We start from the raw sequence: 69,527 nt of genomic DNA, 5'->3' as shown, positions 1-69,527 counted from the left end.
ACACCGTGACCTTGCGGAGCTTGCGTTGCCAACCGTGGTACAGTTTGCCCTCGTTTACATGTGATGTCTTCCCAGCTTCTGCCGTTCGACAGACCGCACGCACCTACGGACGGAACCGAACCCCGAGCGGCTAGGGGAGACCGTGCGGCGGGACGACGAGGTGCGTCGACCCGCTCGCTCTCCCGGGGGAGCTGAGCCGCGGGGCTGCTACGTGCCTCCCTGCATTTCCCGCTCTGCCAGCCACCCCCTCATCCAGATTACCCTTTTCCTCTTTTCTGGCAATTGCACCTGAAACGTGGACCTTCCCGCTCCCTTGTCCGGACTCCAGCAGATGAGCCATGGCCAACAGGCAGGGGTTGACACATGAAAACCTTTACAGCTGTGGCACGGGGGGCACCTTCCCCTGCCAGGCTTCTGCCTTCTTAACTGCAGACAGAGGGGGGGGGAACCTGCACCCGAACGAGTCACGCTAAGTGTCATCACGCCATGGGCTGCTGTCAGCCACTGGTGCCAGGTTATGACAGACGTGGGTTTTCTCCCATCCCATCCATCCCTCCGGTTAGCCGGCACCTCCGTCTTGGCCCGCGTTCGCCCCCCGTTTCGTCTGCCTCCTTTCCCTCCTCGGCTGCCTTGGGCAACCGCTCGCCCACATGGCAGTAACACGTGGCTCACGTGATTACTGCTCGGGATCCTGAGCCGAGGGTTCTTGGCCCGAGAGCACAGAGGGGGAAAGGAAAGGATTAGTGACCTGTGGACCTCGGTTTATGGACCATCGAGAGATTTGGCGCCTCTCCCCAGAAGGCGGCCAACTCATCATGTCCGAACTACAAGACCCGCAGATCGTGGCTTCTGTGCCTGCCCAGAGCGGCACCTCGCAGAACCCTAAGGACAGGCGCGGGGTCCGGCGGACGCGGCTCGGCCGCGCGGAGCCCCCGGTCCGAGCCAGACGGGGTGCTCCTCGGGCTTCTGCGCTCTCAGCAGATGCTGCGTCTAACGACGTGACACGGGGCGGCACGGCTCACGAGTCCCGGCCCCTGAGACCTGGGCTTCAAAGGCGGGACCTGCCGAGACCCTATGACTTTCACTAGCAAAGCTCTCTGCGTCCAACGACTCTGCCACAAGGACCCGCTTGCCCAGGAGAGACGAGCTCTCTCCCTTCCCAGATGTCACCAAACACAGGTAAGGGGCCGGCCCCGCTCACGGACCTGCCCGCTCCATACGCGCCTCAATTTGCTCGCTCGGGAGCCAACCGCACGTGCGACCCTCCTTCCCACAGCTCAGGCGCCCGGCATCCCCGGGCTCGGAGCTCTCAGCTGCGTCGGGGCTGAGTTCGGAATCTGACGGCGGGGCGGCCGGCCACACCTGACGCTTCTGTTGAACCGCCCTCTCTGCTATCTCGGTGAGGCTCTGCGAAGGATGGCTGTTCCTGCCCGCGTACTCCCCAAAGGCCTCCGGCGCTCATAGGGCGACCGGGGAAAGGCGAGGAGGGGGAGAAGGAAAGAAAAGCCGGGGGCTGGGGAGGCCTCGCCTCGCTGTCGGAGTTCACAGCATCAGCTGCTGATGACATCCAGATGGACCTTACAATGAACTCCACTCCGTTCCCCCTCCCCTTTATGGCGGGAGAGAGGTTTTTTTTCAAGACACGCCAAATACCTTGGCACCGGAAACGTGTATTTCCCTCCGCCAAGAAAGAAGTATTCGTCTTTTAGCATTTACCAGCACTAGGTTCACCCTAGAGCTCTTCGCAACCGCTCTCTCCCTCTCGCCCCCCACCGCTACCCGGCGGGAGGGAGTCCCGCAGGGGGAACGGGGTCCCTGCTCGGCTCCGTACGCGAGCAAACGGTCCCGTCGCTTGGAGTCCCCCGCGAGGAGCGTGCGACGGAAGCCCGAAGGAGGCCGGGCATCGATTTCCACCGTTCCGCCTTTGGCCGGATCGCAGGAAAACAGGGAGAGTTTGTGACCTTCGCAAGAAGGGCCAGACGCCTCGGGAGCACTCCGAGGAGGTCGTGAGTTGATGCGGGGACAAAATTAGAAGGGCCGACGCCACCGAGAACTTCATCTAGCTACTTCCAAACAAGATGCTATAAACTGTTCCTATCGATACATCTGCGACACCCAAAGGGATACGGACACTCTCCCTCCTTCATTGGACGTGGGGAGAGACATAGCGACCGAGGAGGAGGAAACGGCTGAGGTTCTGCACGCCATCTTGGCCTCGGACGTCGGCAGTAGGACCGGTCGTTCGCCACGTACCCGGCCCCCCGAGCTGGAGGGTGGGTACGGGGAGTGGCACGCAGCCCCCGTAAGATGACAGGAAATGGCCCTTCGACGAGCGTGAGCCTAGGGGGTGGACCGGATTCACCAGGGGGTACCGAGGGAGCAGGCGGCAGCGCTTGCCGAGACGCTTTCCGTCATTTATCGGCGGTCCTGGCTAACCGCAAAGTGCTGGATGACCGAAGCTTAGCAACTGGGATGCGCATCTACGAGCCGGAGGGAAGGACAGTCTGGGGAATCGCGGGACTGACAGTCACGCCTCGGCACCGGGGAAGGTTATGGAGCAGATCGCCTAGAGCTCCATTGTGCGGCACGTACGCTACACGTACGCTACGATAGGGCTCGGTCGGCGTGGGTTTCTGCGAGGCGGGTCCCGCCAGACTGCCCTGATCTGCCTCTATGACACGGAGACCCACGTAATGGACGAGGCAAAATCGGTGGACGTTTCCTACCTAGGCTTCGGAAACACCTTTCGTGCCATTTCCCGTGGCACGCTCCCGAAGAAACTGGCAGCTCGTGCCTTGCGCAGGGGTACGCTTCGACGGGTAAAACCCTGGCTGGATGGCCGAGACTCGTGGTGAACGGGGTTAAAACTAGCCGGTCCCGAGCGCGGTTCCGTGGGGCTCAGTACCGGGATCTGTTCTGTTTCGTCTCTACAGCGATGGTCTGGAGGAGGGGATCGAGCGCACCGACGACGAGTTGGGCAGCAGCGTTCATCTGCTTGAGGGAAGGAAGGCTCTATGGAGGGATCTGGACATGCCGGATTCGTGGGCCGAGGCCTAGGGTATGAGGTTTGACAAGGACAAGTGCCGGATCCCGCGCTTGGATCACGACAACCCCGTGCGGTGCCTCAGGCTGGGGAAAGAGGCCGGAAAGCCGCCCTGCTGCAAAGGACCCCGGGGTGCCCGTCCACACCTAGCTGAATAAGAGCCGGCGGTGCGCCCGGGTCGTCGAGAAGGCCGACAACAGGGGGACTCGGGCGGCCATAAACCCCCCTGTACCCGGCACCGCTGAGGCCGCTCCTCGAACGCTATGTTGGGTTTTGGGCCCCGAGCTACGAGGAAGATATGGAGGTGCCGGAGCGTGTCCAGAGAAGGGCCTCAAAGCCGGTGAGGGGTCTGGAGCTGCACTCTTAGAGGGAGCGGCCTAGAGAGCCGGGGTTCCTTCTCCCAGAGAAGAGGAGGCTGCCGGGAAACCCTATCGCTCTCTACAACTACTGGAAAAGAGGCGACGGCGAGGTGGGGCTGGGTCTCTTCTCCCGAGTTACCAGAGATAGGACGAGAGGAAATGGTCTCGAGTGGCGCCAGGAAACGTTTCGACTGGAGAGCAGGAAACATTTCAGCGCAGAAAGGGTTGTCGAGTGTCATAGATCCGTCAGGGTTGGAAAGGACCTTTAGAATCGTGGAGTCCCACGGTTAACCTAAGCTTGCCAAAACCGCTGCTGAACTTGGACCCTAAGCCCTTCATCTGCCCATCTTTTAAATATCTCCAGGGACGGCGACTCCGCCGCTTCCCTGGGTGGCCTCTTTCTGTCTTTGATAAGCCTTTCGGCGACAAAAGGGTTACAGTCGGTACGGGCTGCCTGGGAAAGCGGTGCGGTCGCCGTCCCTGGAGATATTGAAAAGGCATGTGGATGTAGTGCCGAGGCACGCGGTTTAGCGGAGGACGTGGCACCGCTCCGTTATCGGTAGGACTCGATGGTCTTTTCCGACCAATACCGTTCTACGCCTCTATGGTTCCATGTAAAGACCGCTACCAAGCCGATTCCTCTTTTCGGACTATTTCCTGCTGCACTCTCCCCCTATTACTTCTTCTCGGGGGAATAGAGCGGGGTAGAGCCGGTCGTTTCACGAGCGATACGACGGACGCGGCGGCGCTTTCGGGAAACGACGCCCCGACCTTTTCGGGTCCCTCTGGCCTGCTCGCTACGTACGCTCTGGACGGCGACCGGCTACGGGGGCTCCCGCAACGTCAAACTCTCTTACTGACTCTGCCCTTACCCACAGTGACCTCTGGTCCTCCGGGGGGACGTTACGCTAAGTCAGCACCGCTACAAGCTTCGTTAGGAGGGCTTCTCATTGCATTGACTCGATAATTGAAATACGCTGACTACGTTTCTAGCCAAAAGCGCCTCAGGAAAAGCTCCGTACAATGTTTCCGCTATGCAAGCAAGTAAAATAAGGCGGAGGGAGACTGCCTTAGGGATGTCCACGAGATTTATAAACTCCCCTTCCTTCGCGGCCGGGTCGCACCCATTTTCTGACAGGAATTCCCGACGCCATTAGACATGCCGGAACGGCGCACGGCGCGAGAGGCGGAGGAGACGCGACCCCTTCGTCTGCTCTCGGCACCTCTGAGACAAGAGAGGCTGAACAGCAAGACGGGCCTTTTCTTTGCAGCGAGACTATGCCACAAAAACACCTCTGGCTTACAGAGTCCCGTTGGGGCCGAGCAATGGGCGTGGCTCGACTCGCCCATCGTCACCCATGGTCACCTCCCTTTCATGGGCCCCTCGGCGGGTGGATCGATGGCGGAGCGGGGCACGACCCCCTCGGCCCGTCGCGGCGGACCCCTGCTCTGACAGCAGGGAGGAAGGGGAGGAACGCGAAAGAGGAAGGGTCACCCGGCATTGGTAAGCGAGACTGTCATTTCCTTTGCGCTGGCCTACCCTCCCGAGGCGTGATCTCGGCCGGTCAAGTCACGTAACGCGTATCCGCCCAGGCACGGGCCCCAACATCCACGGTGCTCAGTGCGAGCGGAGCAGCACGCAGAAACGCCGCCTCGAACGCGCGGACCACGTATCCGCATTCAGCAAGGTTCTGAGCTGAGCCTTTACCTCCCGCTGACTGCCAAGCCTGGGACGGAGCCACGCCGAGGGGACCCTCTGGCCGGCAGGACAGCGGGACGCTGACCCTGCGGAGACGGCCAGAGTCCTTCCCGGCCACCCGGGCACGAACCCGCTGCTCTCCTCAGGCCTCGTGGCCCCGCTCCCCTTTCCCGCCCCGGCTCCGTAACGCCTGGGACGCGGTGCTGCCCCGCACCACAACAGCTTGCACGTTACAATCATTTCCTTCGGTACGACCACACGAGGCCCTCAAAGAGACAGGCAGAGAAGGGATCATCTGTCAGTCCCATCTGGGGTCCGCCACGTTCCCAGAAGCCGATTTGGCCTAAACCACGACACCAGGGACGAGACGAGTCGTTCGGCACAGGGGATGAGCGAGAGGTGCCTCTCGCCGCCCGCAGCACCACCGGGAAATTCCCCGTGTCTGGGAGCCCGGCGCTTCAGCCTGCCCCGTTACATCAGGGTTGCGGCCGCTGGCGGCCGTCCTGCACCGTCCCTGCGTAACTGTGCATCGTCTCCGCCCTGCCGATGCGTTACGAGGGCTTCACAGGCACGTTACCTATGCAGAGTGTTTCGTGGCGAGCGCACAGCTAGCTACCTTCACCCTGGGTGGAAAGAGCCGCTCCACTGGCACAGCTCGAACCCGCCTGCCGAGCGCGACCGGCGGGAGAGGGGGCGGCGGGACCCCGAGGGACCCCTGGGCCTCGGTCTTCCAGCTACGGCCGGCGTCTCGGCTGAGACGGCGCTCGCCTTCCCGGCACGGCCAAGGTAGGAAGATAGCAAACATTGGGGTGGAGAGCTCTGAGGGCTACCAGAGCCGCACCGCGGGAAGTCTGTCACCGTACCGTAAGCCATCGTGCACACCTTTTCCGCTCTCCTCTCGACATCCATACACACTTCCGTCTTCCCATCCAGAGTCAGACGCGACTCCTCATCACGCTCGACCCACCCCTTTGGCAACGAGGACCCGAGACTACGTCACTGCCTGCCGAGCCGCTCCGCCGGCGGGTCCATCGCTACCCTCCTCTGCTCGCGCCCCAGATCTGAGTGACTCCCGAGAAAACCGCTTGCCCGAAACAGCCCCCCGGCACCGTGACAGTGCTTAACAGAAATGAGACACGAAGCGAGACTGTTGACCCGCAGGATAACCTCCCCGATGCATACAGACTGCACAGACCCCATACACGTTCCGTTACAGGAAACCCAAGTTCTTAGCGGCTAGTCTCCTTTCCCAGGAAGTGTAAGACCTAGCCAGGATCCTCAAGCCTACGCTCAAGACTGCATCACTGCGTGAGCCCAGCAGACATTAAACACTGCCAGGGGTTTGCCAGGGATGGCTCCGCATCGGGAACCGCCCAACCTACGAGAGACGCTGACGCCAAACTGACGTGGAGAAAGCCGAGGGACCGGGAGCACGTGGTGCGAGCGGGACCTCCGGGGACGGGCACGAGCGGCAGAGAGCATCTATGAGGTTGGAAGGGTTTCGAAACCGCCAGCCGAGCAGATCCCTTGCTGCGGTCTGCCCCTCTCCTCGGGGCCAATAGTGGGATTAAACTACCCGGAAAGTTGTACGGTGCCAGGACAACCACCTCTCCCGCGCAAGCCTCCTCGCCTGGCTCTATACATTCTATCAACGTGCTCTACACACGCACCAGGAGAGGAGCGTGAGCGCTGGCGAGCCTGCTCCGACCGCAAATCCCTCCCCGTCGCACACACAGGGAAGGGGAACGCGGGTAGAGCATCGCAGAACTTTCACCTACTTCTCAGAGACGGAAGGGACCTCTAGAGATCATCTAGTCCGAGTCCCCTGCTAAAGCAGGATTGCCTAGAGCGCGTGACTCAGGACTGCATCTGGGCGGGTCTGGAAAATCTCCAGAGAAGGGGACTCCGCCACCTCCCTGGGCAGCCTGGGCCAGTGGTCTGGCACCCTCACCGTAAAGAAGTTTTTTCTTGGCCTTGAATGGAACTTCCTATGTTCCAATTTGTGCCCGTTGCCCCTCGTCCTGTCGTTGGGAAACGCTGAAAAGAGTCGGCCTCCATCCTCCTTCAACACACCCTTTAGATACTTGTACGCCATAACAAGGTCTCTTCTCCGGGCCTTCTCTTCTCCGGGCTACAGTGTCCCGGCTCTCTCAGCCTTTCCTCATAAGGGAGATGCTCCGGTCTCTCGATCTACTCTGCTGCCCAACGCTGGACTCTCTCCCGTAGTTCCCTGTCTCTCTTTACCCGGGGAGCCCGGAACTGGACGCGGTTTTCCAGTTGTGGCCTCACCGGGGCAAAGTAGACAGGGAGAATGACCTCCCTCCACCGACTGGCCTCGCTCTTCCCTGTGCAGCCCGGGATTCCGCTGGCCTTCCTGGCGACGAGGGCGCATTGGTGGTCAGGGATAATTTACTGCCTACCAGGACCCCCAGATCCTTCTCCTCAGAACTGCTTCCCAGCAGGTCCGCCCCTAACCCGTACCGGTGCCTAGCATTCTTCCTCCCCGGGGGCAGGACCTTGCACTTGCTCTTGCTGACCCTCATTAGCTTCTTCTCTGCCCACCTCTCCGGCCTGACCGGGTCACGCTGGACGGCGGCGCGGCCCTCTGGAGCGTCAGCCACCCCTCCCAGTTTGGTATCATCAGCGACCTTGCCGAGAAGACGCTCTGTCCCCTCACCCAGGTCATGGATTGAACGAGATTGGACCGAGTACTGACCCCTGGGGGACACCGCTGGTTACAGGCCTCCGACTTCACGCTCCTCCATTTCTCACAGCCCTCCGAGTTGTGTCACGCAGCCGGCTCTCCGTCCGCCTCGCTGTGTCCTCATCTAGCCCACACTTCCTCAGCTTCGTAAAGAGGATGTTACGGGAGACGGTGTCAAAGGCCTTGCTGAAGTCACGGTAGATGACTTCTACTGCTCTCCCCTCAACCAGCCAACCAGTTATAACACCATAGAAGGCTATCAGATTGGTCAAGCGCGACTGACCCTCGGTACATCCGCGTTGACCGCTTCCCATAATGAACATGCACCCCTTTTCCCTCCCGGCAGACCCTGCGGGACCCGATGCGGAAAGACCTTCCGCTCCCAGCCCGGGCGCTGCGGGGAGCGGGACTGCACTCGGCAGCGCCGATGTGGGTCGGGGAGATCCCTAGCGTGCCAGGGTCCGCACGCACGCGGTTGCTCTGTGCCTGCACGACAGCCTCTGGCTTGGCATATATGAGCACCCGCGTGTGCAGCTGCAGGTTTGGCCCCTATTTTCCACCGTCACAGAACTGGTAGATAAACGGTAAGAGCGGTACATCATCGGTAGGAGCTGCAGCAACAGAGAGGAGTCGGGCTTTGTTTGGCAGGCGATTTCCATCCCCGTCCTTCCCGGCACGCTGCCCCTGGACCGCATTCGCCCCGCACGGCCCTCTCCCAGCCTGCCCCCGCCTGACGCTACCCAGGGGGCCTCGCTCGGTTCTCACCCCCGACACAGCCACGGGGGACATCGGTGACAACTTGGCCTGCAACGCTCTTACACCTCAGCCTGGACGCTGGCACGGGCAATCCCGCCGCTTCCCGCCGACGCCGGGGTGCTTGAGGCCCACGTCCCGGGTTGGGGGCACACGCCGTGCGCGGGAGGAAAAGTGCCGCTAGGCTTTTCTCGGGGGGTGGCGGCCAAACCTTACGCGTGCCCCAGACGGAAGAGGCTGCAACTCTCTCATTTTGTATTACTTGAGTTTATTACGTTTACTTACATTCCTTTCCATTTAATTTCTTGCCGCCTCATTCCAGTACACCGCAGCACCTTCCGTTTACGTTAATAACTTTCTCTCCTATTCCCTCCCCAGCACCCCAAGCGCCCTCGGGAGCAAAGCGCGCACCCTCGCCGCGGACGGGTGGCGGGGCGGGGGGAGGCCCCGAGCATCCCCCCCGGCGGGGGGCGGGATGCGGGCGCGGAGCGGAGCCGCTGCCCATTGCACATTCTCTCCGGGCGGCGGCGCGCCGCCCCGCTCCGCTCCGCACGGCTCCGCTCCGCCCGGCCCCGGCGGCACGAACATGGCGACGCCGAGCAGCGGCGGGGCGAGCCGGGCCGGCCCGCTCCCCCGCCGGCTCCTGCCGCTGGTACTGGTGCTGCTGCTGGCGGCGGGCGGCCATTCCGCCCTGCTGCTGCTGCGCGCCCCCCCGCCCGCCCTCGCCGCCGACACCCCGCGGAGCCGCCGCGCCGCGCCGCGCCCGCCGGAGCCCATCCAGGTGTACGGACAGGTGAGCCGGACCGGGGGCGGGTGACACGGACGGACGGCCGGGGGGTCGGTGCGGTGCATCCCCCCTCACCCCCCCAAAATACCCGTTACATCACCCCGCGCAGTGCTGCCCCCCCCGCTCCGGGCAGTTGCTGGAAGCGCATGGGGGGGGGACGGGGGGGACTGGGGGAATCGCGGTACCGACCGCGCCGCCGACCCCCGGGTAACCCCCCTGCGGTGCCGGTGCCGCGAGCGGGCTGGCGGGGAAACGGCCGCGCCGCCGCTCGGCCTCGGCAGCCCCCCCCTCCCGGCGGGTCCGCTGCGGGGCGGGGGGCGGCCTGGGGGCGGGGGGGACGCTCGCCGCTCCGACAGTCACCTCCACGCGTGCGGGGGTCGGAGCGGATCACGCGTGGGGATGGCCGGCGTCCCCTCGGCGCCCGGCGGGGCGAGGGCTGCTGGCCGGGCTGCACCTCGTAGCCCCTTCCCTGCTTGCCCTGCTCAAAGTGGCACACGTTTGGGATGCGAGGCACCGCTGGTCTCCGCCTGCAGCTATTCCCACCTCTCCCCACTTCCCCCAGATCCCCCGCAAACTAGTGGCGCCGTGGGGATGGCGTCGGACACCGGCGGGTGCGTTTCCAGCTCGGTAGCTGCCGGGCGGCCAAGGGCACTCGTGGGCTCGCCGGACAGGAGCGTGAGTCCCTCCGGCCGGGGGCGGGCAGCGGCTCTCCACTCTCCACCTACAGATGCTCGCGTTGGCCATTTCTACCCTCGGAAGCGAGGCAGAGGGGGGTGACTTCTGGCAGAGGGCATCGCTACTTGCGAGGCACCGTGCCCTGCTCCGTAAGAACGGCTCCTCTCTGCGTTTCTCATCCAGCCTCCACCGCTCCTTGAAATAAGGGGGTGAGGAGTTCCTCCTCGCAGAATAACATAGAGGCTGCTGTTTCGGAAAGTATCCCTGCTCAGGCTCCGTTCACCGGGTTGTTTGCTGACAGGACTGTAAAGGCCCCCCCTGCCCCCACGTTTCCAGACAGTCGTCACTTTAGAGGCAATGAGGAATTACATGCAGGCTGCCTGGGTGCCGGCTAGGGAAAGCTTCAGCCTTAACGACTCAACTTGATTTCTTATCCATCCACACGCTAGACTACGCTAAGTTGTCCCGCTTGACCCTCCCTGCTTTCGCTGCCCGTGTCCCATCGCGTGCCCAAAAGGCTGCCGGGGGTAGGGGGGGACCAGCTCGCAGAGGGAAGGGGCACTCTCGAGGCCAGGTTTGGAGCATTCCGCACCGTCTGCCTTCACCTCCTAGGCGAACGCTTTCCCTTCTAAGGGCCCAATAATTTCCCCTTTTGACTACGGATGGGACAGGGCCGGCCACGAGGCAGGACTGGCTCTAGAGCCGCCGGAGGGGCACGCGCGGGGCTGGTGCTGCTGCTATAGCCCTGCTCTGCTTCCCCCGTTTAGAGGATGGGAAAAGCTGTTCCTCCTCCCCTGGAAAATCTGCTTCGCCTCCTCTACCTCCTCAACATTTGACTGTTTTTAGCATCACACAGCTACCCCATTTTAGAAAAAATAAAAATACCCAAAACGTAACACTGGTCTCTCCCTCTACAGAAAGACATTTGTAGCACTTCCCCTTTCCTCTCCCTGTGACTTTCCCCTACCCCACCTGCCCGGGTCAGGGAGACGGCTGCTTCGGCAGGAGCAGCGGCGCATCTAAGAGGGTGCGGTAACCCCGGTGCTATCCGGACCGGGACTCATAAATGTTCAACAAAGGTTGCCACTGTTCACTCTTTTCTCGTGGCCTGAAGCTTTCGGAGGGCATTTGTCTGGAAAGTGGAGCTGCTGTCGCCGGTGGCGGGGCACCCGGTTTCAGCCTAGTGTATAAAACCTGGCCCTTCCGCTGCTTTGGGGCGGGACGCACAACATTTAAAACCCAGGTACTGCATGTCACCAGGAAGACTTTATTGACACCAAACAACGGTTCTGAGTTCTCCCGAGCGGTACGGTGCTTTAATAAAAGGCACGAGGAGGCAGCCCGTGTGTCCTCGCCTCCGTTACAGATCGGACCGCGCAGCACTACAAACGCCAGGGAAGCCAGAAAACTGCGTAACGCGGTGCTTTGGGGTCTCCCGCCTCCTCATGAGCACCGAGCGCTTCCCGTGTCCCCTCTCCCCCAGGTCTCCGATGCTCCTCTAATACCACCATAAAAGAGCACAGTGAAATAAACAGTCCTCTCTCAGGGACATCATCATAAGAGGCGGTGCTCGGACCGAGCATCCCAGTGCCGTGCGGCTGCGGTCCCTTTTCTGGGACGCATCCCGCTCCCGTGCGTTTGGCAGGTTGCTCGGCCATATGCTATGAACTGGCTCGTGCCCCGAAACACCCTGCCTTTCCCCAGCTCTCGACTGCGGTCCCCACGCGGCCTCGTGGTATGACACAGACCCCGGCTCAGCTCTGACGCAAAGGAAAGCGCAGCCCGGGAGGTCGGTGCTGCCGGTCACTGCCGCGGGAGACATCGCCAGGGGACCGCAGCGAGGGAGAGGGACGCGGCGCCCCGGCCAGAATCCAGGAGGGAAAGAACGTCCAAACCCTTTGCGGCTCCACGGGAGCCAACCGCAGCTTACTCGGCACCGTCAGCGACAGGCTGGGAGCCCTCTTGCCCTAGATACCAAAGACACAAGGACAAAACGTTACTTGGATTCCTCTTCCGGATCCACACCACCCATCGCATCCTTACGCCGTTTGCACTTGTGGATACAGCACACCTTTTCGGGAACCTCGCCGAACGACAAGACCGGTAGCCTAAACCCCTGTGCCTCCGTGACTTTGCCCTGGCTTCTCTGACTCCAAAGCACTGGCAACCGAGAGACCAAACGCACGACTCCAGCGACCGGCAGCCCCGAGACAGAGCGCGTTTTGTTCCCCTGCGCCGCCCTCACCTCTACGGGACTCTTGGCGAGCGTCACAATGGACAGACCGTTACAAAGCAGGCACCGACACGTGACAGGTCTTTTCTAGGACGCCACCGACAACAGAGAAACATCCCCAGGGCGACACAACGGCTGCCTACACGATCCCCGGGGCCGGTGGCGCTCCCCAAACCTCTTCCAACAAGCGCGGCACCGCGCCCTGCCTTCCTCTCCCCGGCGCAAGCCTCTGGCTACCACGGCCGTGCTTCACCTGCGGTCCGCCCTTAACAGCCTCCCTGCCCTTGCCTACGCATCCCTGCTCGGCCCTGGATGCAGGTACTCGGCTCCCAGATTTCACCTCGCTACAGTACGTCCCCACCACGCACATCAATCCCGTCCCCTCCTGGGGGAAAGCCGGCCACGAACCGCATCGCCTGCGAGGACTTCGCTTAGTGCAACAAGCAAAGAACATAAAAGTAGCCGTTTCGGCCGCCTACCTGCATGCTGGGACGAAGCGTCTTCCGTGACCGTGAAGCTGGCTCTCTCGCGAGTGTCGTGTCGTAGCCGCGACAGGCAGCGAGGAGAAGCGCCGAGGCGGGAGGCCGGCCTCTGTCTTGCCGGTCCTGAGGGGCGAGAGAGAGGATGGCGGTTACGGAGTGCATTGACGCTGCTGGGCCGCTAATGCAGACACACGGGTCTAACCTTCATCTGCAAACATCCCTATCCCTTCTTTGGAAGGGGCTTATCCAAAACATCCCCCGAATGCATGCGACGCACAAGAAACCTTTCCCTTTGACCTCGCGGGGACAAATGACATCTTATCTAACCGCTGGCAACCCCTGCGAGGCCTCACGCCGCTCCCCACGCTCCCGTCGCCTCTTTGCCTCCTCGTCCCCTCAGCCGGCGTTCCTGCCCGCCCTCACGGCAGCTCGTCTCCTTCCCTCCCGGCAGGACCGACTTCATCGCTCTCGAGCTTCCTGTTTCCTGGTGCTAACCAATCCTGCCTTTGGCAAAAAGGACCAGGTTTTCACGATTTCCAGCCCATTTACTACTAAGTGACCTTTTATCAGCCCACCGGCTTGACCTTACTGCCCCTCCCCCCACTGATAAAGACCTCAGATGACCTCCTCAGCTGCTAGCGCTCGGAGGACCGCATGCTGCCGCAGCCTGCATTAGATTAAAACCGACGCCGCACTGTGATGCCACTCAGAGATCTTTATCTTTAGGACAAGTTTTTCAAGACAGCCGAGCAGATTTTGCCTCCCATTAACATAATGCCACCGCATTGACCTTGTGCAGGAGACGTTAGCACCTCTGCCTCTGTGGCACTGCGCGTTTGCAGAGCGCTCAGCAAAGCGCCGCGTGCCACGTGAGCTTGGGTTGTGCTGGCGAGCTACCCTAACCCACTGTTAGCGCCGGGTATAAATAGGGCCTGAGCAGAGAGCGCTGAAGCGTCTCTTCGTTTGAGACCCTTAGTGCCTCCTGGATAGGGAGCCCGCCTTAGCTCCCTTCCCTCACAACCTGCGGAGTGGCAAAGAGCCTCTCTTCCTTCCGAGGAGACAGGAAAGTGCCTCCCAGGGTCAATGCCACCCAGCTATGCTAACGGAGACTTCCATCACGCTGCAGCGGCACTGACCCGTATTTCATTTTGACGGGGTTTGCCAGCCCGGCCGAGACCTTCCCAGATAAGACTTTAGCCTTCTGCAGGTGCCCTGGGTGCTGATGGGACATCCCGGCACAGGTCTGGCCGCGGGCTCCCAGACCCCCTGTCATTTTCATCCTTCCTGGCGTCGACAGGTACCCCTCCCCATCGCTGCCCCTGCCCCTTATCCCGCCGCCTGCTTTTGTGCCCAAGCTTGCCGGCAGAGACGGGGTCTCTGGGAGCCAAGCGGTTCCTGCTCCCGGCACCATGGTGGCTGGGAAAGGTATTTCCGGTTTTATTTCTTGTTTCCCCTCCGTCAGGTTCCTAGCAGACCCTGCTGTTGGACTAAGCGAGCGTCGCCGTGTCCGTGGGGCATCGCTTAAGCGTTCTGTAGCTCTAATGACTAGCTCGTGGCACGCTTCACCGGCAGCGCCTCAGACCTTTTGTGCAGCCTTCCTCCGTGCCTCGGTGATGCCGTGGCTCTCCTCGGCGCTCACCCAAACTGGCCGGGGCAGCCTCGATTCCCCGCCGCCCCCCGCCCCATCAATTTACTAAGAGAGCCCATCTCTGGGACACTCTCACCGAGGGACCTGCTCGTTTCTGGGGGGAACGGGGCTCCGTCGTCGAGCCCGGTCTTCCCCCTCTCTTACCCTTTTCCTTTCTCCTAGAAACAACAGCTAGCGGAGAGCTCTGTTGGTGGCAGCTGAGAAAAAACAGCTCTGCCACCAGATGATTTCAGTATTAACACAATTAACATGGGCCTGGCGCGCTCTGCGATGAGTCACCTGTGTTTCATATCAATGACTTCAGAGCCTGGCATTTTCAGTCCAAGCCACAAGCAGCGTTACGGCAGGCACAGACTGTATTTTAAAATATCGTGGCAGGGCTAGAAACAGATGCTCGGGAGCAGAGCAGAAGGTACAGTCATGAAGCTTTAGCGGGAGCGCACGGGGAACGCGGCGTGCCGGGAATGCAAGAGCTGCCCCGTGACGCTCATCCGCCGTGCCGGCCTATTGCGTAAGCTCTGCCGGGGGGAGGCAGAAGAAACGGGGACAAAAGCCCGGCGCTTGTCCGCTATGGCTTCCAGTGAGCCGGAATGAGGAGGAGGCTAGCGAGGGCGCCTTGCCTTTGAAGCCCTGTGCTAACCGAGCGGCGGCTTCGCCTCTGACCCCTTTCAGCTGTCGCTTTCTTTGGCCCCGTGCTCACGCCCTCGTCTAACAGGTACCAAACACTGAGCTGATTCCTCTTCTGCACGCATCCCCCGACAGCCAAGATCCAAACCGCCGACAAAACTCTGACGGTTCTGGCAGCTTGTCACAGCCGCAGAGGCCTGTTGCTCGCCAATACCCTCCCTTCTCTAGCTGCACTCATAACCTGTTAACTCTTCAGAAATTCCCTAGGAACCGCATTTGTTTGCAAGCATCCCATTTCCAGTTACATAACCAGCACGGGAAAAAACACATAACTAATCCCTGGGAGACTTTTTTCTGCACACCCTCAATTTGACGGCGTCACGCCTCAGCCCCCGCAAAGTCGGGCTGCATCACCTCCAGATTAATAATGAGAGCCTGGCTCGAGCCATGGTCCGAGTCCCGTAGCCGGAGCGGTAACTCCCAACAGAGCAAACCCATTGGCACGCACAGTTAACTCCTGAGCCCGCTTAGGCACTGGAGTAGCTCAGCACCGCACGCGACGCACCCTGATCTGCTCTCCTCCTGCCGGTCATCGCCTCGGGAGGCTCGGCGGGGCAATACTGCTGTCTCCGCACGGCACCACGTGTCCGGACAACGTTCCCCCTCCCAGCCCGGCCAGGGAGCGCTCAGGCTCCGGCTGCGCCCCTGGAGCCGTGCACGAGCTCCTACCTGCTCTGGGACGTGCTCCCGTGGGATGGTGGCTCCGGGGGCTGTCTTCTCGCCCCGTTTCTGGGGGGGGAACCATTTATTGGAAGATTCTGTTAACGAAAAAAATAATACATATAGCGTGAGCAAAGCTAGCAGCATTAACTAGAACTACAAGCAGCCTCCGCTATGTCTTGGCTCTAGTTCTCCCCTCCTGGACTTCATTTGGCACCTTACATCTTAGGAGGACAAATTAAAATTTCATGCATATTTCATATATGCTTAATCACTTGGCAAAGACCAAAACGCTTCCCCATTAGGTGGAATTTATACTAACTGCTGTTTCGATTAGGCACCGGGCATTGCCCGTCTGTAGATTACGCCGGCTCCCGGGGAAGGTTTCCCCCATTAGGGGTGGTGGGGGACTCTGTGAACGTGGGCTCCTGCCAAACGAGCCTCCTCCGGGCAAACGGGGCAGGGCTACTCGTGTCGGGGATAACAACAGTCTTATGGCAAAGCTCTTTCACAGACCACGTCCCTGTCGATGGGACGTTGGGTGCTGTTCACCGGGGACACAACACTGTGCTGCTGCCTGGACAGCAAAGGCTCGAGGCTCTGTTTGTTTCTCCCCTGAGCTATTTGGGTCCCTGCGCAGCTCCCCAGGGCTGCTCGGCATCAGGCTGCGGTCTCCCACACCCGCAACCGGCAGAGCCGACCGCATGGGGCTCCTACACCTGAGACGCTGCTGCACGAGCCCTTCTCGGGGGACTTACAGCTTAAGGCATATCCTTCTGGTGGCTTCTCTTTCTTTACCACCCTCAGTAAGACATGCTTGAGCGGTCTTTGGCTATTCATAACCTTTCTGCTGTGTACTCTGTGCTGCTCTTCCTCCCTCCTACCAGGGAACCAAACCTTACCTGTGGCTGCTTTGGCCTTTATATAGGGACTCTGCCCTAATTAGGCTGTCTGAGGTCACATGGCTCCTAACGAGTAACAAAGCTCAGCTGGCTCCTTCGAGCCCAAACAAGATGCCCCTGGTCTTTGGGTTTTGCTACGCCTCCCAGGTGTCCCTGCTCTGAGGAGGAGCTTCTCGGGGCATCGCTATCTCTTTTCACCCACAAAAAAAAAAACAAACAAACAACTGTAGAGATTTAGTGCAGAGGTTAAGGCAAGACGCAGGTAGGAGTCTCCTGTGGTTTTCCTGTTTTTGAAACTCTCCTACTGTTGGATTTCTTGCAGAAAAAAAAACCAACGAGCGCTGCTGAAGTTGCCAAAATTGCCAGAGAGGTGGTGACAAGCCCCTCTTGGCTGAGGGGGGCCGGGGAGCACGGGCACATCTACACCGGCCTTCCTTGCGGGAGCGGGCAAATCTCCCTCATGAGGAGCTGTCCCGGGGAAGGGAGCCTGGGCAGAGTTGCTCGCTTCTGTCTCTGAGCGCACGGCGACGGGCTCCCCCTCGCTATCCCCCTCCCCTCCAAATAACACCACCGCTCCAGACAGGCTGATAGACCCAGCCCTCTGCCTGAGGCCGGCAACCTCAGCCTGGAACCCAAAAAAACCTGCACCCAAAATAACTGCTGTAGATGTCAGAGGCTGAGAGGAGGTTATTCTGCTTTTACAGGATGGGAGGGGGGCTGGGAGCTCAGAGCCGCTCCGGATTTGAGCCCTGAGGCTGTATGTTGGCTGTCTGGGTGGGCACCAGCAATTCCTCCTTCCCCGCCCTGCTTCCCTGCATCCTCAGACAGCATCGTGGCTTTTTTCCAGCGGGAGCGCAAGGCCACCGCTGCTTGTTTTCTAGCGGATGCTGCCGCCTGACCTACATCTCTGCTGCGTTTGCTATCTGCGTACTCCGACGTGGTCTGCCTGGTGGGGGGGGGGTCTCTGCCGGGGCGGCAGGGGGTACCGGCCCTGGGGGATGCTCGCTGCCCCCCCTGCTAGATTTGGATTATTTTTTTTCCCCCCCTTGGGTGAGCTTATTGCATAAGAGGGATTTGAGGGCTTCTGCTTCACTTGCCCCCCCCCCCCCCCCCCGTACAACTGCGTTTGTGTTGGAAACTGGCACCTCCTTTGGGTACAGAAGTAATCGCTGCCAGAACGGTGACTCTGTTTCCCTGTGGCCCTTCGCCTAGTCAGCCTGGATTGGCCATTGCTTCTTGGCCCTTGGTTTTAGGTTTGCATTCTCATTGTCCCCCAAACCCTATTTCTCTGTGGGCAAATAAAGGGAAAACTAACCCCTTTAGACACACGCATTTTGCCAGTGTTTACGTGGGGCCATGCTCAAATGTCACCCCGCCAGGAAGCCTTTACCTGTTCGGTGGCTTGCGGCGAGTGCTTGAACACCTGGCCGAGGTGGCTTCGGTATGAGTGGCGGCAGCCCTGGCCCCATGGCACCGTCTGCGTAATCCCCGTTGCGTCGGCAAAAGTTTCCGACCCCCGTCCTGATGAGCGGCTGCTGGTTTGCTTGGCTGTTCTTTAAACGTGGGGGCTTTAAATGAAGCCGCAGGGGGAGGTGCGAGTGCGATGAAGGCACAGCAACCTCAGGACATGGTGGGAAGGTAAAGCCCTCAGAGCCATAGCCGTGGGCTGTGCTGTTGCCGTTTGGCACTCCAGGTGGGAGCTGAGCTCGCCCCAAGCGTGCCCATGAGCACGCCGCCCGGACCCCTCTGAGGTCGGAAGAGCTGAACACACGGTGTCCCTCTGCCGTTCGCCTTCTGCCCTGGGTTTGAAGGATTTTCCCCGAAGCCTGCGTATTCCCCAGGAGGAGCGGTATGAGCGGGACTTTGCTCTCCCACTGCCCCTGCAGGCGATGCCGAGGCTCAGGGTACCCTTCTCCTCGGCGTTGCAGGTCAGCCTCAACGATTCCCACAATCAGATGGTCGTCCACTGGGCAGGAGAGAAGAGCAACGTGATCGTGGCCTTGGCCAGAGACAGCCTGTCCTTGCTGGGTCCTAAAAACAGCGACGTAAGTACCGCAGGCCGGCGCTGTCCCCGGGTGCCTTTGTGGTTTCGGTGCCGGCGGCTGATGAGCTACGGCCTGCCTTTCTCTCCTGTTGTTATGGGTTGAGAAACCCACAACAATTTATTGTTGTTTACACAATTATTCTATCACCCGATGACCCCTCCCCACCCAAAAAAGGGAATCAGGAAAACCAAGGAAACCCGGGGGTTGACATATAAACAGATTTAATAAAATAAGACTAGATAATTAACATTAAGACCGCTAAAGAACCAATAGTGATCCTGATACCATTTTAAAGTATACCAGGATTATACTCAGCCCATTCTATCGGTAGAAGCCGTGCACTCCTGGCAGCGGACAGCAAACGTCAGACGCTGCGAGCGCTGTGGCTTTGGGAGGAAGGGGAGGGCTCAGGGGTCCAGCGCCAGTAAGAAGTTCTCTGGATTGCAGCCATTAAGGGAGAGAGAGCACTTCACAGCAATCTTTCTAATTTATATTCAATTTCATGTTCATGGTATGAAATCATCCTGTGGGCCAACTTGGGTCAGGCGCCCGGGTCTCGCTCCTCCTCATCCCTGCACCCGGCGAGCTCAAAAACACCGAGACCTTGAAACCCACCCACCATAGCTGGCTAGCAAGTCAATATTTTCACAAAGTCCGACACTAGAGTCTTCTAAAAGTGCAGTTCTCCCAAGCATGAGAAGAGAAATTAGTCCTGAGACATGTGTGCTGGGCGGGTGAAATAAAGACCCCCAAGTTTGAGTTCAGAGGCACAAAACCCCAATGTACTATCCTCTGTGTTGCCTGACAGGTTTGAGCCCCGAAAGGCTGGCTCGGGCACTCTGTAAGGCTTTCCCCTCCTGTACTTTTCTGATTTTTCAACCAAATCTGTCAGAAGGGAAGCCAGAGCTTTCCACTCCTCACGCTTGGGCTTCTCCTTGGCAGGTTTATGTGTCGTACGACTATGGGAAGAGTTTCAAGAAGATTTCGGAGAGGTTCACCTTTGGTGGGGGGAACGGCAGTGAGGTGGCCATCGCCCAGTTCTACCACAGCCCGGCCGACAACAAGAGGGTGAGGACACGGCAGGCGGCCCCAGCGAGGCTCATATGCCGTTTATCGCTGCCGATAGCGTGAACACAGCATGGCCCTCAAGCCAGGGCACCCAGGTCTGCGGCCACCCTGACCCACATCCGTGGGTCACGCTGAGAACCTGCCTTTGCGCGGGGCAAGTGCTCGCATGGGCCTTTCTGCTGCGGCAGCGGGGAGGGATGGAGCCCTGCCGTGGGTGGGGACCAGCAGCAGTTTTTGCACGGCCATCTCGCTTCCCGAGAGAACCCTTGGGCCATCCCGCGGGTCCCCGAGGCAGAGGCGGGACATGCCGGGCACGCTGCCGAACCTCCTGTACGGCTCTGCGATGCTCAGGAGCGTCGGAGCGTGGCGAGAGAGGGGGTGGCTGGGGCAGGCCAAGTCCTCTCCTCCAGAGTTTGCCCTCCCACAGGCTCCCCTGGGATGTGGGCCTTCCTTACTGCTCCCTGAGCTCTGCTTCAACCTCCTGGAGACTGACCGCCTGCTTTCCTTCTTCCTTGTCGATCCCTTTCTTCCCAGTATATTTTCGTAGACGCCTTCGTCCCGTACCTCTGGATCACCACCGACTTCTGCAACACTATCCAGGGCTTCTCGATTCCCTTCAGAGCAGCAGACCTCCTCCTGCACGGCAGGAACCCCAACCTCCTCTTGGGCTTCGACAGGTCTCATCCTAAAAAACAGGTGAGCGCTTCTGCTCTGCGCTGCCGTGGCGATCCCCTGGCCCGTTCCGTGCCCCGCAGCCCTTACGGCCTGCCGAGAGCATCCCTACCTCCTGCCAGCGCCACGTGCTTTCGTGCTTTGACCGTCCTGGGTGTCTGATCTTGGAGCCCTGTGTGCAGAGCTGCCCCAACTTAGCCTGGACACCCCTTCCCTACACATCAGGCTGGTTTCTGACCCCTGCTGTGGTGACAATGCTGCATCCCCTGCAGGATGGCTGCCTTAAACATTGCCTTTCCCTTTTCCTTCATTTATGCCGGTCCTTCATCTGCGCTGCTCCTGACCGTATCGATCTCCCCGACTATTGCGGTCGTAACTCGCCGCGAAGCGCTGGCAGCTGAGGCAGGACTGACCTCTGCAGTATTTCATGTGGGCACGTGGTTTGGCGTTGGGTCTTGCATAACAAATTGCTTCCTGAAAACAACCCCTTTTTTTTCCCCCTGGAGCTACCGGCTACAGTTTGTAAATAATTACAGCGCTTTAAGATAGATAGAGACAGAGTAAGCAAAACCCAGAGATGAAACAACCATCCGCCAAGATGTGAAGGGGGACAGTCGAGCAGGTTGTACGCACAGTCCGTACCGGTTTGAGTCCGGTGCTAGCAGGGTGCGTGCCGGGCACCGCCGCTGCTGTCCTGGGGGACGGAGCTGGCCGGGAGCGGTGCCTTCCCCGGGGGGGCTGCTGGACTGGCTGTCGAGGCTGGAGACCGGCTGGCCCATACCGGCGTACCTGCAAAATGGAGGCAAAAATTGCAGCTGATTTGCCACCGTAGCGCTTGGGAAAACCCAGGCGGGTTTCAGGGCTGCGGGCCCGTGGAGGGACGGGGTCTGCAGAGGGGCTGACGTGCCTGCGGGCTGGTGTGTTTATCGCAGCTACTTTTGTTGGCGCAATGCAAGATGCTATCTCTCCTCTTGACCTTCTCCTCACTGATGCCCGCAGATCTGCAACAACAGCGGGTCGCAGGGCTCGGGGCTGTAACAGCCTCCGAGGGGAAGACGGCTCTGCCCAGATATTTACCCTTGCTAATATACTCCATGAGTACATTATAACGAGTTATTTTTATTTCTGAGATCAAACCTGGTGGACTGACAGACAGTGAGAATTCCTTCTGGTAGGAGACTAAAGCACAATTTTTTCCTGCTTGAGTTATCCTCCCGCGGCTAGAAAGACTGCCGTTGCTTTGGGTAGCTGCCACCTAAAGAGAAGTCACCAAAGCAGTTCACGATTTTGCAATGGACGCGTGTCGGTCTTACCTTTGCTGCCCGAGGTTAGGTCTCGTACAGGACTGGGTCTGTTCGGTTGCCCGGTCCCACTGGCATCTCTCACCATTGCCGTTGCAGCTCTGGAAATCGGATGATTTTGGCCAAACCTGGATAATGATTCAGGAACACGTGAAGTCTTTTTCTTGGTACGTATCGCCCCTGTGTGTTACACCCACCTCCTGTCTTCTCTCACCTCTCTCCTCTGGCCTCGTTTGCTGCCCTGCGAGTGCAGGACACGCACCACCACCGCCTCTTTTGTTCTCTCCAGGGGAGTTGAGCCCTACGATAAGCCAAATACAGTGTACATTGAGCGGCACGAGCCTTCTGGGGCTTCGACTGTCATTCGCAGCACCGATTTCTTTCAGAGCCGGGAAAATAAAGAGATAATCCTGGAAGATGTTGAAGACTTCCAGCTCAGGGACAAATACATGTTTGCAACCAAGTCCGTGGTAAGCATCCTGCGAGCAAGTCACTGCCGCGGGTGGCGGTCAATGCTTTGGTACAGTGCCTCCACAGCAGGCAATAGCTCTGCTTTCAGCTGGGGCCTGTGTCTAAAGCGCGGCGAGAGCGTTCGCTAGGGATGACGCTGCTCGCTGCTGTGCCTCGTGGCGCTCGGACCTCGCGTTTCGCTGGTCGCGGAGGTGTCGCTCAGCCTGCCTGCCGCTGCCTTCCCCGCTTGACCTCGTGCCGCCGTGGACAGAGCAACACCTACCGATGCCGCTCTGCTGGTGGGGCTCGGAGCAGCGGCATTTCCCTACGCCTGCCTTCAGCGGGCTGGGCAGAAGTAGGTCAGGCTGGGAAGTGCTGGGACCGGGGAGAAACCCAGGGAAGGCAGGCGAGGGGGGATGTGGCGGAGCAGCTCAGCGGTTAGGAGGCCGCTTGTCAGAGCGGATTACCATCAAACGTGGACTAGGTCCGAGTAGCCTGCCATGCTGCAGCCTGGTAAGAGCTGGATTTTCAGTTTGCTTTCCTAAGGAAAGAGGGTGAGGGTGAGTGCTGGCGGTCTTTTTGGTCCCTCTGCAGCCCAGGCCCCCTGTACTTTCGGGAGCTGTTGGCCGTTTTCAGGCAAACCTGAAAGCAAGCTAGCAATCGTCTGTGCTTTCACTGAGGGCAAGTCCTTTACAAGAGGCAGGACAGCGGAGAGGTAGAGTCCTGTTCCTTCTGGGAGGTACGGAGCACTTTGCCTTTTAGAAGACGTGAGCATTGCTTTCCTCCCCCGCTGCTGCCCTCCAGTCTGTTTTAACGCGCAACCTTTGCCATTTAGGGCTGACTCCTTGCAAAACCCTGGAGCGTTTTGTAGGCGGTAAGCAGCGAGCGTGTCGCCTCCGGCCACCTTAGTGCTGTCTGACGCTGGCAGGGGACATGTTTGCGGAGCACTTTCAGTTCCTCCGAATTGTCTCTGGCAGGTAGTACAGCCTGCAACTCTGGGGGCCCGTCCCCTTGGCGCTGCGCCTGCTCTGCAGCCTGCTGTGGTTTGCAGAAGATTTTATCTAGGCTTGCTGGTGGCGTGGAGTGAAACGTGGGGGATGGTCCGCGCCTCTGCCGCAAAGCCACCGGGCTCAGGGCGGGGGCAGCGCCCTGAAAGCACGGGGCTGGTTGGAGTCTGGACCTTTCCAAGCATGAACTCAATTTGGGGGTTCTTCAGAGTTGTTTCAGCTTCTGGCTCCGGCGTCACAGGGGCCACCGTCACACTTTGTCCAGCAGCTGTAACAACCAGCGTTACACTAAACAACATTGAAATCACCCGTATTCCATGCTGAGGCACGGACCGGTGGGGAACATGGAGGCTCAGAGGAAGGCCGGCCTGGCTGCGGCCCCCTGGTTTGGAACCGACATCCCCGGTCTGGGATCTGGCACGGGCGTCAAACCCCGGCCGCGGCAGGGGCGGCGCTGGGGAGGGGACAGGCCGGGCGGCAGAGGCGCGCAGGACGCCGGCTTCTGCTCCTCGCCGTGGGAGGCGCGGTTGCTTAGCGATGCGGAGCCTGGGAAAATCAGGCCGCTTATTTTTGGAGCCTAAATCTGGGTTTAGGTTCTTACCATTGGCATCCCGTATGAAATAGGTTGCCCCCAGCTTTTTACTTTTTTGGCTTCGTACTGGTGCCTTTCATTTTGCGCAAATCATTAAAAATAGGAAGGAAAGGACAGAGTGCTCTGCAGAAAGAGAAGGATTTAAAACCAGCCTCCTTACCTCCGTTTGACCTGCCAAAAAGGGCAGTTTCTCTCCTTACTGAGAGCTGCCAGCATGGATGTACACCAGGAGCGGGGAACGCTGCTCCCCACGGCCAGTCCCAGGGCAGGCGGCTGCCCCGCTTTGCCTGCACGCAGCGAGGGTGAAGTCCCAGGCATGCGCTTGCGGGTTTGCCCCAGTCTGCCTTTTGTCCGCCGCTGGAGATGAGGGTGATTTCGGGGCTGAGCTCTACTCCTAACGTGTCCCTCTGCTCTGGCGCAGCATTTGCAGGGCAGCTCGCAGCCGCCTTCGGTCCAGCTCTGGGTTTCCTTCAACCGCAAGCCGATGCGCGTGGCACAGTTTGTCACCAAGCATCCAATTAAGGTAAGTGGCCATTTCAAAGACGACCTCCTCTCTGCCTCCTTTGCCAAGGACGCCCTCAGATGTCAACAGCATTTTTTCTGCATTTCACCAGACACTGCAGGAGTTAGAGCCGGGAAGGGACCTCGTATGACCCTGCGCAGCGGGGGTGGGTTAGCTGAGCAGCAGCTCATGTTTGGGTGATGCTGAGGTTTACACGATGGTACTTCATTGTAGCGATTCATGCCTCTGGAGAAATACTGGCATAGCCAGAGCACTGTGCGGGTCAGCACTGTCCTGGGGGTGAGGCTGTCTGGAAAGACACCGTCACCAACTTCCTCCAGCACTGGTGATGGAGGCTGGCAGCAAAACCCAGATACCCAGAGAGGGGCTGAGCTCGGTGCTCAGAGCTTTGGCTCTGCTTTTGGGGACCTTACCTCTTCCCATGGCGTGGGGCACTAGGTTCCACCGGCGTGGCCTGGAGCATCCCTCTTCGCAGGCAGAGGGAGCCCAGGGGGACAGCCAGGCTCTGCAAAGAGTCGGTGATCTGTGAAGCAGACGTGCTGTGGTGTCCCCAGGCTGGCGGGGAGGAAGGAGAGCACGAGGGGTACGCTCCCGGCTGTGAGACGCCCCCGGCCTCTGTAGGGTCCAGGCAGAGAGAGATCCGCCACCGATGGGGGTTGGCACCCTGCGCTGCTCCTGGGGGACGGCCGGTGGGTCGTGCGGGGCAGAGGATAGAGATCGCGGGAGGAGAAACCCAAAACAAAAAGTGGAGGGAAGGTACCCTCTTGCCAAGTGGAACAAGTACAGATGGGTGAAGGAAAGAATGAACTTTCAGCTAGCTAGAAGGAAACAAGTTATGGGCACAAGTTAGAACACAGGAAGTTCCGTTCAAATACATGGAAAAACTTCTTTACGGTGAGGGTGACAGAGCACGAGGGGCAACGGGCACAAATTGGAACCTAGGAAGTTCCATTCAAGGCCAAGAAAAAACTTTACGGTGAGGGTGCCGGAGCACTGGCCCAGGCTGCCCAGGGAGGTGGTGGAGTCCCCTTCTCTGGAGATTTTCCAGGCCCGCCCGGATGCAGTCCTGAGTCATGTGCTCCGGACAATCCTGCTTTGGCAGGGGAGTTGGACTAGATGATCTCTAGAGGTCCCTTCCAACTCTGAAAACTCTGTGATTCCGTGATTCCGTGAAATGCAAAACCAGGCTGTACGTAAACCCTGCGTGTATGCCCACACTCCTGAAGCCTGCTCGCCTGTCATTTCCATCCAAAGGAATATTACGTTGCCGATGCCTCGGAGGACCAAGTGTTTGTGTGTGTCAGCCACGATAATAATCGTACCAACCTCTACATCTCGGAGGCAGAGGGCCTGAAGTTCTCCCTGTCCTTAGAAAACGTGCTCTACTACAGCCCGGGAGGAGCTGGAAGTGACACCTTGGTCAGGTAACGTGGGATGCGCCTAATCGGCTGCGGTACTCGAGAACATCGGCCAAAGTCTTTGTGGTTTTTGGCCGGATTTGATCAAAGCATCGCCCTGATCTCCGGGCTTGGCATTCCCCACCCGCCAGACCCAGGGAGGCTGTGATTCCCGGAGCCCACCTTTGTCTTTCCTCGCAGGTATTTTGCCAACGAGCCCTTTGCGGACTTCCACCGCGTGGAGGGTGTGCGGGGCGTCTACATTGCCACTCTGATCAACGGCTCCTTCAGCGAGGAGAACATGCGCTCGGTCATCACCTTTGACAAGGGAGGCACCTGGGAGCTGCTGCAGCCCCCGGCGCAGACGCGCTACGGGGAGCAGATAGACTGCGAGGTAGCGCGGGGTGGGAAGGGGCAGGGGGCGAGCGCGGGAGAAGCCCCCGCAAAAGAGGCTGAACCGGCAATCCCGCCGCGAGGGAGTCCCTCCTCGCCTCTCCAAGTGGAGAGGGACGGACTAGGTGGGCCGAGGGCACGGGCGAGAGCGGGATGGAGGGTTGATGCCGCTGTGTTTTGCTTTTCCAGTTTTCTCAGGGCTGCTCTCTCCACCTGGCCCAGCGCCTGAGCCAGCTGCTTAATTTCCAGCTGCGTAGGATGCCCATTCTCTCCAAGGAGTCGGCGCCGGGACTGATCATCGCCACCGGTATCGCTTTCCTTCCTGCAGCCTTGTGGGGGCTTGGGGCGCGTTGTCGTCAGCACGCGAGGAACTTGGCAGCACCTAGTTTGTACACGCAGGTTACAAAAATGCAATTAAATTGTGCGTTTTGCTGTCCGTTCTCTGCTGCAGTCCCCGTACAGTAATTGCAGCACGTACATTTGACTGAAGCGAGGTGACGTGAGAAACCTTGCCTGCTTATTCTGATCCTCTTTCCTGCCCCTATCCACGTACGGGGTTTCTTGAACATACCGAAATTCCTGTTTGTCTCGCTCCTTTGCTGAAGAAAACACTGACACGTTTTGTTTCACCATCTCGTTAGCCATAGGTTTTTCCCCAGCTGCTTTTAAAGCTTGTATTAGTCTAAAATATTTGCTTTGGAAGGGATTAGTTTATAGTGTGACAAATCAGCTCCTCAACCGTTGTCATTTCACTCACAGATAAAAATAGTTTAGAGGTGTCTGGCTTTATTTTAAGCGATCGCTTTGCATTCCTCAAGAAGAATGATTTCTCGTGCTCTCCTAGGCTCCGTTGGCAAGAACATGGCAAGGAAAACCAACGTCTATGTCTCGAGCAGTGCCGGAGCAAGGTGGAGAGAGGTAAGGCCGCTCTTTTGCTTGCTGGCTCGGCCGAGTCGGCGGTGCAGCGGGTAGGATGTTGGCAGCAGTACAGATAAGCAGTGTGCGGCTCTGGAGCGTTAAAGGTGACCTCTGCATACGCACATCCGAGAGCTGTAGCTGGATGGTGCCGAATGTCCCTTGAGACTGAGGCAAAAAGGTCTTTAAATGAAGGTCCAGGCGTGGGTTGGCATAGAGGTGAACCTCTCGGTGAAGGTGGTGGGTTCAAACGCAGGGGAGCTCCCTCCTCTGGTTCTTCTTTTCAACTGGCAGGACTTGCCCTCGGCAGGGGCCGTCTGGCCCCTTTTAGACGGGACTGCCAGCCAGGACTTTGTGTGCGAGAGTGTCTACAGAGGCTCCGGCATCTTCCAGAACACTGGGATGTCGCCCTCAGTTTGTGGGGAGTTTGATGCTGTTTACTAAGTGGGTGTTCTGGTCTGCGGCAGCATTTGTGGTCTGCCTGTGCATTCTGCAGCGAGTGTAATATGCTATTCCAACATCTGCAAGCGATTTAATCCTGTGAATTAAGTGGCCTCCTTTTCCTCCCGTAAGTGCTTCGTGGTCTGGGTTAAGGTCTGGGCAGCTGCGGCGGCGGTGGGGATGCGCCACAGGTCTGGCTGCTGCCAAAGCTGGCCGTGGTTCGGAGGCTGAGAGCGGGTGCCTCCCAAATTCCGCTGGGGAGCGGCCGTGGGGAGCCGCCGTTTCTCCCTGCGGGAGCCTTTTGGCAAGACGGGAGCGCTCATGGCCGGGGAAGGGTATCCGAAAGACAAGGTGAGGTGCCAGCCTCCCCTGGCTCGTGGGCAGGTTTGTGTTGGAGTGCAATTAAAACATGCTGAGGAAACGTTGAGCTGCAGTGAACAATGCCGAGCTCCTGGCTGATTCGGGCCCTTGGTATCGCGAGCAGAGGTGCGGAATGACCCAGCACTGCCGTTCCTCAGCTGAGGAGGAGTAACACAACTCCTCCTCTTGGCTTTGGCAGGCGGCAGGCTGGAAGGCTCGGTGCTCTCCAGACCACCAGTGTGGACTCACAGCGCAGAAAAGAAACGAACAATGCATTCGGTGCCCTGTGCAAGCACGTTCCCGAGTGCGTTAGCGTGTCCTGCGAGCAGAGTCAGGCACGTACATGCTCTCTATTTTCATCCTGAGCTGCGCTGGGCTCCCCAGACAGGAAAGCAAAAGTGATTTTGTGTTGGTGGTCACTCGATAGAGCTGGCGATGAGCTTGAATTACAAGTTTCTTTCCACGGGATGGATGTATGAGCTGCTTTTTTTCACGCCACGGCCGCGCTTCTCTTTGAGCCTTCAAGAAGCCTTACAGCCCCAAACCCCACACTTACCTGGGAAGGCGGGGAGTCCCTGCCGAGTGTCTGAAGGGCTGGCTGACGTGACAAAGAGCCGCAGACTCGAGAGAGGGAGCGGTGGACTCCGGCTTTGTGTAATGGCACTTTGTTAATCCCTTCCCTCCCTGCGGGAGGAGCAGATTCCAGGGGGCAGCGCTGCTCTTAATCACAGCTATACGTTGAGGGAAATTGGTCTGGCTGCTCTTGACAGCAGACGTTGGCCCATAAACACTTGAATCTCTGGTGCCTCCAGATATTTGGCTCAGCCCAGACGACCCGAAACATTAGTTCGGGTCAGGCAGCGTTTCTGACAAAGCACGCTTTCCAGCCGTCGTGCTTCTTGCCGCACAGCTCTGATGCACCCCTCGGCACCGTTTCTCTTCCAGGCGCTGTCCGGACCCCACTATTACACCTGGGGCGACCACGGTGGCATTCTCGTGGCCATCGCGCAGGGCACCGAGACTGACCAGCTCAAGTACGTGGCTGGGCAGGGGGACGGCCTCCGGGGCTCGGGCTGGCGCCGGGAGAGAGGGCCCTGCGGCGGGCAGGACCTGCCCCTGGCAGCTTTCCCTCTCTTGCTCCAGGTACAGCACAAATGAAGGGGAAACCTGGAAAACGTTCACGTTCTCAGAGAAGCCGGTGTTCGTGTACGGCCTGCTTACTGAGCCCGGGGAGAAAAGCACCATATTCACCATCTTCGGCTCGTACAAAGAGAACGGCCACAGCTGGCTGATACTGCAGATCAACACCACGGACGTGCTGGGTAAGGGGACGGGTGACAGAGCCATTGCTGACACTGGTTGTGCCGGTGGGAGAGCCATCCTGTCTCCAACCCGTGGCTTTGCAGGTTACACAGCCCTCGCTGAAATCAGCCGGTCCCCACACCGCACGGCCTGCCCTGAGCACCCCTGTGGGTGCCAGTGAGATCTTGACAAACCCTCTCCGGGAGGGCTGAGACCGAGGAGGGGGCACGGGAGAGGTTTTCAGAAGCCCAAAGCGACCCGGAGACCTCAGGCTACAAACCAAACTATTTAGTCCTCTAAGGCTCTTAGATTCCCCCTGAGGCACACAGGAAGTTGGGCGCCTAAATACGAAACAGGCACCGAGAAAACCTTTGGCGGTCTTGCCCTCTGTCCAGTTTTCCAAAAGAGACCCCAGAGAGATGCACTCAAGGCCCGTTAGCAGCAGACCCGGCTGCCCTGGGGGAGCCGGGGGAGAAAGGGCATCGCCTGTGGGGCTGCAGTACCACCGTCTGCATTCGGGTGCTCCGTCCCTCGCATCTCATGTCCACGTGGACCCAGCTGCTAAAGGCGCTCGCATCCCCTGCGCCCTCCCCATACCCTCTCCCTCCTCGCCGAGGGATTTGTTGAAAAGGAAAAAGGAGAAAAAACCTTCTGAAGGCTTGTGCCTATGAATGTTTTATAACCCATTTCAGCTTTGATTGCGAGGCAGCATTTTAATCAAAGAGCAGTTAAACCCAGCAGAGGAATTTGCTTGACTAAAATTTATAACCGATTCCCTTGACGTTTTGTTAGAAACGGATCTGTTTGGTAACCAGAATGACTTCATGTAAATGAGGCATTGCAAATTCACTGTCACCACGACGGAGCTGCTTGTTGCCTCCTGTCACCGAGTGCCGCTGCACACTCTGAGCTGAAATGCTTTCTGCTCTGCCCTTTCCTTCAGGCCGGGGCTTGAGCCTTCAAATCTGGGGGGAAACTGCTTGTTTTGCGCCAGAGGAGGCCGGGAGAGGGAAGGGGCAACGGGCATCAGGGTGGCGCGAGGGTGGGCCCCGGCGTGCCTGCCCGCACTCTGAGCTTCCTGGGGCCCGATGCCACTAGCCCTGGCAAGAAGCCCAGGTTAACGCAGCCTCCTCGGAGGCCGGGCTGGCTGCTTGGAGCCTGCGGCTGCCCTCGAGAGGCGTTTTGCACCTCCTCTGAGAGCAAGGCTCTCTGCGTTGTCCCCGGAGCGTGGTGCAGGACACGGTACCGTGCTTTGCACGTCCTCGTCGGGCGCATATCGGCAACAGTGACGTCTGTGACTCTCTTGCTTTTACACCCTTGGTCTGGGTTGCAGCAAGGACCGCGTCTTTCTTTACCCCAACCTTGTCCCTTCTCTTAGGGGTCCCTTGCACAGAGAATGACTACAAACTGTGGTCGCCCTCCGACGAGCGAGGCAACGAGTGCTTACTGGGGCATAAAACCGTTTTCAAAAGGAGGACTCCTCATGCGACCTGCTTCAATGGGGAAGATTTTGACAGGCCTGTCATGGTCTCCAACTGCTCTTGTACGAGGGAAGACTTTGAATGGTAAAGACCAATTAATTTCTTTTACTCTGGATTGTAAGTCTGAGATAAATATCTGTGACCGATCGCTCCAAGTGAACAAACATCCAATTTACTGAGCTCTTTGTATCGCTGCTTGATTTTATAGCAAAGAGGAAACTAAATAGACTGAAAACATCCTTTCATTAATAACGGGGCATGAGACTTAATTAATGTCTTTAGAGACTTTTGGGAGCCTCTGAAAGGTTCTATAGAAAAGTATTGTTCCTGCATCACCTTCTTTCAAATGATGGCGGACAATTTCCCATTGCATATAGAGATCCTCCGCTAAAAAGTTTAGTGACCTTTAGCCACCGGGATGCGACTGGCCCTGCTCTATCGTTTTATCTGCAACGTGCACATTACTGACTCCTGGGAGCTGTGCAGTGCTCTCAGATTTAGGAAACACACTCTGACAATCTGATGCAAAGGTTTGGGGTTAGCAAGTGAACTGCTTTTCCGGGGCTGGACTTTGAGCAGAGCTCGCAGCCAGACCCCTCGAGTGCCCGGTGCACGCAGTTAAGGACGGGGGTCCAGCCCTGCCTGACCGATGCCGAGACGGAGACCGAGTCTGGCTTGTCGTGAGCAGACTGGGAATAGGACTGGTGGGATCCAATTCCTGCCTCAGAATCGCAGCCCTGGACTCCTTGCAAAATCAGATTGACGTAACCTCTTCCACGGCATTTTCCAAAGACCAGGCGCACCGTCACTCCCATTTTACCAACAACAAAAGCCAAGAGACTGACCAGCGACCTAAGCCAGCTAGCAGGAGAAGCGGGGCTTGCGGCCGGATTTTCAGGGCACGCTGGCTCGGCGATGCCTTGCTGCCTCACCTGCCCTAGTCTGCTCAGCCACTGGCAAGCTCATTTGCAAAATGTTCTTGAAACGTCCTGGAGACAGAAGCTGTCTGGCTGTAAGATAGTATTATGCAGCTAAATACTGATGATAAATTAATGGACTTTAGAGATACTTTGGGATCTTAAAACTTCTGTGCAAAAGTAGAGCAGACTAATCGTATAGCATGGCCGCATTTTTCCTTGTCCCCTGTCCTTCCTTACATCTTTCTTCTCCTTGCAGTGATTTCGGCTTTAAGCTGAGTGACGACTTATCGTTAGAAGTTTGTGTCCCTGACCCTGAATTTGCTGGGAAACCATATGACCCGCCGGTCCCCTGCCCTGTTGGCTCAACTTACAAGAAGACTCGAGGGTACGTGTTGTACTCGGGAGGGGAATCTGATCTTCTAAACGCTGGGACTTATCCTACTGCTGAGTAAAAAACCCAAACAGCCACAAAACCCACACACAAACAAGTGCGGTAAACAAATTGCATGTTTGGACGTAGATTGCAATTAAGCGCCACTGCTTATTCTAGCGGCACAGGATGGCATGTTAACAGTTTCCATGCAATAAACTGCCTGGCTGTATCTGTTGCAGCTACCGAAAGATCCCCGGGGACACTTGTACAGGTGGAGACATTGAGTCGCGGCTCGAAGGGGAGCTGGTCCCGTGCCCACTGGCTGGTGAGTACAGACAGGATTGCTTTGGGCACAAGGGCTTCATTCACAGAACCTTTGGCCGGTGCCTGAGGGACCACGCACCAATTCCCAGGGGGCTCTCGGACAAAACCTGTGACGCAGGAGCTGAAACGCCTCACTCGGTTACAAACCCAGCATCTCCTGTCCTGTCCGAGGCCCAGAGAGCTTCTGAGGGGCCCGCTCACGCACAGCTTCAGCCTGCGGAGCAGAGCCCTCTCTGCTCCTGAAGACACGGAGGCAGAAGCCCTCAGAGCAGGCTTTGTGCAGGAACCCTCTTATCCCCATTGCGTCCTCGCTGTAGCGGGCTCGAAACCAACGAGAAAGACAGGAGTTAGATCAAAGATCCCCCCCAGTCCTGAGACGGGCCACCGTACGCAGCTGAACGACGGCTGTTTGGGGCCAGACGCTGTCCCTTAGTCCTCCGGCGCCTCCCCGCCACGCTGCGCCTCCACCCTTATTTTCTCCTCTCAAACGGATGAGGCACTGAAACCGTCTCGTGCTCCTGCGCTGCCAAAGTTATTTGCATTCTGCTCGTTACAGCTTTAATTTAATCTGCCGTCACGAGCTGCGTGATTAGCATGCTGCCGTGCAGCAGCTCCAGAGCGAGCGCGAGACAGGGAAGATGCTCGTGTAAGGGATGGGGCGGCCGAGCCGGCGCTGCGGGCAAGGCGAACCAGGGCCAGGGCTGAGCTGAGCGTGAGCTTTCCCTGCACCGGCCTAAGATTTTTCAGAGCCCAAAAGATATTCCAGGTGCAAAACGGCTTGGCGAGCGCCGGGGGAAGCGTTCCCTCTGCTGGGATTGAAGCCAACGCCATGCTTAGTTTTCCTCCTCGTTCAGAGCCCGACACGTCGTTCACCCCTCCGAGCCCTCTTGAGCTATTTGGAGAGCCGTGTTAGTCATGCTGAGAAGGGACCTGCAGATCGAAAAATAAACCTGCGGTCCCCACTGGGCTGGGCTTTGAAGTGCCGTGTTCCCAGCGTATTTGCTGATCATCTTCAGATACGTGTTGGCTCGCACCATGGTAACACTTTCATGTACAGTATCTGTTTCGTATCTCTGCATAATCTCGTTAGGGATGCACAGCCAGAGTTACTTACTGACATTAGCTTTACTCATTAATAGCATTATTGGACTTTACCGGTAGTGTGCTAATGCTCGGGAGACTTGGTCCTAGACCAGTATCCCATTACTCTGGATTCCGCGCAAATTAGAAACAAAACCCACTCTGGGATGTTTACTACGGTGCCCGCATCCCCTAGGACTCGCGGATTTACATCACGCCCACCTTTTTTATGAGATTTTTAAGGAACAGGAGGTCAGTATTTTTTTTGTCTAATTGGCAGCAGGCTGACGTGGGAAGGAAGGGGTCACCACGGTTTTTGCCATCCTTCCCTCCTCCTTCAGCCCCTGGAACAAACAACGGCCGCAGTGTGTTCCCGGCACGAGTGCTCTCGGGACCCACATAAGGCTATTAGCGCGCTCTCATTAGCCTAATCCCACCGAGACAAAGGGCCTTTGCCTCCCTTACGCTGAGGTGCTAAAACATGCAGTCCGGGGTAAGAAAAAAATACCGGGTGTTTCCTTCTTGCCCCTGGAGTGGCCTCAGACGGCCAGAGGTGTCTAAACAAGGCGCTGCCTGTTCTTGCAGAGGAGAACGAGTTCATTCTCTACGCCACCCGCTACTCCATCCACCGCTACGACCTTGCCTCCGGCGTCAGCGAGGAGCTGCCCCTGGCCGGGCTGCGAGGGGCAGTCGCCCTTGACTTTGACTATGACCACAACTGCTTGTACTGGGCCGACATCACTCTTGACATTATACAGGTGAGCCGGGGAGCGCAGAGGCCGCCGCGGTGCCGGCCGCCCCTCTCATCGCCTCCTTGCACCGGAGGCAGGTGTTGCATACACACCCTGAATTGCAAATATTTCTCTCGGGTACTCCTCTGAGCTGTCTGTTACGGCTTGCCTCGCACGCCTTACCTTGGTCGCCTCGAGCCTGCGGAAGTTCCTCATCTTTTATTCTGATTTCTTTTTTTTCCCCAGCGTCTTTGTCTCAACGGCAGCTCCGGGCAAGAAATAATCATAAGCACCGGGCTGGAAACAGTGGAAGCTTTGGCCTTCGAACCTCTCAGTCAGTTGCTGTACTGGGTGAATGCCGGGATTCCTAAAATTGAGGTACGGCTATGCTACAAAGAGGTGGTTGTGTCAGTGCATCTTTGAGGTGGCCGGGCCCTAAGTTGGCTGCTGCCCGGAAATCTCATTGCTGGTGGGCCATTAGTGAACACTGACCCTCGTCCCCCACGCCACTTTATTGGATCTCAATGCAAGCAGGGTATGATAACATTCAGCCCTGAGTACTTAAACCCAGGTCAGTTTGTGAGGCCGAATCACACAGCAGAAATGGGGGGAAAAAAGCAACACCCTTGTGCGGTGCGTGCAGGCAGCACGGGGTACGGACGGAGCGCTGCGGCAGCCGCCTGCTCGCTCAGACACACAGAAACGTCCGTAAATACACCGATCTATCCTCTTTTATCACCCGCCTCACAGTAACTGCTCCCTGTGCCCACAGCAGCTGTTTTGTTCGGGAGCAGTAATTACCTGCCACAGTTTTCATGTAACCTTAACCAGCGCACCGGCCCGCAGTAAACGCACCCCTCCTGGTTTTGGTTGCCACTCTAGGTTGCCAACCCAGACGGAGACCTGCGACTCACCGTCCTCAATTCCTCAATACTTGAACGACCCCGAGCCCTCGCTCTGGTTCCCCGAGACGGGTAAGAGAGCAAATGTCACAAATAGTCGGCTGCCTCGCTATTCCCCAGGGGAACCGCGCTGGTGCGGCCCCTCCTGCGCCGCTACGCTCATGAGAGGCGAACACGAGGGAGGGTGTTGCACCCTCCTGCACCTTTGCGCATTGCGAGGCTTGGCCCCGCAGGGCGCGATGGGGACAGGAGCGGCGGCGGGCACTGCAGCAGGGTCCAGCTCCCGGTCCTGCCCCGCGGAGCCCGCTCTTGCCGTGGCGTGCCTGACTGGGGTGCCAGCCGCCTCGGAGCAGAGATCACAAACTGTTTGTTCCTTTCGATCAAAGTGCTGTTTTCCTCCCCATACATATCTACTAGTAAATAACTTTTCCTGCCGGTAAAACTGGTCTGGTCAGTGGGGAAAGCTGCAGTGACGCCAGAGAATCCGAGCCGCGCTCCAATTCCAGAGCCAGATGCAAGTTGTATCGTTCTGAGTACGGCTTTGCCGCAGCTGCTGCACTGCACACGTAGTGCTGACAATCCTGAGCTGCCTTTAGCTGTATGCGCTAAAGCAAAGCAGTTCCCTGCACCGTAACCTCCAGCTGCACTCGCACCACAGGACCTGCAGCTAAATAAGCCTCTCTGCTGCTCTTATATCTGCCAGTGGTGTTCCTTAGAACTGCAATACCTCCCTCTCCAAAGGCACGGTTTGCAAGAGACTTGGAATGTAAAGTATTCAAACCTGTGCTTTGTAACCTGTTTCCTTTTGATGACCGGTTTTGTTACTACTTCAGGTAACCTCTCTGCTTGTTGTCAGGTTGATGTTCTGGACGGACTGGGGAGACTCCAGAGCTGGCATTTACAGAAGCGACATGGACGGGTCATCGGCCGGGTGCATCGTTTCGGAGGGCGTGCGGTGGCCAAACGGCATTTCTGTGGACGACCGCTGGATCTACTGGACCGAAGCCTATATGGACAGGATCGAGAGGGTCGATTTCAATGGTCTGCAGAGATCCGTGATCCTGGACAGCCTCCCTCACCCCTATGCTATTGCTGTATTTAAGGTATGTACGCGGCAGCTCGTTTCCCGTCGGCGTGCGGTTCCATAGCACACACGCTCTGAGGTTGGTCTGTGTATGAGGCGGGTGGCGGAGGAGCGTTGAGCACGCTGGATTCGGAGGGTAGGAGCGGGCACGATGCTTGTTGTCTTCCTGCTCCTGGCACGTCCCCCCAAGCCCATGAAACGAGCGGGCAGGTGCAGTTGAAACCGGGACCGGCATCCAAGAGACGTGTAGGTTTCCCGGGCAGCTGCACTGCCGTACCTTCCCCAGATTGTTTGCCACTCAGCAGATGTGACTGCCGCTTCCATCCCTGCTCAAATCCCACCTTAGGCCTTGCTCTTCTTCTGCCCCTTGGGCTGGGGAGCCTTTGCACTCTCGAGCGCCCGGCGCCTCCAGGCGGTTACGGTGGCTTAGAGTAGGTACCGGCTGACGAGCACGGCCCCGGCAGCGCTGCTCCTCGCCCTAAGAGCAAAGCCTGTGTTTCAGAATGAAATCTACTGGAACGACTGGTCACAGCTGAGTATTTTCAGAGCATCCAAAAACAGCGGCTCAAGAATGGAGATCTTAGTCGGCCGATTAAATGGCATCATGGATATGAAAATCTTTTACAGAGGAAAGACGACAGGTAATTGCGTGAGCGTGCAGATGATGTTTCCCGCGATTTAGAAATGCGTTCAACCCCCGTTTCCACAGGTCCCCGGGACACCCCAGGTCACATTTCATGAGCCTGAACGTGTCCCCGCTCCTGCAGGGTTTGCAGCACTCGGAGCCGTTCTAAGGACTGTGTTCCATTAGTGGTGTGCCCGACTTCTCGGCTACCATGAGAGAAGCTCCCCCCATCAGGGAGGGAGCCCACAGGGGACTCGGTGCCTCAATAATTTAGGTCACCGACCACGGCCTTTCCATGCTGTATAGGCCAAAAAAATATATGGTCTCAGAGTTGCACCAGCTTTGTCCTCCACTTACTCATCCATCTGGGCTGCAGTAAGTTAGCGGCGGTCCCTGCGTGATGTTTGCGCGGAAGGGATTGGCTTCAGTTTCAGATGGGTGTCAGACCATCAAAAGGCTTCGCCGGTCAGTAGCCTGCAAGAGACTGGGAGGACCTTTAAGGCCCTTGGTCTCCCGGGATCAGATGGCTCTGTGCATTTCTAAGGCTGGCCTCAGCACGCAGCACTGCAGCGCAGGCTCCTAACGGGGCTCTGACCCCAAAACCTGGGGTGGCAGGTGAAACTGGGCTTCCCGTGGCATTTCCAGCCCTCTGTCTTGACCGTGTCTCCTTCCTCCCCCTCCTCGCGGCAGGGGAGAACGCCTGCATCGCCAAGCCCTGCAGCCTGCTCTGCCTGCCCAAGTCCAACAACGGCAGGAGCTGCAAGTGCCCCGAGGGGGTGTCCAGCACTGTGCTGCCCACAGGGGAGGTGAAGTGCGACTGTCCTCACGGCTACGTCGTGAAGAACAACACTTGCATAAAAGAAGGTAACGCCACGCTCGGTTCTTGCTGCTACTCTACGTCGAGAGGCAGCTTCTGCCCTCGTGAGAGGGCGGCTCAACCTTTCCGCTGCCCTTTGGGCGAGGAGGAGTCCGGCCTGGCTTCTGAACGCGCGGCGTCATGCCTCGTGCCAGCTTGTTTTTGTTTTCCCTTTTGCACCAGAAAACACGTGTCTGCCGAACCAGTACAGATGCTTCAATGGGAACTGCATAAACAGCATTTGGCAGTGTGACAACGATAATGACTGTGGGGACATGAGCGATGAGAAGAACTGCCGTAAGTGTCCTACAGTGGCATTCACCCGTCCAAATTTAGATGTCTGCTGTGTCAGCATTGCACCTGAGCCGACGGCCTGCGCTCCCTTCATAGTCACAGGGAGCAAGAGGTGCTCTGGGGGTGCGGTTGGTTCATCGCTTCCTCGGGGAGACAGCCGAAGCTGGTGGGATGAGTTGTGTCCTGCACGGGTCAATATTTCCCTTTGACCAGCGTCTAAAATTCAGTGAGACTGATGCCAGCTCTGCCGTGAGGGCACATGTTTGTCCCTTGCAGTAATTGCCTTCTGGGGCTAATTGAGGGCACAGCCAATGCTGTGGAAGGGTGCAGAAAAAAGTGACTTTCCATCTCCATTGTGCAGATGTGGGCATCTTGTAGAACTAGTAAATTGAGTTCACACATTCAGGATGGAGGTCACCTTTTCGAGTAAAATTAGGGACTGCCAATGCGTGCGGGAGGGGCAGATGTTACAAGGCGCTGCAGAGCCCGAAGGGTTCGGATTAGTGCTCTGTGGAAAAAAGGCCACGTTTAAAGTTAGGAATCGGTGGAGGACCAGGTGTTCCTGGAGAGGTGTCATTTATGTCCAATTTGTACTGATCGAGAGCTTATTTTCCCGCAAATATTGAGATACCAGTAAGCAGAGTCCAAGTCTGAGATTGTTGCCTGGCTCCGGGTGAGGGAGAGCCTCTGTGGGTACCTGTTCCTCTGCCTGGTTTCACCAGGGGTCACCGGTTTGGCACGGGGACTAGTTAGCAATGCTCATGGCTGGGAGGCACTGCCCCTGGCTTGCGCGTGGACGTGGAGGGTGGCACAGGCTTCAGTCCTGGTCCCCTGACAGACATCTAACTCCCCTCTGCTCTGCTTTACACGGCGTTCCTAATAATGCCATTAAAAGACCATCAGAGTAACTCAGGCTGCACTGAGCAAAGCCTGCTGGATGCTGTCCCCCTCCCGTCAGTTCCCTGCACTAAGTGCACGCGCTCGGGCAGCAGGAACATCGTCTAACCACAACCACGACCTCCTTCTCCTCCTGTCTACCACATTAGCCACCACCGTCTGCGATGCCGACACCCAGTTCCGCTGCCAGGGCTCGGGGACCTGCATCCCGCTGTCCTACAAATGCGACCTGGAGGACGACTGCGGAGATAACAGCGATGAAAGTCACTGTGGTGAGTGCCCTCACTCAAACCTCCTTCCCTGTCCCGGTACAGGGGCAGAACACCCAGCGGTGTTGCGGGCCAGGGTGCTGCTCATAGACGCTGCAGGGCAAGCCAGTGCCGCGCCAGATCTCCCTGTTTATCCTGGCTACCAACTGCCGCCTCCCACCATTGAATAGGTACTGGGAAATAGGGACGGGAGAAGAGAGCAAGGCCGTGCGCTGATTCTCCCCCTCCCTGTGGTCCATCGGGGAGACTTTTGTGCTGTTATCAGCCAGCTCTCCCGCTCTGCTCCTTGGGTACTCCAGTGACCCGAAGCCAAATATTTGGTAGAGATTACAAGCTGACCTTGGGCAGCTGCCCAGCGAGCGCACAGGAGGCGTGGGCTGCACGGCGTTGTCATGTTTGCGGCCATCCACCTCCAGCTTGGCGATCCGCAGAGGTGGGGAGCTGAGCTGAAGGAGAGAAGAGGCTGCTAGACAGCAAGGCGGTAGGTCTTGGTCGTTCAGGGCTAGGGACGAGGCAGGAAAACGTGCTTTCAAGACGAGTCTGCTTTGCAGGGCTGCATACGCTGTCATCTCTGAGACATCAGACTCCTCTCCTCGGTCAATAGCCCTTGTGAAGCTTTCCTCCGCCTCTCCCCTGGCCCTGACAGCGTCTGAACTGTGCGTGTTTGTTTGCAGAGGCTCACCAGTGTAGAAATGATGAATTCAGCTGCAGCTCAGGGATGTGCATTCGCCTTTCCTGGAAGTGCGATGGTGATAACGATTGCAGGGACTGGTCCGATGAAGCAAACTGCACTGGTAAGTGCTTTGATGTGATCGATAACCTTCTGTTGCAAACACTCATTACTTACAGCCTGAGGTGCTGTAAGACATCACCCAATGTCGTGTGCCTCAGTTTCCCTGCTTGTTAGCTGAGCCACCCGGCAGGGCAGCCAGGCAGCCCGCGCCTCAGCTCGGGGTGATGTAATGCCCCAAAAGCGAAGGGTTTCATTCCTCTAGTGCCTTCAGCAGGTCTTAGGGCTCATTCTGCATTTGCTGACAGCATTGCGATGCTGGCACAGCGATCCAGCTTTGCTTGTTACTTGTGAGATTGCACCGACAGGCGTGCATCGCTGTGGCAGCCACAGGGCCGTACGCCTTCTGCGCACCAGCCGGCGGGGCCGTGCCTGTGAAGCAGCATTGAATGGGGAAGCGGGTCTGTGGCTGCGGGCAGCCAAAGGATGCTTCTGCGCAAAAAGGGCTCCCTTGCTGTACGGAGGCAGCTAAAGGGCCAGTGTGCACTGAGCACCTTTCACAGCTTGAACTCTGACCATTTTCTTGCCATTAAATACATTCCCGAAAACACGCGTGTTCTTTGCAGCTTCTCCACACTCAATTGATCTGAAGGAGGAGCAGATTTAGTTTGGGAATTGGCTCCCACCGCTAGGCGGCCTCACTCTGCTCCGTGGGTTTGGAAATCTAAAGAGGGTGTCACGAGTCAAACGTGGAAGCCCCACTCTTGTTTTTACTTACGACTCATACCGATGCAGCCTGGTTGCCAGAAATAGTATTGTTCCTAGCGTACAGCTCTCGTGCAGCAAGTCCTACACCCGTGGGCCTCGTTCTCTGTTCGCAGCTGAAAGTCACAACACTCAACTGTCCTCAGCACCGCAGCATAAAGCTGATGTCTGTCAGCAGTCTCCTGAAGTTAACAGCCAGATAGAGCCTTTTCCTCATTAGAAAAGGCAACGGATCACAATGTCTTGGTCTTGTGCATTAAAAACAAATCAACAAAAAAACCCAACCCAACCAAGCCGAACACTAAGTATTTGCATGAGAGGAGAGTTCTAAGAGTAGGCAGCGCCTCAGTCCGTCAGTGAGAGGTGTAAGATCATACTCATAAAGCGATACAGGGGATATTTCAAGATACCAGCAGTGGTTTCCATGCCACGTGCAAAGAGGAGACGGGCTGATGGGGCCAGGGAAGCCGGGGGGGGTCAGGAGAGCTCCCAGGGATACCGGCAGCGGCTTTGCCCCGGCTGCGGCCCCGGAGCTGCTGGGACAGACAGCGGGGCAAGCTGCTCTCCTGGGGCTCTGGCACGGGGATCCAGGAGACCCCTTTCAGGCCTCCGGGCTCCTGTGTGCTCACCCCCTACGGCATTTGCCATGGCTCAAGCACTTGGGGTTTATAGCATGGCACTGGGGATCCCGGTCGTTAGTATTCCGAGTGCATGGCTACATAAGAAGGTTTAATTTATATTGGTATCACTTATCTCTCATATGAGTTTCTCCAGAGAGAATTACTACAGGAAAGGAACCTACTTCAGAAAGCGTATTGGGTCTGTAAAGCCTAAAGTTGAAATTATCTAAGAGGATCACAATTATTTGAGAAACATTTCATCTGACTTCACCGGCTGCAATTATTGCTCTTATCTAAAATAATTACATTTCACACTGAATACCTAATAGAATATTACTGCCACAAGACTGTAGTATTTTGAAATATCTGCAAGTGCATGTCACTCGCTAACCTAAAATTCAGTAGCATGCAATTTAATTAAGTTGAACACTGCTCCTCTTCTCAATAACGACGAGTGCTCTCCTGGTTGAAGAGCGGTATTTGTCTCTAAAGCGACAGCATAGACTAAGCTTCAACCAAGATCCCCCACGGGCAGATATTTTCATGACAGGAGCCTAAGGAAAGCCATGGCTCTTCTCCCTTGGAAACCCTAATTTGCTTTGGCAACAGGCAAAAGCCTTGCCTGCCTTCATTGAAGGCTGTCTCCGAGCCTGTCCTGCCCTGCACGGGGGACTCTGCCACTCCGCCAAGGCTCGCTTGCTCGCTGTGACATTTCTCGCCACCCCTGGCAAGATGTCACCACCGTCACCTTTGCCCACACACACCGAGGACCGAGACCAAAGGGAAAGAGGTTCCTGACTCGGGGAGAGCTTCGGGAGGGCTCCCTAGCCTCCGAAAGCCGTCCCTGAGGCACGGCAGGCCGGTGAGCAGGCACGCTGCCGAGAGGAAAAGGCTGTGGCGTGAGCCGGGGAGAGCCTGGACTCCCGGCAACCTCTTGCCTGGGGCCCACGGGGTGGTGGCTTGTGCTCTGGAGCTGGGCTCGGCGCTGGGGCCTGCCACGGCGGGACGTCCCGCTGCAGGCGGAGGAAGTGGCACCCCACGCTCAGGCAGTCCCCCCACCTCTGGTTTCAGCAGTATATCACACCTGCGAGGCCTCCAGCTTCCAGTGCCAGAACGGCCACTGCATCCCGCAGCGCTGGGCCTGCGACGGCGACGCCGACTGCCAGGACGGCTCCGACGAGGACCCCGCCAACTGCGGTAACGTGCCACACGCGCAGTGGGGGCTCTGCCACGGGGAAGGAGGGATTTCTACAAACTCGCTGAGCTAACCCTGCAGCAAACTCTGGGGAACGATGCCCATCCCTCCAAAAGCAGGCAGACACAGGGAGAAGGCAGCTGGGGCTGTGCCATGGCTTTTTGTAGCTAACTAAAGGCAGCTTTAAAAAAAAAACAACCCAACCCACACAACATCTACCCAATTCTACATTTCAGAAAAAAAGTGCAACGGCTTCCAGTGCCCGAACGGCACCTGCATCCCAACCAGCAAACACTGCGACGGCATCAACGACTGCTCCGACGCCTCGGACGAGCAGCGCTGTGGTGAGTGAGCACTGGGGCCGCGGGCAGCTGGTGGGGTCCTGGCAGCGAGGGCTGACAGCCTTCACCGTCTGCCAAAGCTTGTCTCCCTGGGAGAAAAGCCGGGGTGAGATAATGGGAAAGCCTTAGTTAGCATTCACGAGCCCCCTGGGAAATCGGCTGGTCTGCGAGCGTCAGCGAAAGGCGCAGCAGGCAGGGCTGTGACGGTAGGGATGGCGCGCTGTCGGGAGCTGTATTCAGGGAGGTCACCAAATCCTTCCTGACGCCTGTGCCAGCCCGCTTGTACCCCACTGCGCAGGGACAGAGCTCGAGTGATTTGTCTTGGAAACTTTCTGTAACTTCCTGAACTCCGGCCGCTGCGCCCAGGTCTGTGCAGGTCGCAGCAGGCGGCATTGCTGCTGCCAAAGGACTGCAGAGATGCCACCCCCCCTCCTCCTGACCTCCCGTTTCTCCAGAACCCCTGTGCACCCGCTACATGGATTTCGTGTGCAAGAACCGGCAGCAGTGCTTGTTCCACTCCATGGTATGCGATGGCATCATCCAGTGTCGAGACGGATCAGATGAAGATGCCAACTACGCTGGCTGCTGTAAGTGTGACATTGTGCATCTTTGCAAAAGGGGCGTGGAACAGAGCATGAAACCAGAGGCGTGGAGAGGAGAGTGCATTCCCCAGGGGACCAGAAAGCTACCGGTTCTCCTAAGAGGTGGCTCTGAACTGTAATGCTCTGCTTATAAATCCGTGATTGCCTCTGAGTGTGGACCTTCCCCCCTCCTCGGTGAGGAGCTTCCCTCAAGCCCTTGCTCTGTACAGTAAACCTCTGATGTCTCTCTGTGCCGCCCCGCAGCCCAGGACCCCGAGTTCCACCGGACCTGTGACCAGTTCAGCTTCCAGTGCCAGAACGGCGTGTGCATCAGCCTGGTGTGGAAGTGCGACGGGATGGATGACTGTGGCGATTACTCTGACGAAGCCAACTGTGGTGAGCAGTACCTCAGGGTCTCTTGTCACCGTAGCTCCAGCCTCCTTTGAATTTCAGGAGCATCGAGTCCTGGCTTCTTCATGTTTTATGTAGGCACTTGTGTATATACATGTACACGTGCGTGTGTAGCATTCCACTTGCACATCGCAGAGTGTCTTACATGTAGATCAGTATTGTTTTCCTCATATTGCAGGTAGGTAAAGTGAAGCATACTGAAAATCCAATACGGCTGGCACATCTTGTGGTTGACTAAGTCATACGTGACCATATTTACTCCACAGATTCCCAGCCCAAAGCAGACAGGCAGCTTTCAGCCAAACTCAATATTTACCACCGTTCCCTGGGTAGCTGTAGGAGCTGTACCCAGCCAGACGAAGCAGCTGCATCTTCATTTCGGAGCTGCAGGGTTTGCTTCTCCATTTCTACCGTGCTCTGTCTGAATTTCACTGCCACCTCTGGTTCCGAGACCGTAGGTGGCATCTGGCCACGAAGCACCCAGCACACAGACATACTAGTGGTGGCAACAGGCTAGCGAGGGCTGTGAGGAACAGGATGCTGGAGAAGAGAAAGGACCCTGCCCGTGCTGCTCAGGGGAAGAGATAGCCGTAGCCTGGCCTGAGGTGCTCCCATACCTCAGCTGTGCTGAAGACTGGTGAGATAATGCTGGGGCTCACGGGACTCTCCTCTCGTTGCCAGAAAACCCGACAGAGGCACCGAACTGCTCCCGGTACTACCAGTTCCAGTGTGGGAACGGGCACTGCATCCCCAACCGGTGGAAGTGTGACGAGGAGAATGACTGCGGGGACTGGTCCGACGAGAAGGACTGCGAGGGTAAGGGCACGTGGTGCTCTGCTGTGCTCTGCTCGTGGGAGCCCTGGACCGCTCTCGGCATCAGCTGCCTTCCCGCAGGGCTGCTTGGGACAGCCTGCGCCAGCCCCCGTGGCTCTCAAAATCCCTCACAAATGGGCTGTGCGTGCGCTCTCGTGCTTCTTTTTACTCTGTGTTTTTGGAAACGCTGATCTGCTGTGCAGATACAACACACGTGAAAACATTGGGCTTGTACTGCCTTGCCTGCTCCCCCCTCCCCTCCGCAGATAGTGGCGCTCGGTCTGCTGGGAACAGGCGCAGCTTACAGCCTGTATGCAGGAGCAGGCCTCGCGAATCAGCTCTGAACGGTGTATTTTTAGGTTCTCCAGTTCATCCCGTTACTACACCGATCCCACCGACGTGTTTACCTAATCACTTCCGTTGCAACAGCGGCGCCTGCGTCATGAACAGCTGGGTCTGCGATGGCTACAAGGACTGCGCCGACGGCTCCGACGAGGACGCCTGCCCTACTTCACGTAAGCTTTTCTCTTCCTCGCCCCTTTCCTTCTTCTGTCGGATCATATCTTCCAGGACTGCCAGGCCTTGCAGCCTCAGAGCCTTGCCAGATTACAGGGCTAAGTTACACCGTGGTGTAAAAGCCCACGGTATCCTGGCTCCCTGGGGTCAGACACTGCTCCAGCCCCGCGGGCGGCATGAACTGCCGCTGCAGCCGGTCCCTGCTCAGACGAGGTTGTTCAAACCCGATGCTGTCGTGTCTCAGATTGCGTAGGGGCACGGGGAGCAGGGCTGCAGGGTGGGCTTCCACCTCACACCTACGCTGAAGATAAAAGATTTCTTTCTCGCTGCGGTCCTTGCTGAGGCTTACCGAGCTCAGAGCCCGTGCAGGACATCCCCTGCAAACCTGCTGCTTTTCCAGCCCTCTGCAGTCAGGAGAGAGGATGGCTCATCCCAGCAGGAGCCACCTACCTGCTAGATGGGAAGAGATTGCCATCTAGTGGAGTCGAGACCTCGGGACAGGTTTTGGTGTTCCTCCTGGCGGCAGCGGCAGCGGCAGCGTGGCTGTGCCTTGGGTGGTTTCCTCACTTTCTGGCTGCTGTGTGCAGGACCCAACGTGACATCCACCTCCCCGGCGCTGCCGGGACGCTGCAGCAGGTTCGAGTTCGAGTGCCAGCAGCTGCACAAGTGCATCCCCAACTGGAAGCGGTGCGACGGCCTGCGGGACTGCCAGGACGGCACGGACGAGAGGAACTGCCGTAAGTGCGGGACGAGGAGAGCCTCTCGCCTGGCTCTTTCCCTTGGGAGACTTTCTGAGGATGGGGGAGCCACCGAGGAGTTTTATTGCTGGTGAAATCCTTGCAGTAAACACGGAAGTACAGTAAAAATAGGAATAAAAAGCCCAAACAACCACTGCCATTCCCACTAGAAGTCCAGTGGTTGTTTTTAGTGGGATAAGCTCCAGGTTTTTCTGGTGCCACCACGCCAGAAGAGGCAGCCAGAGTGAGATAGCCCTATGACGGTCTGCCTGGGCTGCGGCCCTGACATGCAGCCACCCCCCAGCATCACGCCTGCTTCTGACGCAGCAGTGCCAGTGCTGGCATTGCAAACAGCCCAGTGCTGGTGAGGGAACGTTCCTGCCCCGAGTCCTGAAACCTTTCTGCCTCTTTCAGCTACTCACAGCACCCTGTCGTGCCCTAATGGTTACAAATGCGAGGACGGAGAAGCCTGCATTATGGTGACAGAGCGGTGTGATGGATATCTGGACTGCTCAGACAGCAGCGATGAGAAGAACTGTACTGGTAAGCATCAGCCCTGCCATTTCTTATGCCCTGCTCTGTGTTAGCACACAGAGGTGCTCTCCTGGGTACGTGACCTTTCCTTCACAACATCCTAGACATATCTGCCTCTGTTCAGGTGTCCAAGCTACCTCCTCACCTCTTTATAACCAGCTGGGGCAAACTCTCGGACCAGTTTCTGCACTGACAATTTGTCTTCCAGCAGCCTCAGACACAGAAAACCAATTTTAGGATGGGTAGGAGCGAAGCTGTCTATTTTACATGGCCCACAGGTGAAGCAATAGTCTCCGGTCTGTCCTCCTTTGCAAGGTGACCCTGGGAGCCACGGCATATGCCTGGACACTGTCACTGGTCCTCCCACGCTGGCCTTCGGTGGCCCCGCAGAGGCAGGCGGGCCGCACGCCGCAGCCCGCCCTGGGCAGATAACAGCGATCGATGGCTGTCTCTGGCCAACCATGAGATTCAGCCGCTTTTCTACCGAACTGCTTGGGGGGTTGAGCATCAATCAGGTTTTAGTTCTTTAATTAAATATTGATTGGGAGAGGCTAGCGGGTTCAGGGGAGGGGGAAGGAGCTGCCGAGATTCACGGCTTGGCTACTGCGCCAAGGGGAAACCATCTTTTCCCTGGGATAGCTTGTCTTGCCGTGCCTGTCCGCGGACCCGCGTGCCTGCTGGGTTTCATTTCTGGTTGGTTGGTGAAAGCGAAGCGGCAGCGGTTTGGCCCCACTCCGCTTGGTTTCTGTACGGCACCGGCAATGAAGCTGAGCCCCTGAGCGGGGCCAGGCCACGGCATTTGGATGTGGGCTCCAACACATGGACCCCAGAGGGAGGGAGCAGGGAACGGCCTAGCAGGAGCAGGGCATGGATTTGGGCTGTTTCAGATAAAGCACCCCGAGTCCCCACTGGTGCCGGTGCTGGATCTCACGGTGCTGTTATCCCCTAAATGCCTCTCCCAAGGTCAGGTGCCGATTCGGCCGCAGAGCTCGCGTTCAAGGCGATCCCCAGACTACTGCCTTAATTACCAGCCTTTGCTTGGGCCCTTCTGCTGAAGGCAAGATGTGATAAGGCAAACCGCGAAAAAAAAGGCCCTGGATGGCTTACGGAGGCGGCACAGATTTGTCGCACGAGTAGAAGAGTGACTTAGCTTGCACCGATCAGTTTGCACTCATAGACTTCCAAAATGACGCTTCAGAGTATTTCATCAACAGCCATACTTTGTTTTTCCTCGGGGGAAAGGGAATGTTTGCATGATGCTGCATAAAGGTAACGAAGATATTTTGGGGAGAACTAAGAGCACCGGGGGTATGTTCCTGCTCTGAATGGCCTTCTGAAGAGCCTGCTCTTCTCCACTCATAACGCCCGCCTAAATTACAGATCTCATTTGAATGCTGCAAATACTCCCTTCGGTCATCGTACCGTTTCTACCTCCACATGTTGTTTATGCTATGAACATAACTCCTGTTTCTGCTCTGGGCAAAGGGCTTGTTTCCCTCTGACAGACTAACTTTTCCCGTTGCCTGCTTAGATGACACAATCGTGTACAAAGTCCAGAACCTCCAGTGGACGGCCGATTTCTCCGGCGATGTCACTCTGACGTGGGCTCGGCCGAAGAGAATGTCCTCGGCCTCCTGTGTCTACAACGTCTATTACAGGTAGGCTGCACATTACATTACACTGCACAACCCATCGCTATTCATATCAAATAAAAGATAGGAGAAGCATGGGCATGGTATCAGCGCGCACATCCTTACAGCAAAGCGCCCTTCAGAATCAGGCCTGAAAGGCTGAGAACTGTGCAATCTAGTTCTGCTTGCAAAGTCTTTGTACTTGGTTGCAAAGGAGACCCAAAATAGTTGTAACCGGGGGGCATTTGTAAAAAGCTGTATTTATTTCCTCCTGATTGTTTACACAGACGCTAATGTGGCTATATTCGGGCTTCTTTTTTCTGCTCGGCTCTCGTCTTTGTGGGACGGCTAACAATGAGAGCAAAGTCAAGAAATTAGAGCATAGCAGTCATAAAAGCCCTCAGAGGACGGCACTTGTAAGTCACCAGGCTCTGTTTAGTTCCGGCTTTCAAAGAGCATCCTTTCAAGCAGGTGGTGTGGCGTTACTGAAAAGGAAACTAAGCAGCAAGCCCTGACCATACAGATAGGTGGTTTCACCCTTTGTTACTAAACGCTGTCCTGACTGGAGAGGTGCGACTCTCTCGTGCAGGATGGTCGGTGAAAGCATTTGGAAGATTTTGGAAACCCACAGCAACAAAACCAACGGCGTTTTGAAAGTCCTCAAGCCTGACTGTACCTATCAGGTGAAAGTTCAAGTGCAGTGTCTCAGTCGAGTCTACAACACCAACGACTTCATCACCCTCCGGACACCCGAAGGATGTAAGCAGACCTGCACGGCTCGTATGGGTGACCTGCTGCATGCCGCTTTGGCCTAGAAAGTCTATACCGCGGAGGTATCCCCGTTAGCAACAAAAGGAGTCTTTCCACAGGCCTGGGAATTGCGCTGGACGGGGAAAAAGGGCTGCCTGGAGTCACTCCTGCACTGAGTCACCAACCTGCCCCCTTTCTTCCCCGTGACTTAGTGGTATAGTATCACTGGGAAGTTCATCGCTTCTTACAGTGCAGTGCTGAGCCCGTGGGACCGTTCGGTACCGCGCGCAAGGAGCGCCATCTTTCTAGCTGCAGAGTGGAGGTCAGGCTAAGGAAGGGATGCAAAATAAAGAGCTTAGCAAAATCCTAGCTTCACCCCAGTTACAAAAAAGGCTTCATTGCTCCAGAATGGGAGTGAAAGGGACTCGGGATACAACTGCAGGAAAAAGACATCTCCCATAAGCCAGAACCGTTTGGCCATTCCCCCTCTGTCCCAACCATTCCGGGAGACCCTGGCCTAATCCTGCTTTTCCCTGTGTGATCTGGAGACACAACTGCGACTGTCACTGACACCTCTGTTTCTCTCCCTAGTACCAGACGCTCCCTTTAACCTGCAGCTGTCCCTGAAAAAAGAAGCTGAAGGGGTGGTGGTGGGCTGCTGGAGTCCCCCCGTGATCACCCACGGCCTCATCCGGGAATTCATCGTGAGTCCTGCTGCCCGGCGGGGCCCAGTCCAGATCGGCGGTGGGACGGGGAAGGCTGCTGGGGGTGGCTGCTGGGGGCTCGTGGCAGCACAGTCTGAACACAGCTGTCTCTGCAGAGGGGGTGGGCCAGGAATAGGACAGTTCATAGAGGAAATCCTCTGAGAGCATCGGGCAAGTTGGGAGGGGAAATGCTGCAGGGCTGTAGGTAGCGACACAGCCCTCGAGTTCACAATTTCATTTCTGGCTCCCTTTCTAAGCTTTCTTACTTCTTTCTACTGACATTTTGACACAGAGGGACCTGTCACCCCACGGTATTGTTGACTGTGGAACCCTCATCCCTTGTTTTGGTGCTCCTAGGTGGAATACAGCAGGAGCGGCTCCAAGGAGTGGTCGTCCCTTAGAACCACCAAGAACTACACCGAGATCCAGAACTTACAGGTCAACACGTTATACACAGTTAGAGTGAGTATTTTCAAAGCTCTCTCTAGGCATGCTCTCGTTACTTTGCACTACATAGTCTAGGTCCTGCACAGTCAAGCACTTGGCTAAAAAAGTACGTTGTTAAAATCCTGCCCTTTAATGTCAGCCCTCAATGGGGGCTTGGCATTTGCGCTGCTAATGTATATAGTTTCAGGGCCTGAAGTAAGGCCCTTGATTTGCACCTTCTCCCAGAAGGCCCGGCTGTATTATGAAATCTGCACTAGTAATTACCCATTCCAATGTCACTGCAATTGCACCGGATCTGGGCCAGAGATAAATTTGGTCCTGATTGTATCACTTGGGAAAATAAGCAGATCTGCCCATGGGGAATGTCTGCACATGGGAGAAGCTGGGTAATTATAGACAGAAGTAATAAGAATAGGAAATGAAAGCCTTCACGGTGAGCCCTGGGAAACGTATAGTCTGCCGTTGTCCGTCCTCCCTGTGCTGAATGAGCATGGGTTCTTGGGACAGTTCACTGGGAGGTGAGATAAACCCCTCTCCCCACCCATGAATCAATGTTATTCCTACACTTGGTTGGAGCGAGTCTTTCCTTCCTTGGTATTCCTTCCCATACTAATCTGTTTCTAAATAAATCTTTGGAACTGCATTTGGCGCTCGCGTGGACTTCACCGGCGCGGTTCTTACCTACGCTACAGCCGATAGAGTCCAAAGCTCCTTATCTTGATGGACTTCTCAAAGATCTCATAAGAGAGTGGTTATCTGCAAAGAGGATGCACCTCCCTCCTCTTAGATTCCTTTAATCGACTTAAAGTAGTCTGCTTTATCTCTGTAATAAGCGTTTTATTGCTAAGTAATTAAGCTATTGTTTGCTTCCAAGTCCTTTTCCCATGAGCTCCGACACGTCCGTAACCTTGCTCTAACCTCGTTCTCTGTTTGCATTATACAATGTTGGAGGCGTACATTTGTTCATATTAACTAACCCTCTTATTTGAAAAGGTTGCTGCGGTAACTAGTCGAGGAGTGGGAAATTGGAGCGATTCCAAATCCATAACCACCGTAAAAGGCAAAGGTAAATGTTGTTGTTTCAGTCAACTCGGACAACATAACAAAAAGGCGAAATATAAGCCCAAAGTGTTAGCATCGGCATGCATAACCACCTCCTGGTCCTTTATTCTTCCCTGTTGAGCATTTTGCACTATTTAACAACTTTGCTGTACCATTTCACTTAACTTGAGCTGCCTCAAAGTTCAGTGGCAGGTCTGAATGGGTCGCTGACTCTTCCTCTGAATTCTCTGGCACGTAGGATGGATGTACTGCCCTGGAAGTGGGCAAGAAGCGTGTCCAGAAGATGCCTCTCTCTCCTGGGCTGCAGAGGGATTCCCTCTGACTTGTGTAGGCTCGACCCTACCTTCGAATAGGCGACACACATTACCACTAAACTCCTTCGCTGTCACTGCCTGAAAGGATGCTTGCTTCTTCTCCCTCTTAGGTTATAATTACGATGGTTTCTGCATCTCATGTAGGTTAGACCACTAAAGACCGCTGAGGCTCCTGGGAACTATCACAACATTACAGTCTGACAGTTGATAAATTCAAACAACACAGTAAATCATTTCCCTCCAAACTGTTTTTAGAAAAGCCTTTTGAAATCATTTGTATTCATGCCAAGTTTCCCTTCCAAACCTATACTCTGATGTCAAAATTGTCTGCTAATTTGTTAGATAAAAGCGCATCCTCAGTATGTTGACAAAGGAAGGAAAGAAAACACCATGCTGCTAAAGTTGCGGGAGTCAGATAATACGAAGTACACGAGTACCTGATGGTTAGAAAAAACAGAGGTAGAAAGAACCGTAATAACTTTCCCTTCAGGTTTTGCATGAGCGTTTGGCAGCTGTCCCCACCGATAGCTCCCGATCTCCCTCACCAGTTCTCGGACAGCCAGAAGCCTTTAGCTGTGATATAAACGTCTCCCACTGAGTTCAGAAGTAAATACCTATGTCCAGACCTCCCTCCTTCCTGCCTGTGCTGAGCCAGGCAAAGATAAGGCAGCTTTTAGGTGGTTGACTGAAAAAATGACACAACTGCAGCATGTCGGTGCCCTCTCTGAGGGGCGCGTGCAAGGTTGGGGCTGGACAATGGGGTCTGCGAGGTGACTGTCACCATAAAAGCTGTATTCTACCTGTCCCCTCTCGATAAGTATTGGTATTCCTTTGTGCTGCGGTAACAGCTGTTTCTCTCTTTCCTTCCAGTCATTCCTCCACCTGTCATACGCATTGAGAGCTACAGCGAGGATTCCATCAGTTTTAGCCTAAAAATGACTACTGCTATCAAGGTAAAATTTTTACCTTTACTTCTGCAACTAGAATAAAGAAAAAAAGGCCTGCGCGTGGTAAACGCAAAACACTGGACGAGATAAGCTGTCACCTATTTAGGTATCGCAATTACTTTTTGAGGCTAGTTATTTCACGCCACATCATTACTTACTACTCATAAACCGCCCCAGCTCTCTTAATTAGGCTGGAAAACACAATGCAAAGACTTTCAACGGTGAGTCTTTCACTGCAAGCAAAAACAGCTGAACTGATCATTTGTATTGTGTCCCCTTGCTGCTTGACAGGTCAGCGGTTACGTCGTGAACATCTACTGGACATTTGATACGCACAGGCAGGAAAAAAGGACTCTGATCATAGAAGGAGAAAAGTCCATCCAAAAAGGTAATTTCTGTGCAAAGTGTCAAATTCTGCTTTAGTCAACACCAAACGGAAGATTTTACGGAAATCTATAGGATTTTTTTTTTCCTTTTTTTGCAACTGAGCAGTTTCTTTTTAGAAACGCATAAATCTTGGGAGGACAAACCAGCAAATCCTTGGCCTCTGTTCTTAGGACTCAGAGTTTTCAAGTGGATTTGGGATTTATTCCCCAGAGCTGCAGTAGCCTTTTCTCATCACATGGGATTTTTTTTGTGGTTCCTTATCTACTGTGCAAAAGGTCAACAATTTCTTGGACTTACATACAGCACATGTCCCTATTCATCAAATTTCTGGTTTTGAAAAATCCCTGGTGTGCGAAGTCTAGATACGGGAAAGCATCCCGATACAGAAGAGCGCAGGTTAAGTTAGACAGCAGAGTCCCAGGTGCTTCTGTATAAAGGAAATTACTCAAAAATAACAAAAACAAACCAAGAGAGGCAGGCTTCTGTCTAAGACTGATGACACCGACCATTTCCTAGTGCTCTCACCCTGCCATTGCAGTACTTTGCCTCACCTAATAGTGCACATTTCTCTTCTTGCTCAGTGGCAAATTTGACTGCGCACACCCCCTATGAAATTTCCGCTTGGGCTAGGACAGAGCTGGGTGACAGCCCTCTGTCTTTTGTACACGTGGTGACCAGTGGGACAAGACCCGCATCGCCGAGTCTCAAAGCCAAGGCTGTCAACCAGACTGCGGTGGAGTGCAGCTGGACCGGGCCGCGGAATGTCGTAAGGCACCGACTCTCTTTTCTCCCCAGCCAGGACGGGGTCTAGCTCAGAGCCTCAAAACACAAGCAAAATCTTAGACCAGGGTCGCTTGTTGGGACTGAATTGCAAGGCCCTGAAAATTTTATGCTCAAAAACTGAGGGAAAGCCCCTGCTGCCCCTTAAACAGAAGCAAAGAAAGCCTTCTTGTTGTCTATTTGTTCAGCCACTGATCCAGGGGAGAAGTGGCTGAAATGCAGATGGCATGATGCTCCAGTGGTCTTTCAATCAACTGCTGTGTTATCAGAGCTGAGCGCAGCATTTTGGGGTGGGGAGTGCAGGGCAGGAGAGAGTGCTCAGAGGAAAAAGGGTCTACTTGCGCCATGTCCATAAAAAGTGACAGCAGTGAAAATCTGGGTGGGAGCCGCGGCCCTCGCCACACTCTGTACTGTCCCTGTTGTGCTCTTCCTCCGCAGGTCTATGGCATCTTCTATGCCACATCCTTCCTAGAGCTGTACAGGAGCCCTCACAACACCACCACGACCTCCCACAACATGACTGTGCTCGTGCAGCGGGACGAGCAGTACCTGTTCCTGGTAGGCTCCTTTGCTGTTCCCTCTCCTACCTGCGCTGCGGGCTGTAGCTTGCTACCGAAGGGTGCAGGCACAGTATTAACCGCTGCGTCATCCCTTCAAGGTCCGTGTGATGTCTCCCTACCAAGGGCCACCGTCCGACTATGTTGTGGTGAAGATGATCCCGGACAACCGGCTTCCCCCTCGGCACCTCCACTCGGTGCACACCGGAAAGACATTCGCTGTCATTAAGTGGGAATCGCCCTACGATTCGCCTGACCAGGACATGGTAATATCTCACAGCGCCTTCTTCTGTCCCTTTGCATGCAAAACCCTGGCTCAAAGGCAGATCCCTGCCCTGCTGCTGACGGAGAACTAAGTCTGATATCAGGACTACCCTCCATCTGAATCATTGCCATCAAGATCCTGACACCTCCGGGACACGCATTTCCTCTCTTCGCTTTACTGGCCATTAGCTCAGGCCTATAACATCCACACTGCGTTTAGAAAGGGTCAGGTCTGGGATACCTGTTGCTGACTTGAGTCTGAAAGCAAACTTGGGCATGTGCTAAAACACCTTCCTGGGCTTCGGCTTTGCCCTGGAGTCCGGGCTGGCCAGTGCCGGAGCAGAGCCCGCGGGTCGGCAGGACAGGCGTGGGGCCAACTGGGCTGCGGGCTCTGCCTCCCGTGCCGGCACAGCCCCAACAAAGCCCCGTTCTGTTTTCTGGCACGCCGGCGTACGGTCAGGTCTCGCTCCACTGAAGGCGAGTCATTTTCTCAGCAAGCTTTCCGCTCCTATTCTGGTCCAGGGACTTTAATGGCAAAGGTATAAATCTTCCCAGAAAAACTGGAAATTTTGACAGAGCAGGAGTTTGCATCGCATCCCTGCGCTTCATTAAGAAATACAGCCTGAGGTTTTGCTCCTGCCCTCATCCGTTCCAGTAACTGCATTTTCTGTATCTGTAAATACTGATCTCGGGCAGGGATCCGGCGAGTGCAGCAAGAGGCTTGAACTCTTGCTTCCCAGAGTGCAGCCATGGTTTCATTCAAATTTCCCCCCCCTCTAATGTCCTACCATTGTGTGAGATCGCTAGCGAGTCTGCAAGGAAGTAAGATCTTTCACCGGGTGTGCCTTTCCTCCCCCTCCAGTTATATGCTGTCGCAGTTAAAGATTTGGTAAGAAAAACAGATAAAATCTACAAAGTGAAAACGCGGAACAGCACGGTGGAGTACACCATTAAGAAACTTGAACCGGGAGGCAAATACCACGTGATTGTTCAACTGGGAAACATGAGCAAAGAATCCAGCATGAAGATCAGCACAGGTAAAGGGGAGAGTACTGCTGGGTGGGTGCCGGGGCAAGTCCCTGCAGCAGAGTCCCCTAGAAGGAATCCAGCGCCATCCCCCATGCCATTCATCCCACCCCTGCGCTGGTTGGAGGCTGCAGTAGTGTTTCTGCAACGCTTAGTGCTCTCCCACAGCCAAAGCCCTGTTCCGAGAGGCCTCCCTGCAGCTCCCGGGGAGGAGAGCTCCCAATTAAGCCCCCAAACAGCAGCAGCAGAGAGGAAGCCTCTCACGATAGCTGGGGAGTTTTTCTCCTGCCCAGGTGGAGGTGGGAAAGACACCTGTTTGGCTGTGTAGACACCATCAAGTACCATTGCGGTCCTACCATAAAAACCCACTGAAAAACTCCTACCAGATTACATGCCACGGTATCCGCTCCTCCAGTACAGCCCTTTTCTAAGCAGAGTATTGTGCTGATCCCTAAAACATACTAGGTCTCAGAAGTGACCCCGTTGCTGTTTCTCAGCCAAAAGAAAAGTGTCTCCAGTGTTCCAACCTTACCCACCTGCCATTTTTTTCTCATTTGCAGTTCCACTGTCTGCACCAGACGCCTTAAAAATTATAACAGAAAATGACCATATTCTGCTTTTTTGGAAGAGTTTGGCATTAAAGGAAAGTAATTTCAATGAAAGCCGGGTAAGTTGGGCTGTCTCTCCCGTCCTACAGGCTGTGTTTCAGAAAAAAACTCCTTTCACAGACTCTTTAAAATACACCAGTGCGCTCTGCTCCTCTAAGTGTCCTTGATGAGCCTCTATGTAGAGCTCACTTCAGTTCGTATCGTGACTAACGCACTAATGCTGATAGATCCAATCGGTCACCTTTTAGGAACTTAACTATCCTCTTGGAAAAGGTCAACTGTCACGTGTGAAAGGGTGGGGCATAGGACAGTGCCCTGCCATGCCGGGAAGCACATCGGTAGCATCTGAGAATTGTCATCATTTAGACTTTGACAGAAAATCTGTGATGCGTTCTCTGTCAGGGCCCAGGCAAGTAGCAAACTACGCCAAAAAATCCATCACCGTTACCAGACTGTGTTTTGGGTGGTCTCGGGTGGATGCTAAGAACAGAGTGAACCAGACAGAGTGAAATCTTCTCTCCTCCCTGAACTAGGCAAGGTCAATGCCCGCTGACACGTGCCTGGAGGAGGCTCCTCATTGCTTTCTCCCAGCTGATAGCCCAATGCGTTGCATCAAAGCTGGATTCAGGAGGAAAAACAAGGTTCAAAGCCCTATCAGAAAGGAGCACACCTGACCTCTGCAGCCGAGTGATTTGGGGTTTGTGTCTTTGTTTTCACAACTCTCAGGGTTACGAGATTCACATGTTTGACAGCTTGATGAACATGACGGTTTATCTGGGGAACACCACAGAAAACTTCTTCAAAGTTTCCAACCTGAAGATAGGCCACAACTATTCATTCACCGTTCAGGCCAGGTGCCTGTACAGCGGGCAGATGTGCGGCGAGCCGGCCACGCTTCTCTATGATGAACTAGGAACTGGTAAGTCCTGGGCATTTTCTCCATCCTCCTTCACAAAGACTAACGAAAGCCTCACAAACTCCTAGAGAAATGAGCGATCAGTTGCTAATGGTGCTTCTTTCCCTCCCTCATCCTAGGCGAAGACTCCTCTGCCTCAAAAACAGATAGATCCACAGACGTCGCTGCCATTGTGGTACCGGTGCTGTTCCTGCTGCTGGTGACCCTCGGGATCGGGTTCGTGGTGCTGTACATGAGGCACAGACGGCTGCAGAACAGCTTCACTGCCTTTGCAAACAGCCACTACAGCTCCCGCCTGGGCTCTGCCATCTTCTCCTCGGGAGATGATTTAGGTACGTAGCCCTCGGTTTCATGCACAGGGTTAAGAACGTGAAATCAGTGCAAGATCTAACTTCTCCATCGTGCTTTGGGCCACTTTTGGCATCAAAATCTCTATGGATGTGTTCCTCCCCCAAGAGTACAAAGCTGGCCCAGGATAAATGTTTACAGTAGCTTCACTTAAACCACCCCATCCTGGAAGTGTTCGAGGCCAGGCTGGATGGGGCAGCCTGGTCTAGTGGAAGGTGTTCCTGCCCGCGGCAGGGCGGTTGGAACTCAATGATCTTTAAGGTCCCTTCCAACCCAAACCATTCTATGATTCCATTAATGCAAATCAGTTACAACCTGAATATAACAGATAGAACAACCAGGTAAGAACACGAGCAAAGCCATAATATACTGGGTTTGAGGGCAGTTTTGTGACCAGCTTTGGTAGCCAGTGTCCCCCTGCCCCATGAAACGCTGCGGGCAGCGTAACAGAGCTCTGGGTTTGTTTTTCAGGAGATGAGGATGACGAAGCCCCAATGATAACTGGATTTTCAGATGATGTTCCCATGGTCATCGCATGAAGCGCATTTCTGACTGTAAAAACCAAATGGTGTAAATATTTTATTTGATAAAAATAGTTGATTGTTTATTTTAAAAATGCACTTTGAGTTGCAATATGTTATTTTTATATGGGCCAAAAAAAATTTAAAAAATACACTTTGTAGTAATCAACTGTGAATTGCAGACTAGGGTGGTTTAGTAACGAATTGCTTTGATTTAACATTAATTTAGTCTTACAAGGCTATGCTTGCTGGGCATGCTTTTAAGTCTGTGAGATATTTTCCGTTGACTAAATTGGCTACTCATTTTATTTTTCTAAGACAAGAATAAATTTATTTAAAAAAAATCAGGAGATTATATATGTAGAGAGAGATAAGTAATATAGTCCCTGAAGGTTTTGCTTTTACTTTAAAAAAAAAATCCTTTGGACTTTGTTTTATATGAAAGTATTTTTGTTGTGTTAATTTATTGGGAAATCTGCTTGAGAACAGATCTCCAAAGTCGTCAGACATTGTACACATTATTGTGTAGAACGTGTGCCACTTTATCTTGCAAGGCAGTAGTATCTTGGCATCCCTATCGTTGTTCTTGCCATGATAATAAAAATCCTTGTTTTTACATATTTCTCCCCCTTATTAAAAGACCCAATCTTTTGGCAATCTCAGAGCCCGAGTCAGGATACTGCAGCACATACTTTACGAATGCCTTTAGCTTTCCTGCTGCCATACCTATAGGCCAAAAGCATCCCTACCGAGCCGCGCCACCAAGGGTCGTGCAAACCCTTGCGCGCAGGGGTGAGACACCACGGGCCATTAGCAGGAGGGTTTCTGCGGCTCTGCCCGCAGGAGAGGGGTTACCCCTGGGCAGCAGCGCTGCAGCGTCCTTTTGCAGCGCTGTGCGAGTGCCCAGGCTTTGCAGTTTTCGCCCTCGCTTTCAGGCATACGGTAACAACACACAGTACCTCCCACCGCTGCCCAAACCCTGAGCTGCTGACCGCCCGTCACGCGTGGCCCGATTAATCTGTAGTTTACGTCAGTAACGTCACTGCAAAAAATTGCCCCTACCCCTTAAAACACACTTCCCAGCTACTCGGGGCACTTTTCCTCCGTGGAGCTTCTCTAAGATGCTACTATGTCTGAGGGACGGAAGGGGGAGCCTCCACTGTGCGCAACTAGGAAACAGCTTCGCATACAGATTTTCCACAGTCATACGGAGCTGTAATTACTACAAATCTAAATTCATTAGGTTTACAGCAGGGATTTGATCCTCCTTCATTAGCATTTCCTAAAAGTAGCTGTAGTTGTACCTTCAGCTTTAGAAGTAACGTATATACACACGCATATATATTATTTTCCCATCACGAGTCATCTCACGTTCACAGTAGACATAATACTGGCTACAGAGCTAAGCAGTAGAAATGTCTGGTTACCACTCTCGAGCATTTTGCTGACAGCAAAATGTGAATCTCGCCATGAACCCAACTACTTGCCAACCCAAGAGCGACGACACGCCTGTCCGTGCTCTATATATGCAAAGCTTAGCATCGGTAAAATACAGCACACCGTCTTGTCACACTGTTCTTTTGTTTAAACCAAAAGTATTTTTGCTGTGCAAATTAAGTTATAATTGCAGTCTTCCTACAGATGAAATGAGAGAGGCCAACTATGTTTTGATACATGACTGATCCATTTAGTTTCACACACAGAAAATGTATAGAAAGTTCAAGTTCTGTACGGTTTGATACTCTATAGAAATGCTAACTCTATTTTCAATTACTGGTTTTATCGTTCCTGGCGAGTTTTTTGCCCCAAAGCTGGGACCAAACTATAACCAGATTTTATAAGTAGCAGCAAGGTTGCAGAGTTGCAATATTTTTACCTTGTTAGTGGGTCGGGTGCTGTTCCGGAGTACAGATTTTGAGTAAATCAACCCAGCGTGTGCAGTTCAATTTATCTAGAATTACAGCTACACAGAAAGACCAGAATCTGACGCAGAAGCTAAACTATTCTAAAGATATAAATCAAAGGATCTGACACAGGAGAGAAAGCCTAAAAGCAGAGATAAAGAGTATGGAACCCCTTCCTCGTTTGACAAATATTTCTGGCACAGGTAACGGAAAACTACAGTGTAGTATCCCCGAAGATGGCACCTCTCTGGTGAGAATTACCCTTGGTTAAATACCGCTACTTCAGTCCCCCAGGCTAAATCCTGCTCGAGTACGGCGAGACGAATTTAGCCCATCTCGTGTCTCTATCTGGAAGGTGCCAAGGGGGACCCTTGTAACCACTTTATACTCTGCAGAAATCCCGCGGTTAGATGCTTTCAAGCCTCAGCTGGGGGACAGGTCACTTCTGGCCACTCTGAAAGGCTCCTCTGTACCCGTGGCTCAGCCACACTCGTGCCGATCGCCGTCTGTTGCCAGCAGAGCATGTTGTGGTCATGCTGTACTGAAAAGCAGCACTCCCGGTTACCTGTGCCTCACCAGCGCACGGTGGGTGGAACAGAGCCCTCCGCGCTCTGTCTGCCGCCCGGCCCCGGCGTTGCGCTGGGGTTTGCAGGCACTGCAGCAGGCAGGCTACGTGCAAAGCTGAATTTACCTTATGTGGCCAGTTCTGTAATGCACAGGCACACCCGACCCTCCGAGACTTCCCCCTCATGGCAAAAATCACCACTGTGCTCTCAGCACAGCAACTTCACAGGGCTAATGTATTTTATATAGAGATAGAGAAGTCTATGCCCCAGGCAGGGAGTGAGCAGGACGGATGCAGTTCTGGGTAAATTGTATATTTTTATGACCTTTTGAAGCACGGAATCTTGTTCACAGAGACGTATAGGGGGTGGGAGGGTTCTGATGTAAATAGGGTATGTGGATGTGGACGCATATTTTGTTCTGGTTTTGTTTCTGTAGCTTTATGCAATGTGACATGAATCGTTACCCTAACTTTTGGGAGGTGACTTGGGATTACCTCACAGGAACCCAGTGAAATGTTTGGCTCCATAAGGAAGAAAAGGGGTATAGGCAGTACTCTTGTTAGGAGGAACTTCTTCCAGTTCATTTGTGTTTACACCCATTGCAGATTTTACTGCAGATGCCCACTGGTACTCTTAAGTCCATTTGAACAAAAGGCTAAGGTCGAACAGTAAAATCTGGTGGGGTTTTGGACCATGAGGCTTGTTTTGCTTCGACTCGGGTTTTTTGAGGGATTTTTGTGGGTTTTTTTTCGGGGTTGCGCTTTTGGATTTTACAAGAAAGGACAAGGAGGTGGCATTTTCCAGGCTCGAGATCTGACCACTCATTCAAGGTCAAAATAGCGATCCTTGCAGCCTGAATAAATCTCATCGCTCCTCCGTAAAACGGCTGCGGCGCGCTGCTCACCCCGGCTCCCGCAGCGACCCGCAGACGCCACCACCTCCGCGGAGCTCAGCAGCCGCTCCGGGCACATGCAGGAGCCCGCCGGAACACGGGCTTCCCACTCCTCTGCTGCTCGGCCGGCGGCCTGCGCCCCAGGTGAACGCTCAGGGGAATTTCAGAGAGGGGTGAAGCACGTCATGTTGAGCGCAGAGGAAAACTGTGCATGCAGGTATTTAATCTGCGGAATAGCTGGCGTGCTGTAAGTTCACGCCCCGGCTAACTCTGCCATAACTTGTTCCATGTGCTCCTACCTTGACACAGCATTAGCAGGAGAGCACTGCAGATTTAGTACTGGGAAAAGACTATTTTCCTTGGACAGAAATCAAGTTACATATAGACGTGTATGAGCGCGTACCCAGCCAGAAAGGGGAGGAGCGAGCATACGAGCGTGAGGGAGCATGTGCCGGGACAGTGCCAGCTGCCAACGTCCATGCCATCGTCTTTTGGCCTCATGGCCAAAGGACCTTTGTGTTCGCAGGTCACCTTGGTGGTCACAATATGGTACTGCTTCCTGCAGGTTTCTAGAAACCCTGGGAGAAGTCACTTGAAAGCTCCTGTCTGGGTGGAGAGGGATGTGCCTCACCCAGACAACCAGCAGGGCAGGAAATAATTAGTCAATAAGACTAATTCTGTTCCTAGAGTCACCAAAAGCAGCCTCAAACTCCAATTAGCCACCAGGGAAAGCTCCCCTGAGCCAGAGACTCTCACCGAGCAAAACAGCCTTTCCTCGTAGGGCAGATTTCCCTCTTAGGATGTCCTTGAAATCTCTTAGTAGGGACAGAGAAGTATTTAATGATAAACTTCACTAATTTGCTGGTGGAAATGTAAAACTGTTCAGGAAAGACCAAAATGACATTTTCCAAAACAACTTTCAAGTCTCCTTCAAATGGACTTCAGCAGGGAAATGGTGCAATTGAGTTAGTTACTCTTGGACCCAGAGAGCATCTTCATTACTGGAACTAGCTGTAATACTTGTAATTAATCCTTCAAAAGGTGCAGCAGTCTACAAGCAGCCAGTCTCTTAATGAGTTTTTTAGAGGTAGTGTCAACTTCTAATCTGATTCCTTAAGTGATGTTTAAGACTATAACATTTGAATTGCTACTCTCTGTCTTTTTTTTTTTTTCATTCACTGATTTCCACTATGTTATTACTGCACAAATTTGAAGGAAGTTTTGTCTGTCAGGTTTTTTTTTTCCACTTAATGATAATAATAAAAATGGACTGGGTAAACAAAATAATTTCTGGTTTCCAAATTATTATCTAGCCTCTGTGTGTCTAGTGCAATAAAAAGGAGAATTTTTTCTGACCCATAGTTGATTTTTGTTTTACATTAGAAGGACGTGTTCTATAACCTAACAGGATGATCAGAACCAGAAAAATTGAGCTTTCTGCAGAAGGAGTGGCAGAGTCCTACTACAAAAGGGCGACAAACATTCGTAATGCGATCACGTATCTGGCTCGTTCTCGGTCCCTTCTTTCAAGGTCAGCCCCAGTCAGTACGCAACACCCTCAGACACCAGACGACATTTCGAGCCTTCCCGAGCTTCACCTCCATGTTTGCAGAGCAACATCTCCGGCGCTAAGCCCGGCTCGCCGCTCACATCACTCGTTATTTCCCTGGATAAAATCCATTTCCACAACAATCCCGTCCCCGCGTGGTGCGTTTGCACTGTGTGGCTGTTGCTGTTTGAAACGCTGTGTGTGCGAGTACACCTGACGCCCCAGCAGCTGGAAGAAAGCAGAATTACTGCTCGCAGAGAGAGGTAATGAGCAGGCAGCAGTCTCTTCACACGTACCTCATTTTTTAGCCTACATAATTGGAACAGCAACATGTGAGCTTGCTGGACATAATTGAGGCGTGCAAGCATCTTAAGTGTTGCACTTCATTAATGTTTAGCTTAAGGCAACATTAACAAACAGCCATTCCTTCCTCCCCCTTGCCCCCTTCTTCATGAATGAAGCTGATTTTTCCCCATTGTTGCTGGAATAGATTGCTCCCCCCAGGAGGTACAAGAAGTTACACCTCATTCCCATGCACCTACTTTCTGCTAAAGTAGTCAGCGTGACTCTTCAGCTTCAGTGCTAAGTGTCACTGAGAAAATCTTGATGGAAAAAAGGTCTTTATGCCTCCCCTCCTAACACAACTCGCAGATTTTTAGCGGATAGGCAAGATTTTCCCCCTAATCCTTTACTGCCTTCACCAGAGCTGCATTTATAAAGTTACCTTGTGATGAACTGAAGAAATACGGCTCTGAGGGACCCAGCCTCTCCTGCCCACCGTCCCAGTCACAAACCTTTCCCGGGGCTGCCCACGGACTTCTTATATCGAGACCCCACTGGCCCTCACCTGATCCTCACCCCTTCAGACCCACCACCTGGAGAGTAGCCCAAGAGTCGCAGGTGCAGACTAAACTCACCTGCCCTGGAAGTCTGCACTGGAATTTCTTCCCAGCTCTTTTCTTTGTATCTTCTCTCTTTTTACTGCTGTTATGACCTTTCCTTATTACCTAACCTCTAAATGTAACAGGCTCTTGAAAGATAAGGGTTTCTCGTCGAGTCTCAATAGTACCCGTGTGAGTAGGTATGCCCTGCTCTCAAAAATGGTATTAGGCAATGACTCCTAATGAACAATGGTATCTTAAATATTACTGAGCACGTTGGCAGTTCCCAAATAAATGTCCCAGCTTTGCTCATTCCCCGACTTCATTTTCTCTTTGAGACCCCCTGTTGTCTCTTGTTTTACAGCTGAACCTGAAACGTGCCGCAGGAAGCATCCAGCTCCCATTTCCCCGCTGCTCTCAGGCTGGAGAGTCTGAGTTTTACGAAGAAACATGGCTAGGCATGATCACATTGTTCACGCGTGTTTCTTTGAGCCTCCCCTTCCCCCTGGCCCCCTCTGAATTGAGCTCATCTGACAATGGGGGAGAGGTCTCAGGATGCCGCTCTCCTGTGTGTTCCTTGAAAACAGCCGGCTATGCAGGGGGGAGAGATCCAAGTGAGCGTTCCCTCTGCAAAACATTTTCCCTCACTACCATACGCATGAGAACCCATTAAGGAGGAAGATTCCAACCACCAGAGGAGCTCTGGTTGGAGCACACAGCACGGACCCAGCCGGGAGGCCTGGATCCAGGCTCCCTTCACTCCTGAAACTACAGCTCTCCTTCCCACAACTAACATCAGGGGCCGGTTCCAGCGGACAGCCCCCCACCACCGGGAGGGGAGGACGTGGATGCACTGACTTAGCGAGCTGCCTGCAGGAGCGAGGAAAGCCAGGGGGAAATACAGCAGGGCCAGGACTGCAAAAGCACTTCCCAGCACGGGTTAAGCGTTTCACAAGATAGGTGCGCTCTGATCTTGAGAGAGAGCAGCTGAAATTCTGGCTCGCTGCTCCTCTTTTGAGTAAGCAATCAGAGTTTCTCGTGCCAGACTCCTGAACGTTTGTGTTTAGCCTTTCTCGGCAGGAAAGATGAAATAACTGATGATATTTTGCAGCAGAAGTCAAACTGGAATTTGGGATGGAGGAGCCAAGAGCTCCCAGATAGACTAGCTGCTGCTCTGAGGAGGGAAGAGAGGGTCTGTGGGAAGGAAAGATTCACGCTAACCATCGACATCTTGGCTCCTGCCACAAACCTCTCAACCTGCCAAATGTGGGATGCAAGAAAAAATGGCAATCCGGGGCGCTTCCAGGATGTGCGGTTTATTTCTTCCCTGTAAATTATAGGCATCCAGAAGCCCACATCCCCCAAATTCTCATAGCTGGGCTCACACGATGCCCGGCAGCTTTGCTCTCCCGGGGCCCCGCAGAACGAAGCAGGGAGTGGAGCTGACCTCCTATTCGGCACCTGCGGGGGGTTGGGCTGGAAAAGATCCCACTGCTTTGGAGGACCATGGAGGGTGGTGAAAAAGGAGCTAGACAGTGATTTGGGGAGGAAAGCCAGGAATACAGTCGATGAATGGGGCACGGGGGAGTGAGCTAAGCAAGAGTTATTTAAATAGACCCTGAAGCTTGCTACAACCTGACACTGGCTGTATAGGAGAGGAACGTATTTTAGAGACAGAGGATATGAGGCAGCGATGGGCAAAATGTGGCATTCACCTCACCCAGCCTCACATCTCCAGGGTGGCTTGGCCAAACGATAAGGCTTGTTTTCCTTGGATCTTTCTGTGGCCAGCGTTGATCAAGTTGATGCCCTCCAAGGAGGAATTTGGAACCTGAATGAGCCATTCTCAAACATTTTTCTACACTTTTTCATTCCTCTCCCACTGCGCGAACAGCTGCTTGCACATTTCGTATTTCCCCAAACCCGAGATCTTGAAGAGTAATGGCAAGGAGATAGCCAAGAGGTTGGAGGTTCCTCCTGGCCTGGCCTCTGTGTAACGTTAGGCGGGATTCATCCTTGCCCAAGCTGAGAGGGTCACTCCAGGCCCCTTCTGTAGCCAAGGAGGAGGCGCAGCAGCTCAGAGAGTCCTTCCCCTCATCTTAAAACAGGTCAGATACTCTCTGCTCTAAAGGGGACCCAAGGTGACTCGCTCACAGAGGCTCGTGACTGTAAGGCACTACAGCCCACGTGAAGCGAATCCCACGATCCGGGTAAGAACTATCCCCCTCCCAGGGGCTGGCTGGATGCAGCCCCCTTCTGCACGGCCTTTGGAGCCGCACACCCCATGCCGCACCCTGGAGAAGAGACCTCGCCAACTATCTCTGCCATTTTAGCACCCCTTCCCCGAGACGCTTCCCGAGGCTCCGCTCACGCTGCCAGCGGAGAGCAGCCCGGCGGGTCCTCTCCTAACACCCTCTGTGCTCCTCCTCTGAGGGCTGCTGTCCCGGCACCGGGGTGAGGCTGGCTTTCTGAAATTACACAGCTTTCCTTTCCCCCTGCTGTGGCTTTCTTGAGATCCCTTGGAAAGCCAGAAACAGAAGCCCAGGGGCCGATTCCCACTTGTGTGTTTAGTCACAAGACCAGCTTTCATTTTCAATCCAGTTCCACTTCGCAGTAGCTATATGTAACTCACAGCCAACACGTCTATGTACCCAGGAAATTACCACGGCGGACTCGGGCTGGTAAAGACAATAGCGCCTTTGGCTCCTTCACTTGGATCGGCACCATTTCAAATGTACTTCTGCTCCTAAACTTATTTAACCTCGCAACCAAGAGCCACAAGGATGGTGAGCTATTTGTTTCAAGACCAGATCTCCTGGGAGAATAGGCACAAAGAATAGAAGGCAGCCTAGAGAGATGGAAGAGAGAAAATTGAGAAAGGGATTCGAATGCATCGCCCTTGGAGACCATGCCAGTGACCTGCTAGAGTCCAGCCATCATAAATAAATAGACTGCGTTTATTGTCTCGCCAGGCCGGCAAGCACGGTAATGCTTGAGCCGGTTCCAGCGGGTGGGGCTACGGACCAGCATCGCTCTTTCGTGCTGCGCTTTCTGAGACAAAACAGATGTCGGCCACCGAGCGCCGGTTTTGTCGTGTGATTTGTGATGCAGCCCGTTGCATGCAATTGATGAGGGCTTTGTTAACGGCCCCCCAAATCGGAGCCAAAAACTTCTTCCGTGGTGGTGAATCCTAAGCAAGTGGCAACAATGCAAAACGAGCTCGGCTCAAAAACCTGCCACAATTAAAGCGCCACGTTTCGCTCCCTTTGTACCAGACCCACCAGATGCTCTGCAGCGATTAGAGAGAAGCCCGAGCCAGACCCCAGCTATGCCCGTGCGAAGGGCCGAGCGGGGTGACGGAGCTGGGAACCCGCTCCGTCCATTCCAGGACCCGTGGTTCACTCTTTAACCTGTTCTGCAGCCGATTCGGTCCAACGCGAGCCGTTCCCAGCTGGCCCTACTGCCAGCCATGTGCAGTAGATGGCAGCAGCAGCTTTAGTCACCGGTCACCAAACTCACCAGGACTCCTTCCCCCCCTCCTTTTTTTTTTTTTTTTTTTCCTACTTTTTACTTTTGGTGGCCTCAAAAATTATTAGTTCCAGATGAGCTCCTGCCATTGTAATAGTCCATTTAACCCGATCCACTCTGAGCAGAGTCAGTGCAAGTTCAAATGCAGCATTTTCACATGTAAACTATACATCAGAGACATATTTCTGGACGGCTTTGGGCATTCCTTGTGCAGCCGAAAAAGGGAAATGCAGAAGGTTAAACCTCACACACACACACATGCACGGCCCCGGCCATGGGCAACAATGGCACTTTGTCAAGCGAGCGCTGCCAGAGCGGAGCTGAACTTATGAATTGAACCAGGAACCTCAGGACTGCTTCTCCCTTTGAAGATTAGCGCTAATAAGCCAAACCAGTGGGTATTTTGTTTTATAAGGAAAGAGCATTTCAAGTCACGTACACTGCTATTGTTGGACACAAAACATGTACTGTCTCTGCCTGCGGTGACTCTAGTAACGGCTCCACGCTTGTCTTTTGGTGGGATTACCTTTATTTTTATACTATATTAAATTTACCTCCCACCATCTTTCAGGCCTATTAAAACTGATGATGTTTCCCATGGCTAATTACACACACATCTATAGTTAAAAAACCTGCTTGTACTATTTTACCATCGTATTCAAATTTTATGCCTTATGTGGATTACGTATTCAGCAATGATAACCAAAACTACTAGATTTCTCTCTTACTGGAATAATAAGCACAGCCTATATAAACAAGATACATGCAAGAGATACATTAAATGATTTGTTTCTGGTAAATGAAGACAGCTATAGCACAACACAGAAAATTTCATGTTGTTTGCTTTTGTAATTCACTGTACACACAGCCTTTAATCTGAGGATCTCCGAGCATTCTGCACAGTTTAATTAAGCCCCACAACTGCCATGTTGGGGAAGTATATTAAGTGTTGTTACGCTGATTCTTTACAGATGGGTAGACTCAGGGACTGAGCTGTGCGCGCCAAACTCCCCTCTGCCCATTCAGGATCAGTCCATAAAGCTCTTCCATGTGGCCTTCCCAATGACAGCCAGAGGAAATACATGAGCTTAAAGCCCCGACCAAACGAGAAAACCCTGCCTTCATGGAAGGCTGAGCCTCCCAGCGGCACGTTGTACCTGCAAAGCGTCTGACTGCCTGCCCACTCCACCAGCACTGGTGGAAACCTCTGCTTCTGGCACGCACAGCCACCCGGCGCTCTGAGCTGGGCTATCTTAAACAACTCTCTCACCAGCCTTTGTGCAACGGTTAAACCCCAAACCTGCGCATCGACATGACCTCAATACGGGGTCGGGAGCCAGACCCCGTCCCAAACTTAAACCTGCCGGGCCCCAGATCTGCTCTTTCGCTGCAGTGCTGGGAAGAAGAAAGTCCCAACATCTTGGCTCCCAAACCCCATTTTTCCACATTCTTCTCTCCTGCGGGATCTGCATGGAAACCACTCGCGCCGCTGAAGCCATGGGACAAATGAATGGGAATTCACCCTGCCAGTGATATCCATCATGAGAGACAACTCTTTACAGGGGAGGGACACCCTAACCAGCTGCACATGTACGGCGTCTGCCTCATCCAGCCCCTCGGCTCGGGGATTAAACAGTCGCTAAACCTTGGGAGCGAGCCGCGCTCCCAGCAAGCGGCCAGAGGCTACCGAGCGCAGAAGCAGCCGAGCCACCCTGCGCTCCCCGCTCTCGTCCTCACACCTCACCCCCTCGAGGCCACGGCTTCCTCAATGGCCTTGGGAATGGGCGAGCAACCAGCTTTGGCCAGGGTACGAGTAGGTGCTGAAGTAATTCAGCCTTTCCCAACATTGTTCTAGCGTAGCAGAGCTCCATCTCTCCCTTTTCCTTGTTCCTTCCCCCTCTCCTCTGCGAGCTCCTTTGTTCTCGTGTTTACAGCAGCATCGATTTGCTGTCAGAAAGCAACATGGCCTTGGAGTTTCTCTACACACAGCCGAAACCCAGCTGACTGGAACCTGCCCCTCTCCCATCCCCTCTCCCCGCGATGGGCTGCGCTCCGTGCTTCAGGTGTCGGTGCCCTTTCCCGCTCCCCTCAAACTCCCGCAGCACTGCGGGGGACACGCTGCTCCTCTTTTCGGCTGCTGGGGAAGGCAGGGGGTGTGAGCAGTGGCCCCGAGCCACACTGGCCCTTCTCCGGGGCAGCAACACCCGGGCAGGGGCTGAGGGAGAGGGCCAGCAGCTCGTGGCCTCTCCGCGCCCCTCCGTGGAGCTGTGTGCCCTGTGGAAAAGCGCGTACCCCCCTCCCCAGGGCTCGAGCCCATTCCTGACATGCCAAAGCATTTGTCAATGCAGGAGTGAGCGGGTGAGCCCTGCTTTTCTCAGTGCTGCCCCAGCTTTCCAAGCCATCAGCCACATGCGATCTGCACAACCCCACAGCAGCCTTCTGCCTCCGGACCTTGAAGCGCTTCGCAAAGCCCCACGCATCTGAGAGGTCCCAGGAGGTAGGACTCTGTTCGCTCACCGGCAGAGAAACTGAGGCAGAGAGAGGCTACACAACCTGGCTAAGGTCACAAGGAATCACGAGAAAGCGACCAGCAACAAGGAAGTATAGTTCTCGAGACTCTTACGGTCACACCATGTCCTTCTGCTCCTCGTTCCACCAGCTGAGAGACATCCAAGGCTTTGGGCATGTTTTCCTATTATGACCTGATAAAATTTCCTCCCTGCTGCCTAAACAAGAGCATTTTGCAGACTGAGCTGATTTGCCCTCAA

General features: G+C 55.0%; 1 protein-coding gene across 2 annotated transcripts; it reads left to right on the top strand.

Moving 5' to 3' along the window:
- Window positions 1-9,144: 9,144 nt before the first annotated feature.
- On the top strand, window positions 9,145-57,974 carry SORL1 (sortilin related receptor 1; the record flags this gene model as incomplete). 2 transcript variants are annotated; one of them, XM_082493935.1, is made up of 48 exons in its annotated part: window positions 9,145-9,351; window positions 18,561-18,677; window positions 19,620-19,745; window positions 20,280-20,441; window positions 21,818-21,885; window positions 22,008-22,188; window positions 24,189-24,290; window positions 25,545-25,714; window positions 25,889-26,081; window positions 26,270-26,387; window positions 26,925-26,998; window positions 28,742-28,830; window positions 28,940-29,118; window positions 30,477-30,663; window positions 31,756-31,884; window positions 32,112-32,197; window positions 33,862-34,034; window positions 34,254-34,385; window positions 34,890-34,981; window positions 35,766-36,012; window positions 36,496-36,634; window positions 37,309-37,482; window positions 37,658-37,771; window positions 38,815-38,937; window positions 39,609-39,728; window positions 42,124-42,246; window positions 42,481-42,588; window positions 43,041-43,172; window positions 43,431-43,562; window positions 44,259-44,393; window positions 44,750-44,905; window positions 45,494-45,643; window positions 46,058-46,186; window positions 47,709-47,835; window positions 48,398-48,567; window positions 49,150-49,262; window positions 49,620-49,724; window positions 50,703-50,775; window positions 51,956-52,038; window positions 52,324-52,420; window positions 53,001-53,185; window positions 53,638-53,757; window positions 53,858-54,022; window positions 54,883-55,057; window positions 55,607-55,713; window positions 56,381-56,573; window positions 56,690-56,902; window positions 57,390-57,974. In XM_082493935.1, 48 exons carry the CDS (start codon window positions 9,145-9,147, stop codon window positions 57,455-57,457), a joined length of 6,561 nt encoding a protein of 2,186 aa, XP_082350061.1. In that variant the 3' UTR covers window positions 57,458-57,974. The 2 variants fall into 2 exon arrangements, with proteins under 2 accessions (XP_082350061.1, XP_082350060.1); XM_082493934.1 differs by having other exon boundaries at window positions 42,121-42,246.
- Between the last annotated feature and the right edge of the window lie 11,553 nt (window positions 57,975-69,527).

This window comes from Vanellus vanellus (genome assembly GCF_965231255.1).
Source record: "Vanellus vanellus genome assembly, chromosome: 21".
Lineage (NCBI taxonomy): Eukaryota > Metazoa > Chordata > Aves > Charadriiformes > Charadriidae > Vanellus > Vanellus vanellus.
Note: the sequence above shows the minus strand (reverse complement) of the source record. Positions and strands in the feature narration are given on the sequence as shown.